Here is a 72,089-nt window from a genome sequence, read left to right as displayed (position 1 = left end):
GTTTTACTTGCGTGGCCACATGGCAGAGGAAAAAGGGTGAGAGTGGTGCGCAGAGTGCAGGACCGGTCCACTGGTGAGAGTGCATGAGGGAGCAAGAGAGCTCCTTCAGGCCTTGTACCTGATTTTTGAACTGTTAATTATTCCACCACTTTACTAATGGCAGGGGAGGAGTTCCAGCTGTTTGCTATGTTGATTGATTACCCCACCCATCAATTCCCTATGGGGGCCCAATGATAAAGTCCTTGGGGAATAGAAGAAGTCTTTGTTCTGGATAGCAGAATCTTTGGGGCGGGGGTCTTCCAGTAGCCATCCTGGGGTTACTGATGTCCACGTGGACTCTGCCGGGTTCCAGATCTGTCTGTTGATTCCCCATCTTACTAGCCTGCTTCACATAGGTCCTCCAAAAGAGAACAAATGAAATAGCAAAGGTTAAGGAGAGGCTTTTGGGAAAATTGGTAAACTCAAATATTTTGCCAAATAAATAAATTAAATAAATTCTACCTTTTCTATCACAGGGCTTTAAAAGTCCCAGTAAAACGTAGAATAATATGACTTTAAAATGCTGTTTGACCTACTGTAAGGGGGAAATAGAAAGGAGAAATGAGTTTATATGGCTATGAGTCTCTAAAAAAAAAGAGTCTGGAGGCTGTCAGAAGGATTTCCCTTATGCACAACTGAGCAGAGTCTAAGAGACAGATAAAGTAGATACAATCCCCAGGTATTGGTTCCTTTGAGGGCTAAAGGGACCCACGGGTTCTACGGTCATGGCAGATAGGGTTCACTGCCATGTCAGATGGCCCTTCTATGGAGCTGGTGTTTCTGAGTGATGAAACTGGACCCAGAGGGGATCTCTTTTCATAAGACTATCATGCTACTTTACTGGAATTGTAGTTGGTATTGGGGTTTAAGATATATTTAGGGGATTGAATCTTTTTACTGATAATATGATAGCCAGGCCCTGAGCCTCAACAGACTCCAGCTCCTACAATCTGAATTATTGGACTCACCTCACTCAGCTAAGATGGAGTTGAAGAAGGGCAACCACCACACCATGGAGCCTAGAGGGCCTACAACTGAAAGCAGGAGGATTGCATCCAGTAACCATGTGGAATCTGAGCCTCCTCTTGACATAGAGGTGCAACGGACACAACCAATCCAAGGACCTCAGAGAAAAGGTGGCAATGGAGTGGGAAAAGTGGACATGGTGGCTGTTGGGTATGGGGAATGGCAGGAAGAGATGAGATGTGGAGGTGCCTTTGGGACTTGGAGTTGCCCTGGATGGTGCTTCAGGGGCAATCACCGGACATTGTAAATCCTCACAGGGCCCACTGGATGGAATGGGGGAGAGTGTGGGCCATGATGTGGACCAATAACCATGAGGTGCAGAGATACCCAGAGATGTACTTACCAAATGCAATAGATGTGTCATGATGATGGGAGTGAGTGTTGCTGGGGGGGGGGGGAGGGGTGCGGTGGGGGTGGTGGGGTCGAATGGGACCTCATATTTTTTAATGTAATATTTTTACAAAATCAATAAAAAAAATAAAAAAAAAAACCACACACACACACAAAACAACCAATGTAGCTTCTTATGCAAATAAACCCATATGTTTTTAGTGGTAGGGAAAAAAAAAAAAAAAGTCCCAGTAAAGTCAAAGATGCATTATCATACACAATTTGGTCAGAAAATGTATGCTGAGAATAACACATAATTTTTTTTTTTAAAGATTTTTTATTTATTTATTTATTTAATTCCCCTCCTCTCCCCCGGTTGTCTGTTTTCTGTGTCTTTTTGCTGTGTCTTGTTTCTTTGTCCGCTTCTGTTGTCGTCAGCGGCACGGGAAGTGTGGGCGTCGCCATTCCTCAGCAGGCTGCTCCCTCCTTCGCGCTGGGCGGCTCTCCTTATGGGTGCACTCCTTGCGCGTGGGGCTCCCCCACGCGGGGGACACCCCTGTGGGGCACGGCACTCCTTGCGCGCATCAGCACTGCGCATGGGCCAGCTCCACACGGGTCAAGGAGGCCCGGGGCTTGAACCGCGGGCCTCCCATGTGGTAGACGGACGCCCTAACCACTGGGCCAAAGTCCGTTTCCCAACACATAATTAATTCTTTAAGAATTAGTGCATAATTGCAATTATTACCTAGATTTTGTTAAACCTACAAAAACATTCAATATAACTTCCAATCAAACCTTTTCCCCACTGATTACGAAGCTGTGATTCTCTTTTTAAGTATTTATATTAAATGTCCTTGCCTGATAGCAATTAACCTCAGATGTGGGGAGAGACAGAAAAAGGGGCATGAGCAAGCACCAGCAGCTACCTGCTGGTGTTGCCTAATTAGCGGTTACCTAATTCTTCAGCTAACTGGCAATAAAAGACAAAGACAAACGGACCCATTCTCCTTTCCTTAAAGTGATGTGAACTGGAGGGAGAAAGACATTTTCTTACTAGAGCAGGCCCTGGAAAATTACCCTGGCTCTTTCATAGAACATTTCCTGGAAGCGTTTGTGGGGTGAGGTTGAAGTAGAGAGCAGCTCACAGTCAGATACTTAGAGACACTTCAGAATTCAAACCTCAACTTGACTTTCCAATCACCATTTGAGTGGATTCTTAGAATTTCAGAAATGGAAAGTCCTTTTAGAAAATGATCCCTGCGGGTCAAAATTGTATTGCTTTTGGCCAAATACCTTTTCAGGGTAATCTCCTCATTTTATAGATAAGGAAACTAAAGAGAAAGAAGGTAGATAACTTTCCCTAGGCCACAGCTATTAACTACCTGAGGCCAACCAGGACCCAACCTGGCTGCACAACGGAGTGACCCGGGCGCTGTCAGGACTACTAATGCCAACCTCCAGAGACACTGTTTGGTGCTGGGTTTAGCTGAATGGGCTTTTAAGAGTTCCCTAGGTGATTCTAACATGAAACCAGGGTCGAGATCCATTGTCCTTTCTAATTTTTGCTTTTGCAAAAGGACCTATATCACCTTCCACACTCCATCCCTTCTTCCTATCCTTCCAGTCTTTCCTTCCAATTAATCTACTCCTTCCCCAGGGTTTCTGTAGTTCGACAACTATTAAAGTCATCCAAAGCCCTAAAAGATGGAGTGGTGTAACTTCAGGCAGTGGCCAGTGGGTGTAGGAGGACGGGTGGGCTGGGGATCTGTGGGTTGGGTGGAGGGTGTGAATCCCAGAGCGCTGGGCTCCAAGGGAGTGGCTGAGGTCACCACCGTGGGGCGCTCAGATCTCCCAGGAGGCCCCCACCCCAGGGAGGCTGGATTCCATGAAGCCCTGTCACACAAGCAGACAACACTTCCGGAAAGGGGCAGGCTTTCCCCTAAACAACAAAGCAGGCGAACACCCGAGCCTGCTGCTCTTGTGCACGCCAGATCTGCCTGCAGAGAAGGGAGCGCCGATTTTCTGATTTTCTGATTTTCTGAAAGATGCAAGGCTCCAGTTGATGAGTACTGCTGATTTCCTGCACAGGTTCTCACCTGCAAAGTTTCACATGATTCTGCAAAGCAAGGGACTCCAAGAGTTGAACATTTTAATGATATCCAGACTTTCTTTTTTCTTTCGTCCAATCAATTCTGGAGCATGCATTTAAGTTTCTTGAAGGAAAGAAAATTAGAAATGGTACTTTATGCCTCAGGACACAAGAACTTAGGTAGCCCTCTCATTAATTATCATGTATTAATTCTGTGGTATATTCTAGAACCATAATACATAGCACTTTGAAACACTGCCAATTAAAGTTATTGTTATTTTTTAGTTAGAGAGAAGGACGGAAATATAGAGATTTGGTGTGGGTTCCTCTGGGCAGAGAGTGGGCTTTGGCTAATGTGATCACCTTTTAAGCTATTATGCTAATTAAAGTTGTTCTTTTTTTAAGATTTATTTATTTTTCCCCCTCTCCTGCCTCTGCCCTCACCCTTGCCCCCACCCTTGCCCTCGCCCCCACCCTGCTGGGTTGTGTGGTTTTTTTGCTGCCTGTGTCCATTCGCTGTGTGATCTTCTGTACTGATTTCTCTTTTTTTGTCTTCTCATCTTTCTCCTCTAGGATTCACCGGGATTCGGTCCTGGGGACTCTGATGTGGACAGAGGTTCCCTGTCAATTGTATCACCTCAGTTCCTGGCCTCTGCTGCACTTCACCTTGACTCTCCCCTTTGTCTCTCTTTTGTTGGGTCATCATCTTGCTGCGTGACTCACTTGCACAGGCACTGGATCACAGTGTGGGCACTAGCTCACCATGCGGGCACTCACGTGGATCTGGCTCATGGTGCAGGCATGCTTTCTTCTTTTTCACCAGGAGGTCCCAGGTATTGAACCTGGGTGCTTCCATATGGTAGGTGGAGGCCTTATCATTAGAGCCACATCCCCTTCCCATAAAGTTTTGAATGGTATGTGTGAGCTAGTTAGGAGGCAGGTTGCTCCACCTTGTAGTTCAGGGGACCGGAGAATGTATCTATTCATTTCTCAAACATTATTACAGAGAGGTCCCCTATGTGATTAGCTCTGTGCTGGGCAGTGGACCCAGAGGCAAACACGGTCTCAATTCCTCAGTGAGCTTATAGTCTAATGGAAAACAGAGACACCTGAATCATAAATGACCATGCTCTGTGGTATGGCTATGGAGGAAGGATGCACAATTAAGGGACTTCCTTGGTTTCCCTGTTAAGTTAGTGGTGATGCTGAGGGAAAACAAATTCCCTGCCCTACATCAGATGAGTACATCTTTTGCTAAAGTAGCCCTACATTTCACTGGGGCCCAGCCCCCGCCCCAGCCCCAGCCCCAGCCCCAGCCTGGTAGAAAGGTGAATATGGCAAGGAGCCAAGATAGAAGGAAGCTGACTATAGCCAAAAAGATATCAAAGAGAGGAAGTCCATGCCCTATTGTGATGTAACAAGGAAGAATATGGTACCGGAAATGTGACCTTTGGGTCAGGTCACATAAAGGTGGATTGTGAAGGCCCCATAGAAATGTTAGAGGAGGAGTTTGGTGAGGAATTTGTTTTGCTTTAAATCATCTCTCTGTTTTTTTAACCTTGGGTGAAGAAATCTGAGTTAACTAAAAATTTTTTTTAGTAGTCTTTTTTTTTTAAGATTTATTTATTTATTTTATTTCTCTCCCCCCGCCCCCGCACACACACAGTTGTCTGTTCTCTGTGTCTCTTTGCTGCGTGTTTTTCTTTGACTGCTCCTGTTGTTGTCAGCAGCACGGGAATCTGTGTTTCTTTTTGTTGTATCATCTTGTTGTGTCAGCTCTCCGTGTGGGCGGCACCATTCCTGGGCAGGCTGCACTCTCTTTCGCACTGGGCGGCTCTCCTCACGGGCGCACTCCTTGCGTGTGGGGCTCCCCTTTGCAGGGACACCCCTGCATGGCAGGGCACTCCTTGCGTGCATCAGCACTGCACATGGGCCAGCTCCACACGGGTCAAGGAAGCCCGGGGTTCCCATGTGGTAGATGGATGCCCTAACAACTGTGCCAAGTCCACTTCCCTAAATTTTTAAGTTTTTAAGTACTTCATCATCATCAACACATGCAAGTTCCTTCTCTTATTTTGTTTTTCCTTTTTACCTCCTAAGTTCAATTATATTTCCTTTGCCTCCACAGCACCCAATTTAAATGTTTAATGTCTTCAAATGCATGCATTCTTGTAAGAGGTATATAATATTATTTTATGTCCATGTGTCTTTAATCTATACACATGACAATGTACTATAAATTCTGTTCTGTTTCTCGTGCTTTCCCTTTAACCCTAGGTTTTCAAGATCCACCCTTGTAGCTATATACCTCTGGCTGGTTGATTCTTACTGCTTCTTAGCATTCCTCAGAGTACATCTGCTATTATCTTCCAAATCCCTGCCTCAGTGATCAGCACCCAGCCTGCCTCTAACACCCAGCTACCCCAAGTCATATCATGCTGAACATCTTTCTATACCGGCGGGAGAGCTTCTTTGGAATATACATCAGGAATTTTTCACAGGTCAAAGTGTGTATCAGATGTCAGTTTATGTCCCCTCCAGCAGTGCCCAAGAGTTCCGCCTGCTACCTTCTCAGCCACACTGACGTTATCTCCTTTCTAATATTGGCCATTCTTAGAAAGGAACTTAGACCAGATACAATAGGTCATAGGAAGCTCTCTCAGGCTCTTCATCTCATTAGTGCCATGAGAAAGGTGACACTTTAGAAGAATTGTGCAGGAGTGTATAATCTCACTTGCAAAACCAAAAGCTGCAACATATATGTATACTCTAGGAAGTTTGTAAGATATTTAGCATCACAAGTAAAAAATATTTTCTGCATGTTTCTTTTGAGCACAGCTATCCCATTCAATCTTTGCTCCCATACCCTAACTCCCTCCCATTAACACATTTGTGCTGACTTGGCCTGAAATATCATCTGGATTGGCCATGGCCAATCTTCACATGGCCTAGTGGTGGCAGGCAGGGAAGGGAAGGTGGAGCTGCAAGACCAGGTGTTCCTGCTGAGCAAAAACATGTGCCTCCCTCCCTGCCTTCAGCTGTCATCTTCCTTGAATCAGAAGGTTGGGTAAAATATTAAAGATAAGTAATAACAATTGATATCTGCAGAGTACTTTAGGCCTTCCCTACTAAAGAGCGGTCCTCGGGCCAGCAGCTTAGGTGTCACCAGGGATGTTGCTTTTTAGAATCTTGGAGCCTACCCCAGACCTACTGAATCAGAATCCGCCTTTAATGAGATCCCCTAGGAAGCCTACACACGTTAAAAAAATTTTGTGAGAGGCACTGCTTCAGACCTTGACGAACACTTTCACATAGATTGTTTAACTTAACTCTTTCCAACAGCCCAGGTTTTCTTGGGTATAGACAGTTATTACGGTGACTCCTAGGTCACAGGTGAGGAAACCGAAGCTGAGCAGGTTAAAATGACTGGCCCAACACAGCCCAGAAGGGTTCCGTGCAGATTTTCAGACTCTCTGTAGCTGCCTCTCAAGGTCACATTGTGTTTATATCCTCTTATCCCTATGCTCTACTTTCCGTCACCCCAAAGAAAAACATCCAGGAGGAGCTCATTCCTAGCCAAATAAAGGCCAGTTGGAGGTGGGGCCTCCCAGTCTCAAAGTCCTCATCCTTGGGGATGCAGATTCCCTGCTTGAAACCAAGAAGCACTTACAGCTCTTCAGCCTCAATTCCTCTCAGGCTTCATTGCAAATATGAGTTAGGAGAGGCAGCTAGATCTTCACTGAGTGTGGGGTGGGTGGAGATGTGAGTCCTCCCTTGAGTGAAGTTTATCAGGTTCCATTTTTCCCTCTTAAAAGCAGATGTGGCTCAAGTGATAGGGCCTCTGTCTACCATATGAGAGGACCTGGGTTCAATCCCTAGGGTCTCCAGGTAAAAAAAAGAAAAAGAGAAAGCGTGCCTGTGAAGTGAGCCAAGTGCCTGTGCGGGAAGCCTAGTGCCTGTGCAAGTGCCCCTGTGGTGAGCTGAGTGCCCGCGCAGCGAGCCAAGTGCCCATGTGAGTGCCTGGCGGCGAGCCCAGTGCCCACATGGTGAGCCGAGTACCTGTGCAGTGAGCCAGTGCCCACGCAAGTGAATCATGCAGCAAGATGATGATGCAATCAAAGAGAGACAAAGGGGAGAGTCTAGGTGAAGTGCAGCAGAAACCAGGAACTGAGGTGGCACAGGTGACAAGGCCTCTCTCCACATCAGAGGCTCCCAGGATCAAATCCTGGTGAATCCTAGAGGAGAAAAAACGAGAAATGACAAAAAGACAAATAGATAACAGAAGATCATACAGTGAATGGACACAGACAGCAAAAACAGCTTGGCAGGGAAAAAAATTAATAAATACTTTTTTTAAAAAAGCAGATTAGGGGAGCCCGAGTGGTTCAGTGGTTGAGTACCAGCTTTCCACATAGGAGGTCCTGGGTTCAATCCCCAGCCCTGGTACCTGAAGAAAAAACAAACAGGTTTCAGGTTAGGCAGCAGTGCTTCACCTGGGGGTTCCTCAGATCTCTAAAGGATCTATGGTTAGAATTGAGGGAATCTGTAAATGTGAACAGAAAAAAATAATAATAATATTTTTACTAACTTCTAACCAAACCTTACCATTTCCTTCCCTCCAACTATACAATCTAACCAGACTTTATCACCATAGAGCTATGACTTTGCCTCTGATAGCAATTACACCTATCTCCAACTGCTGCTTACCTCAAAATCTCGTTTATACTCATCACTTCAATATTACTTTAGTGGTTAGACCCACACTAGATCTTGTGATTTATTGTTTTAATAAAGGAGAACTGTATCACTAAACTACATTTTTTTTGATATTTTGATAATTGTATATTATCATTATGGTTTCCTTTGTAATCATATGAATTTAAAGACATTATTCTAAGAAAGAGTGCTTAGTCTCCATTAAACTGTAAGAGGACCATACCAGATTCTGAAACTTTAATCACATCCTTCAGTCTGTTTTTGGTTGTTGTTTTGGTTTCATTTTGGTCACCCTGTATAGTTGTTTTTATCTGTAATTGCTGGCAACATAGTATTTAAAACCAAAAGGGCCAACGTACTTGTCTTTAGGGGTCAAACAAAGGGCTTCCTGAGAAGACTGCACTCTACTGCCCTGCCTTGGTGGAAGCAGGGGCTGAAAAACCTCAAGGGAGGACACACAAGCCCTGCCCTTCTTCTAGAAGAGCTCAACAGTCAAAAGATTTTAATATAAGATGCCACACATGGGACAGGGGACCATATTCTACACCTTTCACTGATTACTTACCCTCCTGCAGGTTTTATGTTATAATCTGAGTAATAATCCATAAAGAAGCTGGAAGACGTTTGGTTTCAAAAAAGGAACACCCACCTGTGGGCCGAAAAGCATGTTCTTAAACTTAATCCGTTCCTGTGGGTGTGAACGCATTATAAGTAGGACCTTTGGATGGGGCTACTTCAGTTAGGGTCGGCTTCCTCAGTCAGGATGGGTCTTAATCCTGTTCCTGGAGGACTTTATAAGCAAAATGAAATTCAGACATACAGAAAGCCACAGGAAGTAAGACGCTGAAAACTGCCAAACCCAGGAAAGACCCAAGAGGCCACCATGTGCCTTGCCGTGTGTATTAGCCAGCCAAAGGGGTGCTGATGCAAAATACCAGAAATTGGTTGGTTTTTATAAAGGGCATTTATTTGGGGTAGGAGCTTACAGATACCAGGCCATAAAGCATAAGTTACTTCCCTCACCAAAGTCTATTTTCACATGTTGGAGCAACATGGCTGCTGACAGCTGGGAGGGTTCAGGCTTCCTGGGTTCCTCCCTTCCCGGGGCTTGCTTGTCTTTCCCTGTGTGCTCATTTCCTGGGGCTCTAGCTTAAGGCTTCAGCATCAGACTCCAATTCAAAAATTCCAACATCAAACCCCCTTAACTCTGTCCTTTGCCATGCCTTTTATCTGTGAGTCCTCACCCACCAAATGGTGGGGACTCAACGCCCCACTGGCACAAGGGATTTACATAATTACTTAATCAAGCAAACCTATGAATCCAATATAATCTAATATCCCCAGAGGAAAAGACCAGTTTACAAACATAATCCAATATTTCTTTTTGGAATTCATCAATAATATCAAACTGCTATACCATGTGACAAGCTAAGGACCAAGGACCACCAGCAGTCAGCTAATGCCCATTTCCAGGGAGAAAGCATCACCTTAATTTGGATTTTCACTTAACCTCAAAATTGAGAGCAAATAAATTCCTATTGTTTAAGCTGAACTATTGCATGGTATTTGCTTGAGCAGCCAAGGAAACTAAAACTATACCCATGACACTGGCGATTACCAGGATCCGGAAGGCTGAACAGGTACAAGTTAGTAACTGGGACTATCCAGAGAAAATGGAAGTTCACACTTCTAAGCAAGCTCTGAGAACTCTGCCTTTGTAATTGACATGCAGAGAAGTCTATGATAAATTCAGTGGGGAAAAAAAGGTTATAATATAGCATATTTTATTAAATAAAAAGATTATAAAATAGCATATCTTATATATATAAAGGGGGAGGTGAGGAGAACAGGGCAGAGAAAAAAGGTAAAATCATGTACATCAAATGTTAAAAGTGGTTAATCCTGGATAGTGGGAATGTGGATTTTCTTTTTATTCCTTTTTTATATTTTTTTTCTTTTTTTACAATGAGCTAATATTTTTATTTTATTTTATTTATTTCTCCCTGTTCCCACCCCCCCCCCCCACCCCATTCCACCCATTGTCTGCTCTCTGTGTCCATTTGCTGTGTGTTCTTCTGTGTCTGCTGCTATTCTCATTAGGTGGTTCTGGGAACTGATCCTGGGACCTTCTGGAGCAGGAGAGAGGTGATCATTCTCTTGTGCCACCTCAGCTCCCTGTTTTGCTACTTCTTATTTTCTCTATGTGTTGCGTCATATTGCGTCATCTTGCTGTGCAGCTCTCTGCATTGGCTGGCACTTCTGTGTGGGGCCGTATTCCCACATGGGCTGGCACTCTGTGTGGGCCAGCTTGCCCTCACCAGGAGGCCCTGGGCATTGAACTCTGGACCTCCTATATGGTAGATGGGAGCCCAAGGGGTTGAACCACATCCGTTTCTCTGTATTTTGTTGTTAAAAATAAGGTAATACAGCTCTTTTCATTTCGTAAAACTCAAAATGTAACTATATTTTACTGCTCTTTAGATCCTTGCAGAGCCACATAAGTAGTTAACTATCTTCTGATCTCTTGGAGATATAATAAAGAACAGAATGGAGAGTGGAGAAATTTAATTTCTTTACCAAAAAAAAAAAAATCCTAATGTAGTGTTATAGCAAACCACAGACTTTATATAGCTGGTCAAATTAAAGCCTGCATTTTCTTAGAGAACCAAGCAACACCTGATGCCCATCGGGCCCATGGTCAAGATGAACGTCCTTCATATCACACATTCATTTCCATCTCAGATCAGCAGAACTCTTGGGTGGTAGGGTATGTTTCTTCTAGAGCTCCATATTTCCCACTTATCCATGTTTTTAAAAAAATTTACTTCTTAATCTCTTCAATTTTTCTTCCTTTTCTACTTTATCAGTTTCTCCAGTCCTCCTTCCCGAGATTTCAGATTTTTAAAACAACCAAAAAACCCCAAATTCCTATAAAATGAATATTTTGAAAATTAAGGCAATCACTCCAGAGCTGAAACAAACACATATCCAATGTTTATCTATTGGGGTGCGGCAACCCATCCCCAAACCTAGGGACACCCCTGTAGACACAGGCAGGGCCTGGGGGTAGAGGGGAGGCAGGAAGAGCTGCCCGGGCTGCTCCTCCATTTCATTGCTCATGATTCCGGGGATCAGGATTCAGGCAGAGTTCAGCAGGGATGGCACAGCTCAGCTCTGCTCCACCAGGTGCCTGCTGGTGTCAGTGGCTGGAGGGTCCGAGGTGGCCCTGCTGACATGTCAGGGGTCTTGGGTCCAGCTGTTGGTTGGGGTGACGTGATTCTCCTCCATGTGGCTTCTCAACTTCCATGTGTCCTCTCACTATTCAGTAGTTTAGCCTGATGGATGGTTTCCAAGAGAGTGAAAACAGGAACTTCAAACCTTACGACCAAGGCACAGAAGTCACTCAGTACCACTTCCTCCTGACTCTATTGGACAAAGCAAGTCATGGGGCGAGCCCAGAAACAAGAGGGGTGGAGGTGGGGGGCAGACTCACTTCCTGATGCAGGGGTGGCAAAGTCACACTGCAAAAGGCTACGTGGGGTGAAAGGGATTGTTGTGGCCATCTTTAGAAGCAATCCACCATACCCAACCTGCAGAGTTAGTGATTTAAAAAAAAAAACTTAAAAAAAATTTTTTTTAATGAGCTTAAAAACATGGTTGTTGGTATAATGAATATAACTAATGATATTCACCAGTCAGTACTCTGGTATAGCAGTCACTACTCTGACTGCTACTTTGACTTTCTGAATCATCTCATTTGCCTCTATCTCCACTTTATATGACACTAGCCCAGGAAATATGAAAGAAGTTCTGGTTGTGTCACTCCTTGCTAATATTTTCCACCACAGGCTGCCCCTCTCTGTCACCTCCTTCCTGGCCCTGTGGTTAAAAAGCAGATTCACCAGAGGCCCACTGTCAGTTTTCTTCTTTTCTCTGGTCCCACCCTTCCTAGGGGATTTCATCCACTCCCCTGGCTTCAAATGTCACCTCCATTCACCTCAATGACTTCCATTTTAGTCTTCAGCCCATATCTTTTTCTCCTGTCCTTCATGCAGGAGAAAAACTGTCATTGGACATCTCCATTTGGATGTTCCACAGGTGTATTAGTTAGCCAAAGTGGTGCTAATGCAAAATACTAGAAATTGGTTGGTTTTTATAAAGGGTATTTATTTGGGGTAGGAGCTTACAGATATCAGGCCATAAAATATAAGTTACTTCCCTCACCAAAGTCTATTTTCATGTGTTGGAGCAGGATGGATGCCAATCTCTGCGAGGGTTCAGGCTTCCTGGGTTCTTCCCTTTCAGGGTATTGCTTCTCTCTGGGTTCAAGGTTCCTCTCTTCCTGGGACTTGCTTCTCTTTCCTCTGTGAGCTTACTTCCTGGGGCTCCAGCTTAAGGCTTCAGCATCAAACTCTGACATCAAAACTCCAGCATCAAAAACTCTCAACTCTGGCCTTTGCCATGCCTTTTATCTGTGAGTCCCCACCCACCAAGGGGTGTGGACTCAATGCCCTAACGATATGGCCCAATCAAAGCCCTAATCATAACTCAATCATGCCCAGGTACAGACCAGATTACAAACATAATCCAATATCCATTTTTGGAATCCATAACTATATCAAACTGCTGTAACAGGTAACTTCATCTTTACATGTCCCAAACTCAATTCGGTATTTTCTTCCTCTCCACCAAAACCTACAATCCCCTTGTGTTCCCTTCCTCGGACAAACCCTGCTGGCTCCTGGTATGTCTAGTTCGTCCTCCCCATCCCCTTCATTTAGGCCAGGATCATCTTTGTTGTCCCCTTACAAAAGCCTTCTAACTGGTGTTAGACCCTGGTCCCTCTGGCCCATTCTCCACACCCTTGCCGAAAACCTGTCAGTAGTTCCCCATTGTCCTCGGGATAAAAGTTCCACTTGTACATTCCTTAGCACAGCACACAAAGTCCTGGGCCGCTTTCCTCACTAAGCGCTTCATGTCCCCTCTCAAATCTATGATCCAGACAATTCAGCACATCCTGAGACTCCCTGCTCCACTCTCCGCCTCGACCCTTTGTTCCCCCAGCTTAAAAGTCAGACAGTGAAAGTTTTGCCAGACCCCTTCCTAGGCCCTCCCTGGACACTGTGCACACCCCTAACCTTGCACTCATTTACTTCTCCCACTACTCTAGAAGCTCCTGTAGGACAGGATGGAGCCTTTTTTATTCTTGTTCCCCAGTGTTCAGCCAGTGCCTGGTAGATGGTGGGGCAATGAATGAGTGAATGGTGATGAGACCCACTGACTGCAATGAGCAAAGAGAAGACGGCTGCCAGGGGTGAGTGTTTTAGTGCCACACATCTCACCTCCCACACACACTTCCTTCACTACTCCGATCTAAGGAGAGACCAGCACCATCAACAAGAAGGGCAGCATCTAGCCGAGGTACTGCTTACGACTGCCCAAGGACTTTCTTCTACTCATGCCCAAGATAACAATTTGCCACGACTGGCCCTGCAAGGGCACGAGCCATGGGAAAGGTATAGAAAGACTGACATGTCGGCTTCTAGGTATTTGCGTACGTTCTGTCTCTAGCTCCAGTGGGTCTTCAGAGACAAGCTAAAATTTTAATTTCCTCCACTCCAAAAATCTTGAGTGCCTAATATAGAACAGACTGTGGGTCTGAGAGATGACCACGACCTGGCCGCCATCCTGAAGGAATGCCGATCTGGGTGGAACGTGGGCAGGACTCAGGATTGTAAAACGCTCCTTACAAGGTGAGATGAGTGCTCCCCTCCTAGTGGGATGGTGTGGGTGAAGTGCTAAGGGAGCAGAGAAGACCAGTTCCTCCTGGGCTATCAAGGAAGATTTCCACAAGGTGACAATGGAGCGCAGATTTGGAAAGCAAGGAAGGCAAAGGGGACTTTCACAGATTAAAATGTACATTTTTCATTTCTTCCAAGACATGTGGACTCTTCCTGTGCTCAGATTTCATGCCATGGCCTATAAATTCCTCAGTAGTTGGGCTCCTCCTGCCTTCCTCTTCAACCTCTCCTCTCCCACCTTCTCCACCATCTTCTGCTCCAGCCACAAGACTACATCACACAGGTCTGTTCCTTCCTGCTGTATGATTTTGCGTTAGCTATTCCTTCTACTTGAGCACACTTTCCCTGGAATCTCCCACACTAAGCCAATCATATCACCCTACTATAATTCTATGTGTTGCAGTTAACTTACATACCTTCATATTTACGAGTTACAAATGTACGCACCCATGTATTGTCTGCTCATCTTTTTCTCCCCCATCAGGGCTTTTTGAGAGCAGGGCTCTGGCCTGTCTTATTCACTGCTGTCACCCCAGTGCCTAGAACAGTGCCTGACACATAATAGGGACTCAACAAATATTTGTTGAAAGAACTGAGTGGGTAAATGAACAAAGGCATGAGCAACACAGTGTTTACTGAATGAGGAAGTGGCAGAGAGACATGAAAATGCACCATATGTTCAAGGAGCAGAAGCCATTTGCTGGGCTGTAAGCAAGGGTAAGTCTGGGTGGGAGAAGGGGTTGGGAGGGTTAGGAGAGTAGACAGGGGAAAATTGTGACGTTCTGATGGAATAGGCTTTTATCTCCTAGTCCACAGGGAGCCATGGATATTGATTGATTGACTGATTTCCATGGGTCATTTTTTTTTAATTGATTTTGTAAAAATATTACATTAAAAAAATATGAGGTCCCATTCGACCCCACCACCCCCACCGCACCCCTACCCCCTCCCCCCCCCAGCAACACTCCTTCCCATCATCGTGACACATCCATTGCATTTGGTAAGTACATCTCTGGGCATCTCTGCACCTCATGGTCATTGGTCCACATCATGGCCCACACTCTCCCCCATTCCATCCAGTGAGCCCTGGGAGGATTTACAATGTTCCATGGGTCATTTTTAAGCAGAGTTTGGTGATTGGATTCTGACTTTTCAAAGTCATTCTGGTGGAAGTGTGTGTGTAGGGGGAGGGGATGGGGGGTTGGATGGGGGAAATACAGACTGTTTAATCCAAGCAAGACTTGATGACAGACTGAACTGGACCAGCGACACGTGAGGGACAGGAGTAGAAGATGTGAAAGGAAGGACATTTCTGAGCAAAATCGTTGGCACTTGCAGACTGACTGGATCTGGGGCTTTGAGAGAGAAGGTGAAGGTTGGATGGGAGAGCTGCGACGAGGTGCCCACTGAGGAAGGAGTACAAACAACAATCTTGGTTTTGGCTGAGTTTTGTTGAGTCTGAGGTGCTCTGAACCTCTAGGAACTGTGCCACCAGCACACTGCTCCTATCTCCTTTCCCTCTTTTCCTGTTTTGAATCATTCCTACTAGTCATGAATGCGCCCTGCTTCTCAGCATGCTGGGGCAGTGCCAGCAAGCTCTCCGTTCCTGAGGAAGGGATGGGGTTCAGGCTGGAGGGACGGCTGTGGCACCCAAGGTGGGGGGGGGCAGCCCCCGGGCAGGAAGGAAGGAAGGCAGGCCTGCCGGCTGGGCACAAACAGGAGCTTCCTCTGCCAGCAGGTGCCGAGGGCCAGCTGCTCCAGCCTCTCAGGCTCAGATCAACAGGATGGGACAGCCCGGCGGAAGGAAGCCTATAGGGAGGGACACCCCTGCAGACAGAAGCAGGGGTACAGGGTGGAGGGGAGGCAGGAAGAGCTGCCAGGGCTGCTGAGCTGGCGCCCCTCCAACTGATGCAGGAGAGGCAGTGGCAGGAAGCCATTCAGTCTCCTTACCGTGGCCCTGGAAAACCGTTATTATTACTACTATTGTTGCCCAGTTCTTAGATATACCAGGAAGAACAATCTGAAAATGTTTATAATTTGGCTGCTTTTTCTACAAAAATTATGCCCCTTTCTAAACTCAAACTGCGGTTGTAGAAAATGAAAGGATATTTTCATTAGCCTTTCGGTTACACGCAGAAGTGAGACAGCTCCCACGAGCGGCAGTGATTTTTGCCGGGTGCCCAGCTTGTCCCAAAGAAGAGAGAAAATCTCGGCTTGCTTTAAGCCCCGTTACACGACCCTCCTCACCGACAACAGCTGCTGTGAACGGGAACCAAAACGGTCAAAATCAGGCAAATACCGGGCCAAGGCAGAGCCGAATCTGCAAGTCCCGCAGATTCTGCAAGTCCCAGCAGGCGGGTTTCCTTCCAGAAACAAAGCGCGTCCGCTGGGCTGGGGGGTGGGGTGGCCCCGGGGAGGGGCGTGTCTTCGACCTGGCCACGCTTTTCCGCAGCACCGCACCCCAGGGACCCCCGTCCCCCATCCCCCATCTTTCCCTGGTCGTCCTCCCTGTCCCCCCTCCAGGTTTCTCGGCAGGGCCTTTCCGGAGGCCTTCGGCCGGGAAGGGAGGGATCTATCTTTGAAAGAGCTTGAAAACTGCAATTTAAACTTTAACTACGCCAAGCCCAAAACGATCCCGCCGCCGAGCGTCGGGCGCCACAGAAGGATAAAAGGTCGAGCCCAGAGCTCCCACCGCTCCATCGGTCCGCTAGTTACTGTTTCCTTGCAGTCTCCACACCATCCTCTGGCCTGCCCAGGAGGAGGGCTGGGCAGGGTGGGCCGGGGCGGGCCCTGCTCCCCCCTCCCCCCGCCCAGGCCGGGTGCCAGCGCGCGCCGGCGGCCCGGGCTGGGCGGGGGGCGGGGGGCGAGCAGGTGCCGGGCCCACTAGGGGCGATCCCCACCCCGGTGTTCCTCGGGGCTCCGCGAGACAAAACCCAGGAAATGTGCCAGGAAGACGGCTCAGCCGGTCACCGGACCGCGTTGGCGCGCCAGACGCGCCGGAGGAAGGAACTCGCAGAGGCCGGTCCCCGGGCCGCCGCCCCGCCCCGCGGCGGGCAGAGGTGGGGCGGGGCGCGGAGGGGCCGGGGCGGGGCGGCGGCCCTCCCCACCCCCCACGTGGGGCCCGTTCTCGGCCGCTCTTGGGCGAGCCGCCGCGCCTCCCCGCGGGGCCCCCGCCCACGGCGCCGCTCCCTGAGGCCCGGGTTGGGGCCGAGCAGCGGGAGGTGGGCAAGGGGCGGGGGGCTGTCACCGAGCCAGGTGGCGGCGGGAGTTCCCCCGAGTAGGGCCCGAGGGAACGCGCCGCCGGGGGCCGTGTACACGCTCCACTGACACAGGCTTCACGCTGCCGGGCAGTCGCTGATCACGCGTGGCCCTGCGAGCCCATTGGCCGGCGCCTCACACACCTTTGCCGCTGATTGGCCAGCCTCAGGCCCCGCCCCCGCCCCCGCCTGCGGAGGGGAGCAGGCGGAGCGGCTACCTGAATGGGGAGGGGGCAGACGGCGCGGAGCGCGGCGGCGGGAGCGACGTCGAGTGTCTCCGGGCGCCAGTCAGTGGCCAGGTAGCCAAGCAGCCACGCAGCTCGCCCGCGGCGGCCAGCAGCCAACCATGCTCAACTTCGGCTCTTCCCTCCAGCAGGCTGCGGTAAGTCACCTGGGGATGCCCAAGTCCTTCCCTGCCTCGCCCTGTCTCGGGGGACCAGCTGGGCGCGAACCGCGAGCCCCTGACATCGGCCACGCCTGAGAACCCGGCTGCGGCGGAGTCGGGGGGCGGGGGGAAGGGGCTTCCTGCGCGCAGCCAGTAGGGATTGGTGCGGGCTTGTGTGCTGAGAAGGGAGTCAGGAGAGGCGAACAGGGATCTGGGGATGAGGGGAAATGGGTCTTGCCAAGGTGTAGCGAGGAGGGAAAGGGGCAGGTGTTGGGGAGGAGGACTGTGGAGGGGCGGGAAGAGTGGGGAGTGGGTTGCTGCCGTCGCAGCGAGGAAGGCAGAAGGTGTGGAAGAGGCCGGAGTAGCGAGGGGGGAGACCACCTGGTCCTGACACCGGAGATAACCGGGTCTGGATCGGGAATCCGAGGCCAGGGTGGGAGGGGTCTGCTCACGATCACTAGAGCGGCGGGGTGTCCACAGGAGAGGCGGGGACCCTCCATCTCGGGGGGCTGAACCGAGGCTTGCAGAATGGAGCCTGCCCAGCTGAGGACAGCGGGGAGGGGGAGCCGGCTTGGGGGCGGGGGGTTGGCACGCGGCCCCCGGGACCGCCGAGGGGGCGGGGAGGGGACTCCCCATCCCCAGCGGGGGCAGGTGGCCGCCTGGCGAGGATCCCTCGGAGGGGACGGGAGGGCGGGACGCTAGACCCTGCAGGGGGGCCGGGGACGCCGGGGCCCCGAGACGCGGGGGCCGCGTGTCTGGAGCAGAGGCCTGTGGGGGCTGCACGTCTGGGAACCCACGGAGACGCGCGGCGGGCGGGGCTGGCGCTGCCGGAAACCGCGGGGAGGGGGCGCCGCGTCTGCGGGGAGCGACGGGGTGGTCTGAGGTCCCCGCGCAGCGGCGGGAGGCGGCGTGGGCGGGAAGGGCCGACGGTTCTGCCGGGCCCCCTGCGGGCTGCGGCCGGGAGGAGGGCGGGGGCCGGGCTCCTCCTCCGGCATCTGAGGCGGAGGCCGGGGGTGGGCCAGGAGCGGGTGCGCCCGGGGAGCTTCTCGTCCCCGAGTGACCCAGCCCCGGCCTCCTTCAGGGGCGGGAGCGAGGCGCGGCCTGACTGTCGGTTCCCTTAGGAACGGCGGCTCGCGGGGAGCTGGAAGGGGCGGGCGCCGCGGCCCCGCCCCTCCCGCGGGCTCGGCGCGCATCGGCGGGCGGTTGGCGGCGGCCCCCGCGGCCCCTCCCCCGGGCCGGGCGAGGGCGGGGGCCGGCGGGCTCAGGAAGTAGGTGAAAGGTGACGGCGCGGCAATTCCCAGTTCACGTTTCCTGCGCAGCCGGGAGCAGCCGCTGATCACGCTTTGTTCACATGCCTCGCCCCCTCCTCTCCCCCGCCCCCGCCGTTCGCGAGCCAGCCAATCGGAGCCGGGGCCGCCGTGCCGGCTGGCCAATGGCGGGGGCAGGGATGTGGGGACGTGCAAGCGAGGAGGAATGTACCCAGTGACTCACCCGCTAGAGCCTCGCAGAGGTTGGGGCGGTCCCATCCGTCTGTCCCCGCCAGCGAGGATCTCCCCCGCCGTCCACCCCCGCCCCGCGTCTGCTTCCCTCGCCCGCGCCTCGTTGCCGGTTGCCGCTTCCCTTTCCTGCCTCGCGCCCACTCCCTTTCCTCCCCTCCCTGTTTTCTCTTCCTGCGCATCACAGCTCACATTCCTCTTCCCTGCCGCCTGCCTTTCTCCTTTTTCCTTTCTTGGCACAAACATGCGCTATCTATCCATTGACGCTTACATAAAGGCGTGCACGACTATGCAATTCCATTGTTAGTGATATTTCCAGAGCAGTAGCTCGTTTTTTTAGGATGAATTCAGTGCGACGGCTTTATGCATTCTAAAAACGGGCGTGAAGAATAACTTGCTATGTAAAGGTGATTTTTCGGTATTTTTACACAATCCCTCCTACTCCAAGAATCCGAATGGGGGGAGGGGGGCTGGAATGACAGGGATGGTGGGTGGGTACTCCCATTTTTAAAATGTGCGGTTTAAAGAACTTAAAGCATAAAATTCTTGGTAGGAATTGTACAAATACATACCAAGCATGGGCTGTGATTTTTGTAATCAAACAGTTGATTAAAAAATAAAATGGATTCCATTTTGAGCATTGCAGAGTCTTTGAAATTTTTTCTGATCTAATTTTTTTAACATTATTGCATTATCTGTGGTAGTTAGGCGTTACAACCATTGTGTTAAATAGATTGAGTAAACGGGAACACAAACAGGAAGTAGAAACTTGAAAATAAAGCTTTGGGATTTTTCCAAAAATTTCGTATTACATCCCTCTATAGATAATGTTATTCAATAATTTTATTTCAAATACCCTAATATAACTTAATTTCAAAGAGATCCTGAAGATCTTTTGTTCTGCTAATTTTATCCCAAAGTGCAAAGGAACTTTCCAAAGGTCATTCATATCAACAGGCCAGAATCTCTGTGCTCTACCCTTTGCCTTTATAAGGAAATTTTGGCTTTTTTTTTTCTGTTAGATATTCATACCTCAAAAGATCTCATACCAAATATGTAGCATTGAAAAAAGATAACTTTTTGCAGCACCTTTCCTTATTTATTTTGTCTAACTCCAGTTGCAGGTAACTTTAAAACACTTTTTTTTTTTTTTTTTTTGCCTTTTTTTAAGCAAAGTGCTTCTTTCTTTTGGATCACAGGTACAAGTTCCACACATTGATAACTTTGGGCCTGAATGATAATGAGGTGTTTCTCTCTACTTTGCAAAGATATCAGTGTCACAAGCCTAAGGACGAGGGAAAGACTGGAAGAGATTTTATTACCACCACTATGAAGAATTGTCAGGTTCACCTGACAAGTGTAGCTGAACTTTTGTCACTTTTTAAGTATTAGAGTAGGGGCAAGAGCAAAAATTGTTCTTCCAGATTTTAAGTTGGAATGTTGTACAATATGTACAAAAGAAAATATTTGTAAATTTCTCTGTCATTGGGATGGCAAGAAATATCCTTATAAGCTTTAACCTTTTATTTTTATAGGAAGAAAGAATGGAAATGATTTCTGAAAAGTCAAGAGAGAGTATGTATTCCTGGAACAAAACTGCAGAGAAAAGTGATTTTGAAGCTGTGGAAGCACTTATGTCAATGAGCTGTAGTTGGAAGTCTGATTTTAAGAAATACATTGAAAACAGACCTGTTACGCCTGTGTCTGATATGTCAGAGGAAGAGAATCTGCTTCCTGGTACACCTGATTTTCATACAATCCCAGCATTTGTAAGTATTATTGCTTTTAAGGTGAATGTAAATTATAGAATTTATCATTTAATAATGAACTGTACTTTAAATTTTTCATGCTGTTTACTAGTATATTTCTCTTCTCTTTAGTGTTTGACTCCACCTTACAGTCCCTGTGACTTTGAACCTTCTCAAGTGGCAAATCTGATGGCACCAGCGCCATCTACTGGACATTTCAAATCATTTTCAGAAGCTTCCAAGTCTCACGTTGCACCTTTGAAAGAGGAAGATAAGAGCCCAGTACCTTCCCCCAAACTTCCCAGGGCTCAGGCAACAAGTGTGATTCGTCATACAGCTGATGCCCAACTATGTAACCACCGATCCTGCCCGGTGAAAGCAGCCAGCATCCTCAACTATCAGGACAATTCTTTTCGCAGAAGAACCCACCTAAATGTTGAGGCTGCAAGAAAAAACGTACCATGTGCAGCTGTGTCACCAAACAGATCCAAATGTGAGAGAAGCATCGTGGCAGATGTTGATGAAAAAGCAAGTGCTGCACTTTATGACTTTTCTGTGCCTTCCTCAGAGTCGGTCATCTGTAGGCCTCAGTCAGCTCCCATGTCTCCACAGCAGAAGTCAGTGTTGGTCCCTCCATCTGCGGCATCAGCAGGGGGAGTGCCGCCCGTGCCGGTCATCTGCCAGATGGTTCCCCTCCCTGCAAACAATCCTGTTGTGACAACAGTTGTCCCCACCACTCCACCCAGTCAGCCACCAGCCGTCTGCCCGCCCGTGGTGTTCATGGGCACTCAGGTGCCCAAAGGCGCAGTCATGTTTGTCGTGCCCCAGCCTGTTGTTCAGAACCCCAAGCCTCCCGTGGTGAGCCCAAATGGCACCAGACTCTCTCCCATTGCCCCTGCTCCGGGGTTTTCTCCTTCCACAGCCAAAGTCACTCCTCCAATTGATTCATCGAGGATAAGAAGTCATATCTGTAGCCATCCAGGATGTGGCAAGACATACTTTAAAAGTTCCCATCTGAAGGCTCACATGAGAACACACACAGGTAGCCACCATCTCTTATTTATGTCTTAGAAATTTAGATGAAGATTGTTCTGGCTTTGATCACAAGTGTAGACCAGGCATGAGAAGGTAGAACTTGCCTTATTAGCCAATTCAGTAGGTGATATTTATCAGTTCTTTAGCAGTCTGATTAGTTACTTTAATAAAAGTGTCTTTTGAAACCTTTGGAACTAGTTGAGGTTAGAAAACGTTTCTCTTTTAGGTTTCTTTTATAAAGAGAATAATTTTATAAATGTGATAGAGCAAAAGTTGGAAATGGAGAAGATCTAGTAAGCAAATATACATCTAATGCTCATTTGACATCTTATTAATTTATTAGCTTTCATTGTTTAAAAATGTAGCTTGTCATAAAATTTTAGGTGTGACAGTAATTTACAGTCTTTTAATAAATGCACAGCAATGATGAGCTGAATTTCTTTGTTTCAGGAGAAAAGCCTTTTAGCTGTAGCTGGAAGGGTTGTGAAAGGAGGTTTGCCCGTTCTGATGAACTGTCTAGGCACCGACGAACCCACACAGGAGAGAAGAAATTTGCCTGTCCTATGTGTGACCGGCGGTTCATGAGGAGTGACCATCTAACCAAGCATGCCCGACGCCATCTGTCAGCCAAGAAGCTACCAAACTGGCAAATGGAAGTGAGCAAGTTAAATGACATTGCTCTACCTCCAGCCCCTGCTCCCACACAGTGATGGATCAGAAGGTGAAGAATGAGAACTAACTTTGGTCACAGCTAGAAGCCAATGGTGATATAAAAATGCTTCCACTGCAAGTCTGTGGCCCCCAATGTGGGCTGAAAGCAGAATCCCCACAGCTTTGAGCAATGGCCCAGCCTGGGTTAGATGACAAGAGGCGCTCTGGCCACAGGCAGGTCACAGAAGGGCAGATTTCATTTCTTATCACATAAGAGAGATGAGAAAGCTTTTATTCTTTTGAATATTTTTTGAAGGTTTCAGATGAGGTCAACACAGGTAGCACAGATTTCATTTCTGTGCAGAATTTGTTACTGTGGCTGTATATATACTTGAGACCAACTTTTCAATGTGATTCTTTTAAAGCACTGGTTTCAAGAGTAGAGAGACTGGGAATAAACATTACGGTACGGAGATGGAGATGTAAACTCAGTTTGTATTAAGACAGATGCCATTATCTTTTCCTAGAGTTATCTTGTTTACTATTCCAAGTCTTTCCAGTCAACTTTGTGGGTATAGTTGCTAAATATATAGAGAACTAGCATTTTTACACTATTGCTATATTTTGAATTGAGTGGCTGTATATTGCTAAAGAGGGCCCAATAATTGGAATCCTCATTAATTTAATTGCTCTGAAGTGTAGCTACAATGTTTTTGCATTTTTATTTTGAAAGTTTAACAAATAACTCTATCTAGGCATTTTATTATACTTTGAACTTTAGTTTGCTTGCAGTTTCCTGTGTAGATTTGAAAATTATACACCAATGTGTTTTCCTAGATTCTTAAGAAACACTGCACTTTGTTTAGAAAAAAAAATGAAGATGAAAATATATATTGTAAAGAAGGGATATCAAGAATGTTAGAGAACTCTGAAAAAGATGGCTCATGTCATCAGTAAAGTGTCCTTATGTTATAAGGATGTAAAGTGTGCTTTACTGAATTAGAAGGTTAGCGACCATTATTCACTAATGGACAAATGTCCTGTTAATTTATAGGAGATTTTGGGGGGATGTGGAATTAGGTGGGTCAAAAAGTTGTTAGAACATTCACTTTTGTTAACAGTATTTCTGTTATATTCTGTTGTATAGTGGTGATATACACAGTGGTAAAACAAAAGTAAATTGTTTAAAATATATAGTACAAAATGTCACCATTTCTTCCCATTTAACTTTTTTCTGTATTTTGGGTTTAGATTTTCTGATATCAGAACTTGGACCCTTGAAAAGCAAAAGTTTCCTCATTTCCTCTTAATAAAAAAAAATCTTTGTGACTATTACAATTTGCACAATATTTCTTTTGTTGTGCTTTATAACTTGTTTACAATAAAGCATTTCTTTGGTATATATAACTGGTTGATTGCATTTGTTGATGACTGTTCTCATTCCAACCTTGACATTATTCATGAGTGGTACTATCCAGTGACTTAGTGTCAGAATTTCTGTAAGAGGCTCATTCAAATTTAGAACTCTTTGAATATTTTCTTGGTGTTTTCCATGGGGCTTAAATATACTATCCTAAATCTGTAACAATCTCATTTGCTTTGATACTAACTTTAGTAGTTTACACAAACTATGTTCCTATACCCATTTTTCCCTCACCTTTATGTAGTTTTTGACACAAATTAACATATCTATACATTATGGGTCCCAAATCACTAATTTATCATTACATTTTTAAAAAGTTAATTGAATATATTCAACTAGAAAGGTGGCACTTCCCTACACAAAACTTCACTTTCCCACTACAAGGAAATCCACTAAATAATTTTACAGCAAAAGGGGCCAGAAAAATCATATCTGTAAGTGAAAAATTGACTCCTAACTCCCCAGGACACAACTCTGCAGGAACACCAGTAGAGGTATCCAAGAATGTCAACATCACCCAACTCGCTCCGCCTGTAGTTTTGTTTGTTTGGTTTTTTTTTTTTCAAATGTGAATTGCCTTAAGTTTCCAAGAAGCTTTTTGGAAAGCCTTGGCAGTGAGTGAAGCCAAAAAGTGCAACACAAGAAGTGGTTTCCTCATGATGCCTTTGTTCAAATACATTATTTTGAAGGCTAAAGTCTGAGTTCAGACTGGAGGTCTTTAGCAGGGTCTCTCCTCACCAATGCTTTAAGTCTTCTGTACCCATCACAAAGGTAAGGGCTTGGGAGGGTTTTTGCTGCAGCAATACTTCGCTTTGGGATCCCTGTAGGTGTTCTTGTGCTGTGTAATCTAGGATGAGGTCCTGCGTTTAGCCACTGCCATGAAGAGATTCTGGATGCCATGGCTGCCTTGCTGAGGAAACTCCAGAAGTTGCTTAGATGCCCAGGCAGAAGGAGATACAGTACTCATAGGTGCTGCAGTTTTTATCTGGGAATGTCTTAATCTCTCTTTTCTAAAATACAGTTTTGCTGGATATAGAATTCTTGGGTGACAATTTTTTTTTGCTTTTAGCATTTTAAATATGTCATCCCACTATTTTCTTGCCGTTATGGTTACCAGTGAGAAATTGGCACTTAATATTGTTGAGGCTCCCTATTCATGGCATGTTATTTCTCTCTTGCAGGTTTCTGAATTCTCTATCTTTGACATGACATTTTAACTTTAATATGCTGTGGTGTGAATCTATTTGTGTTTATCCTGTTTAGAGTTTGAGCATCCTGGATGTGTACATTCATGTCTCATTAATATGGGAAGTTTTCAGACATTGTTTCTTTGAATATTGTCCTTGCCCCTTTTCTCTCCTGATATGCTCACGATGCATATATTTGTATACGTGTTTGTGTCCTACAGGTTCCTCAATCTCTGTTCCCTTTTCTTCATTCTTTCTGCTTCTCAGACTGGAAGATTTCAATGGTATTATTTTCAAGTGCACTGATTCTTCTGCCAGCTCCAATCTGCTGTTGAACCTCTCTAGGGAATTTTTAATTTCTGTTACTGTGGTCTTCAGCTCTGGTTCCTTTTCATAATTTCCATTTCTCTATTGATACAATAGCTTTGGTTCTATCATTTTCCTGATTTCTTTGAATTCTTTGTCAATGGTTTTCTTTAGCTTCTTGGGCGTATTTAGCACCATTTAAAAAATACATCTCCCTGAGATATATATATATATGTATATATATGTATATGTATATATATGTATGTGTGTATATATATATATATATAGCCTCATCATCGATAGTTTCTAAGGCTTTAATCTCCTTTGCCTTGGCCATTGCTTCCTGTTGCTTTGTGTGCTTTATTGAAACCTGGACATTTTGATATTTTAATGTATTATTACTGGATTCTGTGGTGTCTGTTCCTTAGCTCGTGTCCAGCTTAGGGTATGACAGAACTTTTCTTAAATGTTGATAGCTAACAACAACACCACCAAAGACAGAAGAAAAGAAAACACCTTCCCCAGTCATTGCAGATTGACCTGTACAAGTGCTTTTCTTCAGGGCTTAACCATACAATGAGTTTTTGTTAGTTTGCTTCTTGTTTTTTATTTTTGTTTTTTTAAACTTTATTTTTAAATAAGTTTTACATTACAGAAAAGTTACATCAAAATATAGGGGATTCCCATATACCCTGCCCCCTTCCCCCTCAGATTATCCCCTATTAATAACATCTTACGTGAGTGTCGTACATTTATTACAATTGATGAACAAATATCAAGGCATTGCTACTAACCATACTCTATAGTTTAATTATGTTTTACACTTTGCACCATACAATTTTATAGGTTTTAGAAAAATGTATAATGGCCTGTATCTGTCATTGCAAAATCATGCAGAACTATTCCAATGCCCTAAAAATACCCTGTGTTCTACCTATTCTTTCCTCCCCCTCCCCTCTGGTAACCTCTTTCTCTTCCCTTCCTTCCTCCTCCCTTCCTTCCTCCCTCCTTCCCTCCCTCCTCCCTCCCTTCCTTCCTTCCTTCCTTCCTATCAATGTTACAAGTTCTTCCATTACTATAATAACACTACTTCTACGTAGGTCCATTGTTGCAGTGCCCCTTATGTTTGTTCTTTCCTCAGTCTTGAGGATTTGGGGATAGTAATGCCTGCTCTGCTTCAGATTGAGATGGGGGCTTAGATATTGTGGGGCAGATGGAAGGAACATCTTGCATTTGTAGATAGTCTTTGCTTTTTGGGATAGGGGTTGTCTATCATCATTTCATTCATTGTCCTGGGAGAGTTCAATGAACTAGAGAGTAGATGTTGGCTGCAACTCTTTTGAGATTCGGGGCCCAACTGGCATATGAACAGCTGGAAGATTTAAGTCTCTGGGACTTATATTTAATGGGTGTGGTGCTAATTATAGGTTCAAATAAAAGGGGTAGAAAAATCATGTGTAGGGAAATTATAAATGAGCCTAACTCTTAGAGTGGGAAAAAAGGATTTATTGTATACTCTAAGGTAAGGCCCACTGATTGAATGCTGATTTCATGGGGTTGATTGCCTTGCCTATAGTATCCATATGTCTCTAGAGCTCCCAGGAGCCCCGTTTGAGGCTTTGTTTACTATGGCAGTGAGTGAGATCCTCCTGAGACATGCATAAGTGTAACCTCTGGAATGAGCTCCCAACTCACTTTGAAATCTCTTAGCCATAAAAACTCGTTTGTATTTAAAGTTTCCCCCTTTTGGTCAAGGTATTTTTCCAATTGCATCACTGGCTGGCTTTTGTTAATAATCCCTCAGTGCCAGGGAGGCTTATAATCAGGATTCATGTCCCATGCCAGAGGGAAGGTAGTGAGTTTATTTGGTGAGTTTGGCTTTGAGAGAGGCCACATTTAAGTAACAAGGAAGTTTTCAGGAGGTAACTCTTAGACGATAGATATTCTTAGGGTAAGTTTCAATTTTACAAGAATAAAGTTCATAAATCAAGCATTAATATCTAGGGCTTGGCATATTGCTCTGTTTTATTAGGCACTGCCTATGTACTCTAGAGATTCTTGCCATTCTATTAGAGAAATAGCAGGACTCCCCAGAATGGGAATTTTAATAATTTGTTGGTTATTGCGTGGGTCTCCACTCACTGAGATAACACCCTACGACCACACGAACAACACATTCATATTCCATAGAGGCATGGTGCACTCTTCCCCATACATACCCCCACCACTGACACCCTGCACCAGTGACTCTCCCCTGCCATAGCTGCCAAATGTACACTCCCACAATTTTATTCTCAACCACAGTCCTCTGTGTACCCCCAGAGTTCACCTATTCCTCCAGCTTCCCCTCAGCTCTATGGATAGCCCAACCTACCCCCCAAATCCCACTCAGACTCACACACCAGCATCATTGACCCCATTCACATTGCTGTGCCACAAACATCCCCATCCACTGCCAAACCTCCTCATCTACCTTATCATAGATTCTACCTAGATTGAGCATCAGCTCATCACTCTCTATTTGCTTTCTCTCTCCTGGTAACTTAGCTTCCAGACTCTAACTCTTGAGTTTGTTCAATGTCCTTAGTTTATATCAGAGAGATCATGCAATATTTGTCCTTACTTAACTCAACATAAGGTCTTTGAGATTCATCCATGTTGCCACATATGTCAATACTTCATTCCTTCTTACAGCTGAGTGATATTCCATGTCTCTATATACCACATTTTGTTTATCCATTCATCCATTGGTGGACACATGGGTTGCTTCCAACTTTTGGCAATTGTGAACAATGCCATGATGAACATTGGTGTGCATATATCTGTTTGCATCCCTGCTTTCAATTCTTCTGGGTATATTCCTAGTAGTAAGATTGCCAGATCATGTGACAATTCTACACTTAACTTCTTGAGGAACTGCCAAACCATCCTCCACAGTGGCTGCACCATTCTACATTCCTACCAGCAGTGGATGAGTTTCCCTATTCCTCCACATCCTCTTCAACATTTGTATTTTTAGTTTGGTTTTTTTTTTTCATTTGTTTTTTAATAGCAACCAGTCTAATAGATATAAGATGATGTTTCTTCATACAATGAGTTTTGAGAACAGCTCCTGGCCAAAGCATGGGGGCCTCCTTGATGCTTGCTTTTTCTTTCTTGGGCATGCACATGTTGCCCTAGGAATTTCCCTGTTTACATGATATGAATGTCCATTTTTTCCCGAGGAAATGGTTTCCTCACAGTCCCAGGCACTGCACTGTATGCCTAAGGCCAGCAATCCCTTGCCACAGGCAGCCATGACTCGATTGTTCTCACACAGTGCTCTACATGCAAGACAAGTTCTGAGGCATCCAAGTCTGCAACACTTGTCCAGTTCTAACACCAGTCAGATTAGGCCAGACATATCTGCTCCCAGTATGTGCATAAGGGTTCCTCTGCTCCCTCTGGAACTGGGATCAGGGATCTGCTCTGGGAACATGGGTCAGCTGCACACTGAGCTAGAAAGGTGATGGGGAAGAGGCCAACCCAGGTACCATGAGATCCTAACTCCTTTAAGTGGTCTTTTTTTAAAATGTGGAACTCAACCTGTTACTGTAATCCTTTAACCAATTTCTAGGACTTTGAGAAAAATGTTCCTGTCAGTTCTTGCTGGTTGTTCAAAGCTTCTGTAGGGAAACAGAGCCCTCAAGTGTCTTACTCTGTCATCTTAATGGGGCAGGGCCTCTAAAAGAAGCTACTATTTTAGTTTGCTCTAAAATTCCCCTGTAATTAAAAGAGAATATCTTCCACTGTGATCAAACTTAACTATTGACACAGAGTCTGGCTCACCGTTGGACCCTGGTAAGAAGCAGTTCATTTGGCACCAGTTGTAGGACAAATGCCTCTGGAGTCATTTGTGCACCTGTTGCTAATTCTTTTCTTGGAAATATAACATTACCTAAGTACAGTACAGCTGCTGGAGACAGCCCTGCCCCAAGAGTTCTTCATGGTGGGAATAGAGGAAGATGATGGAAGTATTCTCAGTCTGTGCCAATACCCAGTCCCCCATTAGCACATGACCAGTGGAACTGTGTCACCCATTGCTGTGTTTTCCGAGTCCTAGTTGGTACTTTTCCTTAGAAATCCTTTAAATCAAGTTATATGAATGGAGTATTATATTTGAGTTGAATGTTAATGTGGGCTCTGATACTGATGTAAAAATTGCTCCAAAAAAAGTAAACTTGTAGTGTGTTACGATAATATGTTGTTAGTGTGTCTTCAGCTCTTTAGTTTTGGTTACTTCTTATTATTTATTTATTTATTTACTTATTTATGTATGTATGTATTTATTTATCCCCCCCACCCCCATTGTCACTTTCTGTGTCCATTTGCTGTGTGTTCTTCTGTGTCTGCTAGTATTCTCATTAGGCAGCTCTGGGAACTGATCCTGGGAGCTTCCAGGGTGGGAGAGAGGTGATCATTTTCTTGTGACACCTCAGCTCCCTGTTCTACTACATCTCTTATTGTCTTTCCTCTGTGTTTCCTGTTGTGTCATCTTGCTGCACCAGCTGTCTGCATCGGCTGGCACTCCTGCATAGGGCAGCACTCCCGCATGGGCCAGCACTCCATGTGGGCCAGCCTGCCATCCAGGTCAGCTTGCCTTCACTAGGAGGCCCTGGGCATCGAAACTCTGGACCTTCTTTATGGTAGGCAGGAGCCCAACTGCTTGAGCCACATCTGCTTCCCTGGGTTACTTCCTGTTTTTGTTTTTTTTTTAAGATTTATTTTATTTATTTCTCTCCCCTTCCCCCCATTGTCTGCTCTCTGTGTCCATTTGCTGTGTGTTCTTCTGTATCCGCTTGCATTCTTGTAATGCAGCACTGGGAAACTGTGCTGTTTTTGTCATCGTCGTCGTTGTTGTTGTTGCATTATCTTGCTGTGTCAGCTCTCTGTGTGTGCGGCGCCACCCCTGGGAGGGCTACACTTTTTTGTACAGGGTGGCTCTCCTTGTGGGGCACACTCCCTGTGCATGGGGCACCCCTGCATGACAGGGCACTCTCAGCACATGGCAGCACTGCGTGTGGGCCAGCTCACCACATGGGTCAGGAGGCCCTGGGTATCAAACCCTGGACCCTTCATATGGTATGTGGATGCTCTATCAGTTGAGCCACAACTGCTTCCTCCTGGGTTACTTCTTGTCTCACTTTGTATTAAGTTGAACTACATGAAATTACTGATATTTAATAGTTTTCTTTTAACAGTTAATTTTTTAAAAGATAATTTTATACTTAGAGAAAATTGCAAAAATAGTAGCATTTCCATATATCCTTCATCCAACTTACCTTTGAGTCACATCTGACATAACCATAGAACATTTCTCAAAACTAGGAAATTAACCTTGGTATAAGAACAAGCTTATTTGAATTTCACCAATTTTCCTACTAATGTCTTTTTTTCTATCTTGGGAACCAATCCAGAATCTCACATTGTATTTAGCTGCTGAGTCTCTGTAGTCTTCCATAGCTCCTTAGTCTTCCCTTATCTTTCTTTTGAAGAGTACTTACTGTTCAACTGTTTTGTAGAATGTGCCTCCAATTAAGTTTGTCTGGTGATGTCTCATGATTAAAATGATGTTGGGGAAGTAGACTTGGCCCAATGGATGGGGCATCTGTCTATCATATGGGAGGTCCACGGTTCAAACCCCAGGCCTCTTTGACCCGTGTGGAGCTGGCCCGTACACAAGGAGTGCCCTGCCATGCAGGGGTGCCCCCACGTAGGGGAGCCCCACGCGCAAGGAGTGCGCCCCATAAGGAGAGCCGCCCAGCGCGAAAGAAAGTGCAGCCTGCCCAGGAATGGTGCCGGCACACACAGAGAGCTAACGCAACAAGATGACGCAACAAAAAGAAACAGATTCCCATGCCGCTGACAACAACAGAAGTGGACAAAGAAGAACACACAGCAAATGGACACGGAGAACAGACAACTGGGGAGGGAGGGGGGATTAAAAAAAAAAAAAGAATGATGTTGTAGAAATTTCCGGGAAGATGGTGGACTAAAAAGACAACAGGACTCTCTACTCCTCCAGAAAAATAGCTAAAGGATAGACTGAAAAAAGATCTTCTAGGTTTTAGGACATGAGACAAAGGCTGGACACTACCCAGAGGAGAAAGGGACAAAGGACGGGAATTGTGAAAACAGAACTGTGAGTTGAAACCAGAGGCTACTGCAGTCGGCACCCTTCCCTACACTGAAGACACTTGAGAATTCTCAGGCCTCTGGGCCTGCAGCTACAGACAAAGGGGGCTGCAGGGATCCACCACTCCAGGAAAAGGGGCGATAGAGGGACACAGCCTAAGGCTGACTCAGCTTTTGACTCACAGATTTGGTCTGCTGTGTCCCAGGAGTCCTTCCAGGCGGGTGGGGCCACACCATTGTTTTTGGGAGCCAGCAAGGGGCTAAAGATACACAACCCTCCCAATCTCCTCCCCTACTAACCAGGATTGTTGAGGACTCAGAGGGGAGTGGAAATATTTCCTACCCCAGAAAAGGGAGGGGGCTGCCAGAGAAGGTTGACAACATCTCCAAGAAAGGTGAATTACAAGGCTTTTAGCTCCCAGGCAGGAAGCTCTATCACAGTGATCTCATCTGTGTTGCAACAAATCTGACCAGGCACTGAACTGAGAGCTACCAAAGAGCATCATCTGCTGGCAGACCAAGGAAGTGCTGTGAGAAAATAAAAATAAGTAAGAAAGGCTTTTTTTCAGCTTTTATAGCTTCCCTCCCCAAAGCCCTAGGAAGCAGGTCTGCAACCAATTACTGAGTCCAGAGCCCAGTTTTGAGCAACTAGCAGGGACAATCCTAACAATCCAGTTGAGCCAAGAATCAAAGAGCTGTGGTAACTCACTAAATTCCTAGAAAAGAGGAAGAAATTGAGCATATAAGTAAACTACATCTTAATCAGATGCCTAAACATCAGCAAAAAATTACGAGCCATACTAAGAAAATGGAAGACATGGCCTAAGAAAAGGAATTCATCAAAGCCCCAGGAGAGAAGCAGAATTTGAGAGAATTAATTAGCAAGATGCACACAAATTTCCAAAATCAGATTAATGAGTTGAAAGACAATATGACTAAAGAGATGAATAACATCAAGAAGACACTGAGGGAAGCAGATGTGGCTCAAGTGATAGAGCTTCTGCCTACCATATGGGAGGACCTGGGTTTGATCCCTGGCCTCCTGGTGAAAAAGAAGAGGAGAAAGTGTGCCCACGCAGTGAGCCAGTACCCATGCAAGTGCCTGCGTGGTGAGCCAGCACCCTCATGAATGGCCTCGTGGTTAGCATAAGTGCCCGCATGGTGAACACATGTGCCCATTCAGTGATGAGTGCCCGTGTAAGTGAGTCACACAGCAAGATGATGACGCAACAAAAGAGAGAGAAGGGGAGAGTCAAGGTGAAGCATAGCAGAAACCAGGAACTGAGGTGGCATGATTGACAGGGACCCTCTCTTCACATCAGGAGTCTCCAGGATCGAATCCTGGTGAATCCTAGAGGACAGAAAATGAGAAGAGAAGACAACATAGACAGCAAAAACAGCAGGGTAGGAGGAGGGGAAGGGAGAAAAGTAAATAAATAAATCTTTAAAAAAAACAGAAGACATTGAGAGAGTGCAAAGAAGAATTTGAAATCCTGAACAGAAAAGTAACAGAGTTCATGGGAAAGAAAGACACAATATGTGAGATCAAAAACATATTAGAGGCATACAACAGCAGACTGAAAATGATAGAAGAAAGAATAAGTGATACTGAAGACAGAACAGCTGAAATTGAAGAGAGAAAAGAATAGGAAAAATTGAGCAGAGGCTCAGAGAACTGAATGACAACATGAAACACAACAACATTCATGTCATGGGAGTTCCAGAAGAAGAAGAGAAAGGAAAAGGGGCAGAAAGAATATTTGAGGAAATAATAGCTGGAAATTTCCCAACTCTCATGAAAGAAATGAAATTACATGTCCAAGAAGCACATCATACCCCAATCAGAATAAATCTGAATAGACCTAATTGAAGGTACATACTACTTAGAATGTGAAATGTCAAAGATAAAGAGAAAATTCTCAGAGCAGCATGGGAGAAGTGAACCATCACATACAAGAGATGCCCAGTAAGACTTAGTGCAGATTTCTCTTCAGAAACCATGGAGCAAGAAGATGGTAGTATGATGTAATTAGGATACTGAAAGAGAAAAACTGCCAGCCATTTGCTTTGCGTTCTTTTGTGTCTGCTTGTCTTCTCTTTAGGTGGTAGTAGGAACCGACCTTGGGACCCTCTGGAATGGGAGAGAAGTACTCAATCTCTTGCACCACCTCAGCTCCCTGGTCTGCTGCATCTCTTATTTTCACTCCTCTCTGTCTCTTTTTGTGTGTGTGATCTTGCTGTGCCAGTCTCTGCACTGGCCAGCACTCCTGCACAGGCCAGCAATCCACGTGGCCCAGCACTCTGTGCAGGCCAGCACTTCACATGGGCCAGCTTGCCATCACCAGGAGTTCATATATGGTAGACAGGAGCTCAATTGCTTGAGACCCATCTGCTTCCCCCAAGAATTCTTTATCCAGCAAAATTGTCCTTCAAATATGAAGATCAGTATAAAATATTCACAAACAAACAGAAACTAAGAGAGTTTACAAAATAAATAAATAAATAAAGGGAATCCACCTTTACAGGAAATATTAAAGGAAGCCATAGAACCTGAAGTAAAAAGACAAGAGAGAGAGACACCTGGAGGAGAGTATAGAAGAAAAAACAGAGAAAGGATATCCAAAAGAGTGAAAGGACAGATGAAAATGATATATGACATATGAAAACCAAAGAATAAAAATGGTGGAAGTGAATAATGCATTTACAGTAATACCATTGAATGTAAATGGATTAAACTCCCCAATCAAAAGATATAGATTGACAGAATGGATTAAAAAAAACATGAGCTATCCATACGCTGCTTACAAGAAACACACCCTAGACCCAGGGATACAAACCAGCTGAAAGTAAAAAGTTGGAAAAGGTACTCCATGCAAAAAGTAACCAAAAAAAAGAGCAGGAATAGCTATACTAATATCAGACAAAACCGATTTTCTTTTTTTAAATTTCTCTCCCCCTCCCCCCACGTGCCTGCTATTTGTGTCCATTTGCTGTATGTTCTTCTGTGACCGCTTCTATCCAGTCACATCATTAGATATAACAACTAGACAGAAGATTAACAGGGAAACAGAGAACTTGAACAATACAATAAATAAGTTAGACCTAACAAATATATACAGAGCATTGCATCCAAACTCAGCAGGTTATACATTCTTCCCATGGATCTTTCCCCAGGATAGACCACACTCAATAAATATAGAAAGATTGAAATTATACAAAGCTCTCAGATTACAATGGATTGAAACTGGCAATCAATAACAGGAGGGAAGCAGCTGTGGCTCAAGCAGTTGAGCGCCCATTTACCTTATGGATGACCTGGGTTTGATCCCAGGACTGCCTGGTAAAAAAAAGAAAGAAGGCATCCCAGACCTGTGTGGAGGTGCAGGTCCCCACCACTACACGGTGAAGCTACACATCAAAAAAAAAAAAAAGATGATGCAACCAGATTAAAAAATAATAATAATAGACAGGAAAAGAGTAAATTTGCAAATGCATGGAGGCTGAACAATACACTCCTAAACAACTGGTGAGTCAAAGAAGAAATTGCAAGTGAAATAAACATATTGAGGCAAATGAAAATGAGAACACAACTTATCAAAACTTATGGGAGGCAGTGAAGGCAGTCGTGAGAGGGAAATTTATAGCCCTAAATGTGTATATTAAGAAAAGGAAAAAGAGCTAAACCCAAAGATTTAACTGAAAAAGTAGAGAAACTAAAAAGAGAATACCAAACCAATCCCAAAGCAAGCAGAAGGGAAGAAATAATAAAGATTAGAGCAGAAATAAATGAAATTGAGAGCAAAAAAAAAAAAAATAGAGAAAATCAACGAAACCAAAAGCTGGTTCTTTGAGAAGATCAATAAAACTGACAAACACAGAAACAAAGAGAGAAGATGCAAATAAATACAATCAGAAACTAAAGGCGGGAAGTTACACCTGGCCCCATAGAAATAAAAAGGATCATAAGAAGAAACTATGAGAAACTATGTGCCCACAAACTAGACAACCTAGATAAATGGTCAAATTCCTAGAAATACATGAACAACTTACACTGACACTACAAGAAATAGAAGAACTTAATAAACCAATCACATTTGAAGAATCCATCATCAAAAATCTCCCAGCAAAGAAAAGTTCAGGATCAGACGGCTTCATAGGTGAATTCTACCAAGCATTTTGAGAAGAATTAACACCATTCCTGTTTAAACTCTTCCAAAAAATTGAAGAGGAGGGAAGATTACCCAATATATTTTAGGAAACCAACATCACCCTAATACCAAAGTGAGATAAAGATACTACAAGAAAAGAAAATTACAGACCACTCTCTCTAATAAACATAGATGCAAAAATTCTCAACAGAATACTTGCAAATTGAATCCAACAGCGTATCAAAAGATTTATACAGTACAACCAAGTGGAATTTATTCCTGGTATGCAAGTCTCATTCAACATAAGAAAATCAGTCAACATAATATACCACATTAACAAATTGAAGGAAAAAAAAACCCACGATCATCTCAATCGATGCAGAAAAAGCATTTGACAAGATCCAGCATCCTTTTTTTTTTTCTTATAAAATTACTTCAAAAAGACAGGAATAGAAGGGAAGTTCCTCAATATGATAAGAGGCATATATGAAAAACCCACAGCCAACATCATATGCAATGATGAAAGGTTGAAAGCTTTCCCTCTAAGATCAGGAACAAGACAAGGATGCCGTCACCATTCAATATCATACTAGAAGTACAGCTATTGTTATTCAATGTTGTACTAGAAGTTCTACCTAGGGCAACTAGACAAGAAAAAAAAAAATTAAAGGCATCCAAATAGGAAAAGAGAAAGTAAAACAATGTTTGCAGATGACAGGATCCTGAACTCAGAAAATCCTGAAGTATCCACGACAACCTTCTCGAGCTAATAAATGAGTTCAGCAAAGTGGCAGGACACAAGATCAACATGCAAAAATCAGTAATGTTTTAGTACACTAGTACTAAACAATCTGAGGAGAGAATCAGGGGGAAAACTCCATTTACAATAGCAACAAAAAGACTCAAATACCTAGTAATCAATTTAGCCAAAGAGGTACATGACCTATACGCAGAAAACTACAAAACAATGCTAAAAAATTTTAAAAAGACCTAAACAAATGGAAAGATAATCCATGTTCATGGATTGGAAGAAAAATATCGTGAATATGTCAATCTTACCCAAACTGATTTATAGATTCAATGTAATACAAACCAAAATTCCAACATCCTACTTTACAGAAAGAGAAAAGGCAATTACCAAATTCATTTGGAAGGGAAAGTGCACTCTAATAGCCAAAACCATTCGAAAAAAGAGCAATGTGGGAGGAATTTCACTGCCTGACCTTGAAACATATTACAAAGCCACAGTGATCAAAAAAGCATGGTATTGGGAAACGGACTTGGCCCAATGGATAGGGCATCTGCCTACCACAAGGGAGGTTCGTGGTTCAAACCCAGGACCTCCTTGACCTGTGTGGAGCTGGCCCACGTGCAGTGCTAATGCGTGCAAGGAGTGCTGTGCCATGCAGGGGTGTCCCCGGTGTAGAGGTGCCCCACACGCAAGGAGTGCGCCCTGTAAGGAGAGCTGCCCTGTGGGAAAGAAAGTCCCGCCTGCCAAGGAATGGTGCTGCACACACAGAGAGTTGATGCAGCAAGATGATGCAACAAAAAGAGACACAAATTCCTGTGCTGCTGACAAGAATAGATGCGGACACACACACAAAAAAGAACACACAGTGAATTGACACAGAGAGCAGACAGCTGGGTGGGGGAAGGGAGAGAAATAAATACAAAATAAACAAATCTTAAGGAAAAAAAGCATGGTACTGGCATAAAAACAGACACATTGATCAGTGGAATAGAATTGAGAATCCAGAAATAAACTCTCACCTATACAGCTCACTGGTTTTTGACAAACATACCAAGTCCATGTTAAGGGACAAAACAGTCCCTTCAATAAATGGTGCTGGGAGAACTGGATATTTATAACCAAAAGGATGAAAGAGGACCCCTAGCTCACTCCCTATACAAGAATCAACTCAGCATGGATCAAAGACCTAAATATAAAAGCCAAGACCAGGAAGCAGACTTGGCCCAATGGATAGGGCATCCTCCTACCACATGGGAGGTCCACGGTTCAAACCTGGGGCCTCCTTGACCCGTGTGGAGCTGGCCTATGTGCAGCGCTGATGTACGCAAGGAATGCCCTGCCACACAGGGGTGTCCCCCGTGCAGGGGTGTCCCCTGCATAGGGGTGTCCCCCACGTAGGGGTGTCCCCCGTGTAGGGGATCCCCACGCGCAAGGAGTGTGCCCCACAAGGAGAGCCACCCAGCACGAAAGGAAGTGCAGCCTGCCCAAGAACGGTGCCACACACAACAAGATGATGCAACAAAAAGACACAGATTCCCGGTGCTGCTGATAAGGATAGAAGTGGTCACAGAAGAACACACAGTGAATGGACACAGAGAGCAAGACAACTGGGGGGGGAGGTGGGGCAGGGGCAGGGGAGAGAAATAAAAAGTAAATAAATAAATCTTAAAAAAAAAAAAAGCCAGGACCATAAAAATACCAGAAGAAAATGTAGGGAAACATCTTCAAGACCTTGTGGTAGGTGGTGGTTTCTTGGCCCTTACACCCAAAGCATATGCAACAAAAGAAAAAATAGATAAATGGGACCTCCTCAAAATTACACACTATTGTACCTTACAGGAATTTGTCAAAAGGGTGAAAAGGCAGCTAACTCGAGGGGAGAAAATATTTGGAAATCACCTATCCTTTATGATAAGGATTTAATATCCAGGATATATAAAGAGATGTTATAGCACAACAATAAAAAGACAAACAACCCAATTAAAAAATGGACAAAAGATTTGAATAGACACCTGTCCAAAGAAGAAATGCAAATGGCAAAAAAAAACACATGAAGAAATGGTCAACATCACTAATGATTAGGGAAATGCAAATCAAAACTACAATGAGCTATCGCTTCCCACCTATCGGAATGGCCACTATTAAAAAGACAGAACTACAAGTATTGGAAAGGATGTGGAAAGATAGGAACACTTATTCACTGTTGGTGGGAATGCAGAATGGTACAGCCACTGTGCAGGACTGTTTGGCAGTTCCTAAAGAAGCTGAACATAGACTTGCCACGTGACCCTGCAATACCATAACTGGGTATATATCCAGAAGAACTGAGAGCAGTGACACGAACAAGCATCTGCACACTGATGTTCATAGTGGCATTATTCATGATTGCCAAAAGTTGGAAACAACCCAGGTGTCCATCAACTGATGAATGGATAAACAAACTGTGGGGTATACACACAATGGAATATTAAAGTCTTAAAGCATATGACAACACGGATGAACCTGGAGGACATTATGTTGAATGAAGCAAGCCAAACACAAAAGGACATGATTGTATGATTGTGGTATTATGATCCAAAAAGAAAATTTATATGTATCCAGAACATTTAAATGGGAAATGTATGTTTTTATTCAACTTTGTTTTTTTTCTTTTTAAATTATTGTTTATATTTCCAATTATTAAATGTACAAAATAAAGTTTAAAAATCTTTTAAAAAAAGAATGATGTTGTGCACTATTGGGAAATATACCCAGAGGTAAATATGCCCTTTTCAGTGCATCATATCAGGATCAACCTTGATCACTTGGCTCAGGTGATGTCTGCTAGAATTCTCCACTCTAAACTTATTATTTTTCCCTTTACAATTACTAAATATTTGGAGGGAGATACTTTAAGACCACACAAATAAACTGTACCTGCTTAAACTTTTGCCCATTGATTTTTAAAAAAAGATTTTTAATTTCTCTCCCTTTCCTTCCCCCCCACCTCCCAGTTGTCTGTTCTCTATGTCCATTCACTGTGTGTTCTTCTGTGCCCACTTGCACTGGGAATCTGTGTCTCTTTTTGTTGCGCCATCTTGCTGCGTCAGCTCTCCATGTGTGCGGCACCACTCCTGGGCAGGCTGCACTTTTTTCGTGCTGGGCGGTTCTCTTTGCGGGGCGCACTCCTTGCATGTGGGGCTTCTCTATATGGAGGACACCCCTGTGTGATGATCCTTGTGCACATCAGCACTGCATGTGGGCCAGCTCACCACACAGGTCAGGAGGCCCTGGGTTTGAACCCTGAACCTCCTATATGGTAGGCAGATGCTCTATCAGTTGAGCCACATCTGCTTCTCTCCATTGATTTTTTAATCAGTCAGGGATTTTGCCTGTGGCAATTATTACTGTGATGCACTAATGGTGATTTCTGATTTCCCTTTCTTCCTACATTTATTAGTTGGAAATATTTTGCACAAAAGAGTTGTTGTAGGGGGTGAGGGATGGGGAGTGGGGTATATGGGAACCTCTTATGGTTTTTAATGTAATGTTTTGTGGGATCTATTTATCTTTAAAAAAAGACAATAAAAAATTTTTAAAAATACAGGTAAAAAAAAGCGTTGTCACTTCTTCCCCATTCATTTATTTATTTGGTTATTTATTCCAGTGTGGACTTATGAATATTTATGTCACTCTTTTGAGCTGTGATATAATACTAAACGTATTTATTTTGTAGACCACTTGTTCCAGCTTTGGTCCTTGTTAGCTCTTTTGGTATTCAAACATTTTTGATTGATGAAGATGGCAATTTCATAAGGTTCAATCTATCATTTCTCACAGGAATGGGAGCTGTTTGGTTTTAGTGACTCAACTTTTAAAATTCTCTCTATCCTCATTGCTACAACCCCATCTAAGCCATCATTTCTCACCTGAGCCACGGAAACCACCCCTACCTGGTCTCACTGTCTCTAGTTTTGTCTTCTTGCTATCCAGTCTCCTCAACACAGTCTTTTGAAAATGCAAATCTGATCATGTCACTCCCCTGTTTAAAACCTTTCAAAAATTTCCCAATCCTGTCAGGATAAAGTCTAGAATCCCTTTTTTCTTTTTTTTTTTTACCATTTATTTTTTATTTATTTTTCTTCCCCCACCCCCCAGTTGTCTGCCCTCTATGTCCATTCGCTGAGTGTTCTTCTGTGAGCGCTTCTATCCTGATCAGTGGCACCAGGAATCTGTGTTTCTTTTTGTTGCGTCATCTTGTTGTGTCAGCTCTCCATGTGTGCGGTGCCATTCTTGGGCAGGCTGAGCTTTCTTTCGTGCTGGGCGGCTCTCCTTATGGGGCACACTCCTTGCAATTGGGGCTCCCCTACACGCAAGACACCCTTGCGTAGCAGGGCACTCCTTGCGTGCATCAGCACTGCACATGGGCCAGCTCCACACGGGTCAAGGAGGTCTGGGGTTTGAACCTTGGACCTCCCATGTGGTAGAAGGATGCCCTATACATCGGGCCAAGTCTGCTTCCTGTGTCTAGAATCCTTAACGTGGTCTTGAACAGTGCTGCCGAATGGAAATATAATGGGAGCCATTTAAAAAGTTTGAAATTTTCTAGTAGCCACATTAAGAAAGTAAAAAAATTCAGCAAAATTAATTTAAATATTTTTATTTAATCCAATATATTCAAAATATTATCATTTCGAAAGGCCTTGGTTAAACCGATAACTAGTTTGTTCTTTGGAAAGTAAGTCTCAGCAGTCACCTCTTTTTTTATCCCTCCCTCCCTCCAAGATGGCTCTCTCATCTGTCTGCTCATGGTCTGCTCGTCTTCTTTAGGAGGCACCAGGAACCAAACATGGGACCTCACATGAAGTGAGCCACATCCTCTCTATTATCTTTAATATGGGGCTGGACACCCTGCCATAATAGAGCTGCTGACAAGCTCAAGTAAGTTTATATATACAAAAGCCCTTGGAAATATCATACATTCTATGTTTGTTGGCACAGTTACAGCACCCATGTCCAGGAACACACATGGCAGTGAACGGATTAGAACGCTTACCTAGGGTGGTCCCCCCACCTTTGATAAAGGGAAGCTGCTTAGAGCTGAGGTAATTTGAGAATTTTGATACCCTGGGTTCCCATACTTTAACCTATATATCTAATTGTTTAGGTGACCCATTTACAGTAAATCTCACTATAGTGAGGCAAATCTAATGCGAAGGAAAGCACAACACATAAGCCATGATACATTTGGTTATCAAGTACAAATTTGGGCAATTACCATAGAAGTGTTCAAATGATCAAGTTCATCAGTTTACTGAGTTTCCCTCCATCTCCTTGTAAAGACCCTGCCTTGAGTAAATTCTAATCTGAGTTTAGATAATTCATGATAAAGTGCCCAATACTGGATGCTATATGAGGCATGGGCTAGAAGTGATATGGAGGCATTTCCAGAGCTCTAAGACTCAGAATCCCAAGGGAATGAGGGTCAGCATGAGTGACAAAAACATCTTTCCCCCAGGAATCAGTCCAAGGTTCAAATTGTGAAGCCACACTTGAGCCGAGTTTCCATCAGATAATGTGGTCTCCTCTAAATGGAGTTGTCTGTTGTTTTAGCTTCCCCTGCCAGTTGCTGTTCTAATCTTGATAGAGATTTAGAAATTCATTGCTATCTACTCAATAGATTCCAATAATCCCAGTTTGACCTTAATTAACTGGTTTGACAGTGGGATGTTGAAAGAGCGGGAAATACCCAAAAATATAAGGTGATGATATGCCATCTTTCTTTGATTTTCTTTGAATAACTTCAATTTTTTATTCTAAGCTCCACTGCTGGCCAGTGAAGGCATAGCTTGGGTTTGGAAAAATCTGAGATTCTGGGAGGAAAATAAGAAGTTAAGAAATAACATGAAGTGAAGAGAGGATGACCCAGTGGTGGCCTTTGGTAGAAGCAGTTTTCTATTTCTCTGATTAGATAATCTAAGCTTTGAATACTGGTTTCAAAAAGGCACCCTTTTAGTTTGCACAGTCTAACTGAAAAGAAAAAGAAAAATACAAGCATTGGGTGTTTATTACCACTGGTCAAAGTAAAACACTGTGGCTTTGTGAACAACCCTCCCCTGGGGTCCTGGTATCAATGCTACACTGACAGGCTGTAATCCTGAGACAGGCAATTTGACTATTTCATGCCCTGTTTCATTATCTGTAAAATGGAGGTTATAACTACTCATCTGACCCACATCCCAAGATAGAATTTGACTTAAAATATAATCAACATAGAATTGTCCCAGTGAGATATGACATCTTTTTTCATACCAATTTTCAAAATTCAATATGTATTGTTTACTTAGAGCACTTCTCAATTGGAACTAGTGGCATTTCACATGCTCAGTAGCCACATGTAGGAAGTGACTACCACAGTGGACATAGCAACCTGATGTCAGTATAGAAATTGTTATGATGTGGTTTGTGTTAGGAAGAAAGGTCAAATTCCAAATGATTTAATGAGAATTTAATGCACAGAATATGTAAAGAACTCCCTACAACTCAATAAGAGAAGAAAAACAACCAGATTTTTAAAAATGGGCAAAAGACTTGAACAGACATTTCTTCAAAGAAGATATATAAATAGCCAAAAATCACATCAAAAGAAGCTCGACAACATCAGTCATTAGGGAAATGCAAATCAAAACCACAATGAACTAGCACTTCACACTCACTGGAATGACTATTATTTTTTAAGTGGAAAATAAGTGTCAGTGAGGATGCGGAAAAATTGGAACCCTCTTGCATTGTTAGTGGCAATAACTGTGCAGCAACTGTGGAATACAGTTTGAAGTGTCCTCAGAAAGTTATATACAGAATTACCATATAACCTGGCAATCCCACTTCTAGGTATATATATTCCAAAAGAACTGAAAGCAGGGCCTCAGACCAATATTTGCACACAAGTATTCATAGCAGCATTATTCAAATTAGCCAATGGATAAATGGATAAACAAAAAGTGACATATACATACAATGGAATATTATTCATACAATTGATACATTCAACAATTGATACAATTGCTAAATGGATAAACAAAATGTGATATATACATACAATGGAATATTATTCAACTGTGAAAAGGAATGAAGTCCTGATACATGCAACAACATGAATGAACCTTGAAGACATGTTGAGCCCAATAAGCCAGACACAAAAGAACATACTGTGGGAAGTGGATGTATGTAGTTCAAGAGATTGGGCTTCCATCTACCACATGGGAGGTCCTGGGTTTGGTTCCTGGTGCCTCCTGGAGAAGGTGACCTGGCATGGCAGGCAGGCACAGAGAAACTGATGCAACAAGATGACACAACAAAAGAGACACAAAGTGGAAAGACAGTGAGAGGTACAACAAACCAGGGAGCTGAGGTGGCTCAGGTGAAGGAGCACCTCTCTTCCACATGGGAGGTCCCAGGTTTGGTTCCCGGTGCCTCCTAAAAAGAAGATAAGCAGACACAGAGAGCACACAGCAAATGGACACAGAGAGCAGACAGCAACTGCAAAAAACGAGGGGGAAGTATAAATACATAAAATAAATCTTAAAAAAAAAAAAGCAAGAACCCTAGTGAAAATACCATGGCAGATTCACAAAAGAAATAATGCTTGTTTTTTTAAAAAAAGGACGTAATGTATGATCTTATTTATATGATTTAAATCAAATATGCAAATTCATAAACCAGGTAGTGCATTAGCAGGGGTGAGGGAAGGGAGAGGAAAGTGGGGCAGGGGTGGGGAGAGGGGGCTTTTGCTCAGTGAGGACAGAGTCTCTGTTTGGGATGATGGAAAAATTCTATTACAGGGTGGTAGTGATGGTGGCAGACCATTAATACTACTGAACTGTATATTTGAAAGTGGTTAAAATATGAAATTTTATGTTGTATATGTGTTACTATGACACAAATTAAAAAGGCAAAACAAAACTAAAACATATACTTGTATAACACAAAGAGTGAACCCTAATGTAAATGATGGACTCCAGTTAATAATACAATTCTAATAATACTGGTTCATTGATTGTAACAAATGTACCACAGTAATGCAAAATGTAAATAATAGGGAAAATGATGTGTTTGAGGGATTGTGGGAAGATGGTAATGGACTAACAGAGTTGAATGCTCTCATAAAAACAATGGAGAAAGAACCAAAAGCTGTCTGAAGGACCTGCTTTGGGGATCAGCAGACTAGGACAGTGCTACACAACTCCCAGGAGGGTGAGGGACAGAGAGAAGAAGCTGAAATGAGAAATGTGACTTACCAAGCTCCCGTGGTGCTCAGAAGGGTTCCCCTCCCCCACCCCAAGAAATTAAGCTGGAGTAAAACCCCTGGCTAGCTGCAGCCAACTGAGAGAGGAACAGACATCTTCCTTCCTGTCAGCTGTTTCAAGGGAAAAGGGAGGGGACGTCGGGATGCTTTTCTTCAGTGAATTCGGCCAGAAGAACCTGCTTTGCATCTCCCGTGTGGAGATTCAACGGTTACACAGGGAAGCAGAGACTGAAACACCTCCTTGGAAAGGTGCATTAACTAGCACCATCTGCTGGCCAGTCTGGAAATTGCATGAAAAAAACTTTATGCTTTTTGTATCAAACCCCTGGGAGAAAAATCTGTGCCCCATTAGTGAGTCACTGGACTGATTTTGAAAACTTAACCTGGGCAATTTTAAAGACTGAGAATAAGTTGAACCAAATATCAAAGAGAAGCTGTGAGAAAAAAAAACACCTTTAGGTAGGAGAGAGAAATTAGCCATCAGAATAAATTCACCAGCATATTCAGATGCCTAGACATCAGCAATATATATATATAAACTACATTAGGAAACAGGAAGAGATGGCCCAGCCGAAAGAACAAACCAAATATTCTGAAGAGATACAGGATTTGAGACAATTAATCAGTGATAATCACACACAATTTCCCTAAATCACCTCAAAGAATTCGTAGAAAATATGACTAAAGAAATAAAGGATATTAAGAAAACACTGGGAGAGCATAAAGAACAATTTGAAAGCCTGCAAAGAAAAGTAACAACTTATGGGAATGAAAGATACCGTGGATGAGATTAAAAATACATTAGAGGCATATAAGGACAGATTTGAATTGCTTGAAGGCAGAATTAGTGACTTCGAAGGCAGAACATCTGAACTGGAAAAGACAGGAGAACAGAAAGAGAAGAGAATGGAAAAAGTTGGAACAAAGTCTCAGGGAATTGAATGACAATGCAAAATGCACAAACATTTGCCTTATTGGTGTGCCAGAAGGAGAAGAGAATAGAAAAGGGGAAGAAAGAATATTTGAGGAAACAATGACCAAAAACTTCCCAACCCTTATGAAGGACATAAATATCAATATCCAAGAAGGACAATGCCAACAGAATAAATCCAAATAGACTTACCTGGAGACATCTACTGTTCAGAATGACAAACATCAGAGATAAAGAGAAGATTCAGAAAGCAGCAAGAAAAAAGCAAAGTATCACGTACAAGGGAAACGCGATAAAATTAAGTGCAGACTTCTCATCAGAAACAGTGGAGGAGAGAAGAAAGTGGTGTGATATATTAAAGGTACTGAAAGAAAAAAACTGCCAGCCAAGAGTTCTGTATTCAACAAAGTTGTCCTTAAAAATGAGGGTGAGTTCAAAGTCTTCACAGACAAACAAAACCTGATAGAATATACCAAAAGATCAGATTTAGAAAAGATACTAAAGGGGGTGCTGCAGCCTGAAAGGAAAAAACAAGGGTGAGAGATTTGGAGAGGAGTTTAGAAATGAAGATTATTAGGAAGGGTAAACTAATGGATAAGAAGATAGACAATAGAATGGTATGACAATGGGGAACGGGGAACCGAAGGACAAAATGGATGAAGTAATGCCTTTACAGTAACACTGAATGTTAATGGATTGAATTCCCCAATCAAAAAACATAGACTGATAGAATGGATTAAAAAAATATGAGCTGCCTATATGTTGTCTACAAGAGACCAACCTCAGATATATGGACACGACCAGATTAAATGTGAAAGGTTGGGAAAAGGTATTCCATGCAAAGAATACCAAAAAAGAGCTGGAGTAGACCAGATAAATGTAAAATAACAATATTACAGTATAAGAACAATAATTACTCAGTGCAACTAGCAAATTATTCCTTTGATCAGTATTCTGTAAGTTTCTTCATACAGAATAAACACTTGCTTTTTTTCCCCTTCTCTCTTTATTATTATTTTTTAATGTTACATTAAAAAAATATAAGACATCCTCATCTACCCCCCCACCCCCTCACCCCACTCCTCCCACATCAACAACCTCTTTCATCATCGTGGGACATTCATTGCATTTGGTGAATGTACTTTGGAGCACTGCTATACTACATGGATAATGGTTTACATTGTAGTTTACACTCTTTCCCGGTCCACCCAGTGGGCCATGGCAGGACATATATTGTCGAGCATCTGTCCCTGCAGTACCACCCAGGACAATTGAGGAGGACTGGAGAAGAGATATATTATTGGATACTTCATTTTTCTTTAACCCTTTCTTATGCATAATCATTAATTAAAATAATCCATCTGGATCAGTAATGATTTAGCATGACTACTGTTGAAAAGATTTTGAGTTTTTCTGCATCATAAAATTATAAGTTGTCATATTGTTATCTGTGATAATTCATTCCAATAAGATGTGAAGAATTCCCAAATAGGAATTTGATTATCCATAAAGAATTATGTCCTAAATGGAAAATAAATAACTAAAACAATAATTTATTTCATTCTTAGGATTATGTCCAATAATTAGAGCTATAATATAAAAATTAGAATTATGTTATAATTAATTTCTATTATATTAGAATTTTTTTTTGTTTTTGTTATCTTTTTAAAATTAGAATTATTATTTACATTACAAATGTTATTTCTACACTACCTGTTTCTTATAGTTTATTATATTAAATCTAACCTGGCCTTACCAAAAAAAAAAAAAGATGTGTTTAAGTATATGTATGTGGGGAGAGGGTATGTGGAAACACTGCACTTTCTGTGTTATTTTTCTGTAAACCTGAAACTACTCTAAAAAATAAGCCTAATTTAAAAAAAATTCTAAATCATCACAAAAATTGTGAGGGACAGCTTCCAAGATGGCCCTCAATGATTTTTGCTCTCTGCTACTCATGCCTTCTTGTAGTCTCCTCACACTTTAACTCTGGATCCTTTGTGAACTCAATAGGATATTGTGGAAATGATGGTGTTTGACTTCCAAGACTAGCTCATAGAAAAAAAGAAGATGGCTGCCAGCTGGGTCACTTGCGCTGAGGAAAGTCAGCTCCATGCCCACCCCTCTGGCATCATTCTTCCAAAGGAGCCTGTGGCTGCTTTCCCAGGATAGCTCCTCTTGGAGGAGAAGATGCCTCTCAGGGGCACACTTAGTGTTTCTAGCAGGCAGGGAAGGAATGGGAAACGCAGCCTGGGCCCTTTCTGGCCCAGGTGCTCTCCTTCCGCTACAGACCTGGCTCGCATCAACAGGCGCAGTTTGGGCGCCAGTGGGAATGACATTCCACGGATGGGGACAGATGTTGGCTGAGTGCAGGCAGGGCTCCTGTTCCTCAGTTTCGTGTTGTTCTGTGTTTGGGAGAGGGGTCGGTTCTCAGCTTCCCAGTTCTAAACACGGGACTGTTTCAGGGTATTCACAGTTGGCTAATCTCTCAGTGACATAGTGGAATTAGCAAATTCCACAAGACTACTGTGCAAGCCAGAGCGTCAAGTTATTACTTCTGGCGGGGGTGAGGGGAGGAGTAGGAAGGAGTAATGGTAGCCTCTATAACAGATCACTCCACAGGTTTACTACAGTTAGTGTTGTCTCTCCCCCACAGCTATTCCTGCTCAGGTGGCTTCCTCCATCAGCGATTCAGGAGTCCAGGCTGCTTCCAGCTTGTGGCTCCCCTAGCCCCAACATACGGCTTCCAAGGTACCCTAGGGATTGTCTCCATGCCAACCAGTCAGAGGGTGAGAGAGCAGAAAAGACTGTGCCCAGGAAGTTTGGAAGTGGTATTAGTTTCCTGGGGCTTCTGTGATAAACGATCACACACTGGGTTCTTTAAAACAACAAAAATGTATCCTCTCACAGCTCTGGAGGCCAGAAGTCCAAAACCAAGGTACAGGTAGGGGTTGGTTTCTTCTGGAGGCTCAAAGGGAGAACCTGCCCCTTGCATCTCTCCAAGCTCCTGGTGGCTGCAGGCAATCCTTGGCATTCCTTGGCTTGTGGACTCATGGTTCCGATCTCCACCTCTGTCTCCACATGGGCTTTTCCCAGTTTGAGAACCAAGATTTTGTTGTGGGGATGGTGGTAATATCCAAAGGGGATGCAAGTGGAAATAAGCTGCTCCAATGTGAGTCCCAAGGCACTTTTCAAACCAGCAGAAGAATGAGTCCCCAACTAAGAATCCTTGCTGTGAACAAGAAAAGGCCAAGTTTTCAGGATACAAACTTCAAAAAGACAAAGATTGTGATAAGTAAAGGTGTTTTGCAAAAAAAAAAAAAAAAAAAACACTAAAAGCAAAAAATGAAGCAAAACTCTAAAGTAGCATAAGAATACATTCTTCATTGAAGAGAAGGAGGAAAGAAACAATACTTGTTGAACACTGCCAACATGCCAGGCACTGGACTTAGAGTTTTGGGTATATTTATCTTCTTTAAGCCAATTAATCACTTCTAAGGAGGCCCCAGTGTGAATCAGGTCCATAGCCTGATAGATTTGGGATATGTGATGGTTAGGCTATTGTGTCAACTTGATCAGGTAATTGTGCCCAGTTGTTTGGTCAAGCAAACACTGGGCTAACTGTAATACAAGGGCATTTGCGGACTTTAGTCACCATTGACTTTACTGCAGTGGTAAATCATAGATAGGTGGTTATAATTATATCAATCAGGAGATTGTCATCAGCAGTGAGTGATGCTTAACCCACTCAGTTGAATCCCTTAAAAGGGGAAGTGATGCCAGCATTGAGAGAAATTCTCAGCTTGTCTTTGGACAGCCAGCATCTCCCAGAACTCATCAAGAATCTTCACTGGACTTCATTGGAGCTCCTGGTTGCCTGCCTGTGGAACCTGGACTTGCGCATCCCCACGGCTGCAGGAGAGACTCTGATAAATCTCTTGCTATCGACAGATATCCCTTGTTGATTCTGTTTCCCTAGAGAACCCTGACTAATACAGGATACTAAGTCTTTCCCCAACTAAAAACCCTGTTGGCACAAATTTCCTTTCTGAGGGACCCCAAATTCTTATTAAAATATTATTCTTGTCAGACCACAAAAATCAGTATATGAAAATGCCTATTGCTCTCCTCATGTCAATCAGAGGTGCTTATTTAAAATGCAATTTCCTAGGAGCACTGAACCCACTAAATAATGCTCCAAGGGTTAGTCCAGGTGATCTACGGAGGACTTGCTTTGTAAATATGCTCCTGGGTGAGTCTCAAGCATGGTCAAGTTTGAGAACCATGTGGCCAGCTGCCTTCTCCCAGGTCTGGCGGGTACAGCCCCGAGCAAAGGCCATGGCTCCGTTGACCTTGGTCCTTGTGCTGGCTCTGTGTCTCCACCAGCATGGGACCCTGAGCACTTGCTCCGCCTCTCTGCACTGTCGGAGGGAGTAACAATACCCCTGGACTTCCCAGCAAGGCAGTTGGGATGATAAAATGAGAACACAGAGATAACGGAGAGAAGGCACATTGAGAATTAATTATACCCTGCAAATGTGAGGCGGTGTGACCATCACGTTGGCTTGGAAGGTTTGGAACTCGGTGTTCTGGTGGGTAGGGAGTTGGGGGACTGGGTAAGATTTTGTGGGAGAAGGTGGGGAAGGCCTGCAGGTCAGAAAGCCAGGGAGTATGAGGGAAGGAAGCAAGGGGCTCTACTGCTTTAACAGAAGGGTGGATGGAGGCATATGTGGTGTAATAGGGGTTAAATTATCAAAAGTTCCTGTGGCCTCTCTGGGACCTGACCGCTGGCATCACCCTCCCGGCATGGAGTGTGTAGCTGTCTGCAAGAGTCTGAGGTTGGTTCCTATCCTAGTCAAACCCCAATCTTGAGAGCTGAACTTGAGTGGTCTGGCAGTTTGTGGGCGAGAAGCGTCTGACTGCAGGTGGCACAGGACAGCCAAAGGGGCAGACGGTGGGCTGCCTGAGCTCTCCAGGAGACACTTTGTCTTTGAGAACTCTCACGCCCATCCCGAATGATGGCAAAGTCGCCTCTGGTATGAGTTCATTCATTCATCCCCTTGTTAGATAATTACCAAGTAGACCATCATAATTATCAGCCATAGACTTCATGACAGGCTCTAAGAAGACAACAGTGGACATCCTGTTTTCAAACTGCTTCCAGACTAGTGGTTCTTACCCTTTTGTTTAGGTCTAAATCCCTGGAGAGCTTGTTTAAAATGCCGACTCATGAGCCCCTGTCCCAGAGATTCAGATGTGACGTGGCTGGGATGGGGAGAGAAATCTGCCTGTTAGCAAGCACGTCAGGGGATTATGATAGTGGGGGTGGGTGGGGGTGGGTGTAAGGGTGAGGGCGGAGGTTAGTCTTCCAACCAGGCTTGGAGGACACTGCTCTGGAGTTAAACCCTTGGGGAAGAACGTGGTGAGAGGCAGACTGTGTGAATGTTGCCTGTTTCCTGCTGACCAGCTGGTGAGTAGCTTTCAAGGGGGAAGGAAAGGGTGTAGGCGAGGGGGGGCCGGGGGGGACGGGGGGGGGGAGGGGAGTGTTGCTGGCAGTTGGGCCAGGTAACCCACTTTCTCCAGCTTCCTCTGACAGCCAGCTCTCCTTCCTTGGGGGCACTGATTTTCAGCCTCCTGTGAGGTGAGGTGTTTTGCCTGCCTCACTTGGGCTGGATTCTCCTGGTGGATTTTTTTTCTCGACTTCTTGTCACTTCATTATTTTCCCTTCTGGTTTTATGGAAAACTATGAGTTGGGGTAACTTTGTGATTCCCACCCATTCTAGAATTTTAAGCATATCTCTTCTCAGACTCAGAAAGCTACTAGGATTAACCTTACCTACCCTCAAAATCATCTTAATTCAGAGTCAGATTAGGAAGCCCATTAAATGTGCATGATGAAATCAGGGCTCTATTCCACCCCACCAGACCCTCCACTTTTAAATTTCACATCAAAACTAGAACAATCTCTTAAAAGGCAAATTACCAGGGTGGTTTTGTTTGTTTTAGATTGGAGATTAGGTTTTTGAGTCTTGTGTCCAGAATAAATTTGAATAAGCTTTTTATTGTGTCTGGGGTAAGAGTCTCCAAGAATCTTAATTACAATTATTTTAAAGAGTTGTAATACATTTTTAAATGGGCAGTCTCTAAAAAGTTTCTAGAAAAGAAGAAAAAGAATTGAGAGAAAAGCAAAGTCCTTGTGTTTGAGAAAACTTTAGGGTTTTGGTTGTGTCCTTGGAAAAATGGCTCTGGCATTGATCGCAATGGCTTGGAAATGACTGGAAAACAAAGCAGAATGGTTCATTGCCTGGGCCTGCACTCAGGCCTCTCCTGGGTGTTGCCTTATCTGCAAAAGGATGGCTTAGCCCTACGTCCACAGCGCATTGGGAAGGCTGAGACATAAAAGGGGAGTGGGAGTGCCTTACCTTTTAAGGACATGATCTGAAAGTCGTACATTACCCCCTCACACCTGTTGACCACAAGAGATTCTGAAAATTAGTTGGGAGGCCATGAGTCCAGCTAAACTATTGCTATAGAAGACGAGAACATATGTTGGGGGAATAACTCACTGTCTCTACCACACCTCTCACTGCTTTCCTGCCTCCAGCTCCTCTCGTCCGATGCCCAATCCGGATCCTCAAGGTAAATAGGGTCCCTTGAGCGGCTCACGATCTGGAGATGGAACCTCAACCATCTCTGCTTTCCTCACAGCAACTTGGTCAGTTCCACTCAAATGCTTTGTGCCACATTCTGCTGTGTAAGGCTGGTATTTTTATATTCACTTTATCTCCTTCTCTAGAGCATAAGTTTGATGTCCAAGGATGAGTATATACTACAAGTTGTCAGTGTCAGTAACACTGTATAATTTAAAAAATAAACCTGGGAACTTGGGCGGCTTGGAAAGTGTCTTTGTCCTATGGTCAGCCCAAGCCAGCATCTTGTCAGAGTAAGGTTGAGGTTTATATGTCCATTTCAGCTAGAAGCCAAGGACCTGGAGAAATTGGGTTTATTATGGAGGAGAAGAAAATCCAGGGAAATGAGAATTCACTTCAGGTACTTCCCCTTAGCCTGGATACAGACTGCTACTTCCATTCGCAGAAAACAGAAAAAGAATGCATGGGGAAGCAGACTTGGCCCAGTGGTAGGGGAAGAAGAATACATGGGAAGCGGACTTGGCCCAGTGGTTAGGGCGTACATCTACCACATGGGAGGTCCGCGGTTCAAACCCTGGGCCTCCTTGACCCGTATGGAGCTGGCCCATGCGCAGTGCTGATGTGCTCAAGGAGTGCCGCCCCACGCAGGGGCGTCCCCTGCGTAGGGGAGCCCCACGTGCAAGGAGTGCTCCCCGTAAGGAGAGTGGCCCAGCGCGAAAGAAAGTGCAGCCTATCCAGGAATGGCACTGCACACACGGAGAGCTGACACAACAAGATGACACAACAAAAAAAAGAAACACAGATTCCTGTGCCGCTGACAACAGAAGTGGACAAAGAAGAAGACGCAGCAAATAGACACAGAGAACAGACAACTGGGGTGGGGGGCAGGGGCGGGGGCAGGGGCGGGGGCGGGGGCGGGGGCGGGGGCGGGAGGGGAGAGAAATAAATGAAGAAAACCTTAAAAAAAAAGAATACATGAGTTTAAGTTGCTGCAGGAAGATTTATGTATATACACACTTACATATATGTTTTTTTTTTTTTTTTTTTTTTTTTTTACAGATTTACTTTTATTTATTTAATTCCCCTCCCCTCCCCCGGTTGTCTGTTTTCTGTGTCTTTTTGCTGCGTCTTGTTTCTTTGTCTGCTTCTGTTGTCGTCAGCGGCACGGGAAGTGTGGGCGGCGCCATTCCTCAGCAGGCTGCTCCCTCCTTCGCGCTGGGCGGCTCTCCTTATGGGTGCACTCCTTGCGCGTGGGGCTCCCCTACGCGGGGGACACCCCTGTGTAGCACAGCACTCCTTGCGCGCATCAGCACTGCGCATGGGCCAGCTCCACACGGATCAAGGAGGCCCGGGGCTTGAACCGCGGACCTCCCATGTGGTAGACGGACGCCCTAACCACTGGGCCAAAGTCCGTTTCCCTATATGTTATTTTTTTAAGTTTTATTTATTTACTTTCTTTTCCCTCCCCTCCCCCAGATGGTTCTCATCTGTCTGCTCTTTTTTTTAAAAAATTAAAGTTAATAGATCACAAGGAATGTTACATTAAAAAACACAAAAAAGCAAGAAAGAGGTTCCCATATAACCCACTCCCCACCCCCACCACATCATTTTGTAAAGTACTTTTTTGAAGATACATATATCGCAAAAAAAGTTACACTAAAAAGTATGAGGTTCCCCCCACCCCACTCCTCCCACACCAACAACCTCCCTCACCATCGCGGCACACTCATCACACTCAGTGAACACATTTTGGGACACTGCTGCACTACACAGATAATAGGTTACCCTGTAGTTCACACTCTTCCCCAGTACATTCAGTGGGTTATGGCAGGATATATAAAGTGCAGCATCTGACCCTGCAATGTCATTAAGGACAACTCAAAATTCCAAAAGTGTCCCTACATCACATCTCTTCCCTGTCCTCAGCAACTACTGTGGCCACTTTCTCCTCCTCGATGCTAAAATTTCTTCTACTACTCATCACAGTAGTTTTATAGTAGAATATCAGTAAGTCTACTCTAGACCATATTTTATTCCTCCATTCTGTGGACCCTGGGATGGCGATGTCCCCTCCACCTCTAGATCAAGAGGGAGCTTAGATTCCACATGGATGATGGATACAATTCTCCTGCTTGCAGTTGTAGGCACTCTTGATTCCCTGCTGTAGTGGTTGGCCATCTTCACCTTCCTATTAGCTGACCTGGGTAAGACCAATGAACCAGAGAGTAGGAGTCACCACTCTGCTGAGGCTCAGGGCCCAGGTGGCACATGGGCAGTCCAGAGATTCAAGTCCCCTGAGTATATACCATCCCTAGCAACATCCACAGGTTCAGTAAAAGTGACAGAAGAGGCATGTGTAGAAAGGTCACATATGAGTCCAGCTCCGTCACACTCAGGAGCACAAATGCCAAAGTAGGGCCTTCTGACACAGCACAGAGCTCCAAATCCATCTGCCATGACTATATACCCTGTGGATCTCCATAGCCTTCAGGAGAACCAGTACCTAGGGTTGTATCTACTTTGGCTTTTTCTGGGGTCCTGCTGAGATGTGCATAAGTGCGACCCCCCCCGACAACCTCCCAACTCTTTTTGGAAGACTTTTAGCCATATCAACTCATTTGTCTTTGCCATTTCCCCCTTTTATTCAAGGTCAAAGAGCAGTTTTTAACACCTGATCCAACATGTAGGCTGAGATATTCTGCTGGTCTGAGTTGACCCCTTTTATTTGAGGTCTCTTTCTAGTTGCTTCTCCAGTTAGTGATTGGTAGTAATCCCTCGACACTAGGGAGGCTCATCCCTAGGAGTCATGTCCCACGTTGGGGGGAAGGTAATGCATTTACATATTGAGTTTGGCTTAGAGAGTGGCCACATTTGAGCAACAAGGAAGCTCTCAGGAGGCAACTCTTAGGCACCCTACAGCTCTAGACCTAGTTCATATTTCAGGAACACAGGCCCCTAAGCATAATTATCAGTATCAAGGGCTTATTATTGGACCCTCCTTCCTTGTTGATCTTTGCCATTGCACTTGGGGGGTTATTGTTGTTCCATTGGGGAATGTGACAGAGCTCCCCTGGGTGAGAACTCAGCACTCCCTCAGTTGACGTTTGTAACTGTAACTACTATAAAAATACCCAACATACACTCTAACATATTTTTGTTCCCTATGTACATGCCCTGGAGAACTCCTCCCCACCCATGTGCCCCCCGTCAATAACACCCCACACCAGAGTTCCTCTCCTGCCATATTTGAACCTCTGTGTGGTCTAAAACTTCTTCAACAATGAATCCTGATATATTGCCAAATTCAATTAATAGGAAATTGAAACACAGTGATGGGTTTAAAGTTTAGAAATATAATACATAGTAATTTAGAAATACTAAAATAAAGTAGAAATAAATTGGTGTGTTAATAAAATGAAAAATATTATAAAGCTTTGTTTCTAATGTTTTGCCTTTCATCACTGTAATAGGTGTTACCCTGTATGTACAGTGATAAGACACTTTCATTTCTTCCTCAGTATCTACATTCTTTCTTTCTTTTTTTTTCTAATTTTTAATTTTGTCCTCCAAAAAGTTTAGATCACAGTAATTCACATACACAATATAGGGGACTCCCAAATATCCAACATCAAACCCTTTTCCCCTTTCCCCAGCAATGATCTCCTTACATGTTCATGTTATATTTGCTGCAGTTGATGTACAAATTTTGAAACATAGCTATCAAACATGGCTCTGTTTTGGTTTACATTATGGTTTATATTTTAGACTATACAAATTTTTAAATTTTTAGTTTCCTTATGTTTTACATTATAGTTTACATTTTAGTTTATAGACTTTTATGCACTTTAGATGTAAGTTGACATGTCCATCATTGCATGATCTTGTGGAGCACTTCCATTGCCCCCCAGTTCCCTGCTTCCATCCATGCTATACCTCTCTCCCTTTCCCCTCAGGGCACAACGTGACACTCAATCTTCATTACTTGAGGAACCAGATTTACAGATACTGCACCAATGCTGAGGACCTGACATACTAGCCTGCCCTAACTAATTGGGAGCCAGTGATCCTCTTGAGAGACACAATTCCCTCTCTTTGGGAACATCAGGTCTTCCCAGGATGTGGGGACACCTTCACACTCATTTGTATGGGTCTCCACTCAATGATATAACACACTATGACAAAACGAGCACTCACATACTTCCTAGAAGCTTGCCCTTGTACCAGATGCACCCCCCCTTAAGCGCCTTAAACACGTGATCTTTCCTTGTTATTTTCTAAAGAGTTTTCTCAACAGTATAGTTTCACACATACACCTGAGATTCTCCCATATTTAACGGTTCCCCCAGCCCCCCTTCCAATTCCTTTGGTCATCTGTCCCATCCTCCCAAACCTAGACCCTCTCAAGCCCACAAAGCACCACCCAAAGTTATCCCTGTACCCCCATCTTATCCCTTCCCTGTACAAATACTTACCTCCAGCTCATCATAGACTTCACCCATGTAGGCATCAGCTCGCAACCTTCCTCTATCCCACAACTTCCTTTAAGCCTATCATCCTGTCTCTAGCTCTCTGAGACAGCTTGGTTTGCTTGTTTCATATCAGAGAGGTCATGTAGTATTTGTCCTTCAATGCCTGGCTTGCTTCACTCAACATATGGTCCTCAAGATTCATTCATGTTATCACATGTGTTTGTACTGTATTCCTTCTTATAGCTGAGTAATATTCCATTGTATGTATACACCACATTTTATTTATCCATTCATCCATTGATGGGCATTTGGGTTGAGTCCAACTTCTGGCAATAGTGAATAATGCTGCTGTGAAGACTGGTGTGCATGTATCGGTTTGTGTCCTTATTTTCAGGTCCTCTGGGTACATACCCAGCAGTGGAATTGCTGGGTCATATGGCAAATCTATAGCTAACTTTTTGAGAAATCACCAAACTGTTCTACAGAATGGCTGTATCCTTCTGCATTCCCACCAGCAGTGGATGAGTGTTCCCATTCCTCCACATCTTCTCCAGCACTTGTAGTCTTTTTTGTTTTTGATAGCTGCCAGTCTTATGGGAGTAAGATGGTATCTCACTGTAGTTTTGATTTGCATTTCCCTAATAGCTAGTGATTTTGAGCATTTTTTCATGTGTTTTCTAGCCATTTGTATTTCTTCTTTGGAGAAACATCTGTTCAAATCTTTTTCCCATTTTTTAAATGGGTTGTTTGTCTTTTATTTTCAAGATATAGGAATTATTTATACATGCAGGATACAAGTCTCCTATCAGATATATGGTTACCAAATATTTTCTTCTTTGGGTCGGCTCTCTTTTTCACTTTCATGACAAACTCCTTTGAGGTGTAAAAGGCTTTAATTTTGAGGAAGTCCTATTTATCTATTTGTTCTTTTGCTGCTCATGCCTTGGGTGTGAAGTTCATGAAGCCATTTCCTATTACAAGGTCCCATAGATGCCTCCCTACATTGTTTTCCAAGGTCTTTATGGTCTTGGCTCTTACATTTAGGTCTTTGATCCATCTTGAGTTGATTTTTGTATAAGGTGTGAGATGGTAATCCTCTTTCCTTCTTTTGCATATTGATATCCAATTCTCTAGACCATTTGTGGAAGAGGCCATTCTTTCCCAGTTGAGTGGGCTTGGTGGCCTTGTTGAATATCAGATGAGTATATATGAGGATCTATATCAGAACTCTCAATTCAGTTCCATTGGTCAGTGTGTCTATCCTTGTGCCAATACCATGCAGTTTTCACTACTGCAGCTTTGTAGTATGTTTTGAAGTCTGGTAGTGTGATTCCTCCAGTTTCATTTTTCTTTTTCAATATGTCTTTGGCTATTTGGGGCCTCTTTCCTTTCCAAATAATTTTTCATAGTTAATTTTTCTAGTTCATTAAAAAATGCTGTGTTGATTTTTATTGGGATTGTATTGAATCTGTAGATCAGTTTTGGTAGGATAGACATCTTAATAATATTTAGTCTTCCTATCCATGAACAGGGAATATTCTTCCATTTGTTTAGGTCTTCTTTGAGTTCCTTGAACAGTTTTGTATAGTTTTCTGTGTATAAGTCTTTTACATCTTTGGCTAAATTTATTCCTAGGTGTTTGATTTTTTAATTTACTATTGTAAATGGTATTTGTTTCTTGATTTCCTCCTCAGATTGCTCATCATCGGTGTACAGAAATGCTACTGATTTTTGTGCATTGATCTTTTTTTTTAAAGATTTATTTTTTATTTATTTCTCTCCATTCTTCCCCCACCCCTGAGTTGTCTGCTCTCTGTGTCCATTCACTGTGTGTTCTTCTGTGACCCCTTCTATCCTTATCAGCAGTACTGGGAATCTGTGTTTCTTTTTGTTGCATCATCTTGTTGTTGTGCAGCTCTCCGTGTGTGTGGCACCATTCTTGGGCAGGCTGCACTTTCTTTCATGCTGGGCAGCTCTCATTATGGGGCGCACTCCTTGCATGTGGGGCTCCCCTACGCGGGGAACACCCCTGTGTGGCATGGCACTCCTTGCATGCATCAGCACTGTGCATGGGCCAGCTCCACACGGGTCAAGGAGGCCCGGGGTTTGAACTGCGGACTTCCCATGTGGCAGGCGGACGCCCTATCCATTGGGCCAAGTCCACTTCCCTGTGCATCGATCTTATACCCTGCAACTTTACTGAATTCATTTATAAGTTCTAGAAGCTTTGTTGTAGACTTCTCAGGGCTTTCTATGTATAGGATCATGTCATCTGCAAATAGTGAAATTTTGACTTCTTCCTTTCCTATTTGGATTCCTTTAATATCTGGGTCTTGCCTCAGGGCTTGAGCTAGTACTTCTAACACAGTGTTAAATGTAAGGGGTGATAGTGGGCATCCTTGTCTTGTTCCAGCTCTTAGAGGGAAAGATTTTAGGATTTCACCATTGTAAATGATATTAGCTGTGGATTTTTCATATATACCCTTTATCATGTTCAGAAAGTTTCCTTCCATTCCTATCTTTTGCAGAGTTTTTATCAAGAAAGGGTGCTATATTTTGTCAAATGCTTTTTCTGCATCAATAGATATGATCATGTGATTTTTTTTCCTTCAATCTGTTTATGTGATGTATTACATTAATTGATTTTCTTATGTTGAACCATCCTTGCATACCAGGAATGAAGCCCACTTGGTCATGGTGTATAATTTATTGTGTTGCTGAATATGATTAGCAAGTATTTTGTTGATGATTTTCATATCTACGTTCATTAGAAAGACTGGTCTTTAATTTTCCTTTCTTGTGATATCTTTGTTTGGCTTTGGTATTAGGGTAATATTGGCATCATAAAATGAATTAGGCAATGTTCCTTCTATTTCAATTTTTTGGAAGAGTTTAAGCAAAATTGGTGTTATTTCATTCTGGAATGTTTGGTAGAATTCACCTGTGAAGCCATCTGGCCCAGGGGTCTTCCTAGTTGGTAGGTTTTTAATAACTGATTCTATCTCTTTACTTGTGATTGGTTTGTTGAGATCATTGATTTCTTCTTTTGTCAGTATAGGCTGCTTATATGTTTCTAGGAATTTGTCCATATCCTCTAAATTGTCTTTCTTGTTGGAATACAGTTTTTCAAAGTATCAGCGGGGTCAGTGGTGATATCATCCTTCTCATTTCTTATTTTGTGTATTTGCATCTTCTCTCTTTTTTTCTTTGTTAATCTAGCTAAGGGTTTGTCAATTTTATTGATCTTCTCAAAGAACCAGCTCTTGGTTTTGTTTATTTTTCTGAATGCCTTCCTATTTTCTATTTCATTTAGTTCTGCTCTGATCTTTGTTATTTCTTTCTTCTTTCTTTGGGGTTAGTTTGTTGTTTTTTTATTAATTTCTCCAATTGTTCAGTTAGTTCTTCAATTTTAGCTCTTCTTCTTTTTTGATGTATGAATTTATGGCTATGAATTTCCTTCTCAGTATAGCTTTTGCTGTATCCCATAAGTTTCGATATGTTGTGTTATCATTTTCATTAGTTTCAAGGTAGTTATTGATTTCTGTCAAGATTTCCTCCTTGACGCACTGTTTTTCTAAGACTATGTTGTTTAACTTCCATATCTTGGTGCCAAATCTGGGCCTCTGGCCCTTGCAGATTTCCAGCTTCATTCCATTGTGGTCAGAGAAATTATTTTGTATGATTTTAATCTTTCTGAATTCATTGAGACATTCTTTGTAGCCTAGCATGTGGTCTATCTTGGAGAATGATCCATGTGCAGTTGAGAAGAATGTATATCATGCTGTATTTGGGTGTAATGTTCTGTATATGTCTCTTAGGTCCAGATCCTCTAATATATTGTTCAAAGTCTTTGTTTCTTTATTGATTCTCTTTTGAGGGTTCTGTCCAATGGTGATAGTGGTGTGTTAAAGTCCCCCACTATAATTTGTAAAGGCATCTATTCCTTCCCTTAGTTTCACCAGTGTTTGCCTCATGTATTTGAAAGTGCCTTTGTTAGGGGCATAAATGTTTATAATTGTTCTTTCTTCTTGAATGATTATCCCTTTCACTAATATGTAGTGTCCATCTTTGTCACTCACAATAGTTTTGCATTTAAAGTCTATTTTGTCCAATAATAATATAGCTACTCCTGCCCTTTTTTTGGTTATTATTTGCCTGTAAGATTGTTTTCCAGCCATTCCCTTTCAATCTCCTTGAATCCCTGGGTCTAAGATGAGTTTCTTGTAGACAACATATAGATGGGTCATATTTCCTTATCCAGTCTTCCAATCTGTGTGTCTTAACAAGTGAGTTTAATCCATTGACATTCAGTGTTATTACTTTCAAGGAATTACTTATATTAGACATATTTGGATTTGTGTTTGTCTTATGTTGTTTGATTTTTTTTTCTCTTTTTGTAGTTTTAGTTGTTCTTACACTTTCCTCCAACTCTGTCTCTCCTGTTTTTTTCTTTCCTCCTGCAGAACTCCCTTTAGTATTTCTTGAAGGGCAGGTTTCTTGTTGGCATACTCTCTCAGTTTCTGTTTATCTGTGAATATTTTGAACTCTCCATCGCTTTTGAATGCTAGCTTTGCTGGATAGAGTATTCTTGTTTGGAAGTTCTTTTCTTTTAGTACCTTGACTATGTCATACCACTGCCTTCTTGCCTCCATGGTTTCAGATGACAGATCAGCACTTAATCTTATGGAGCTTCCCTTGTATGTGATGGTTCTCTTTTCTCTTGCTGCTTTCAGTATTTTCTCTTTTTCTTGTGCATTGGATAATTTGACAAGTGTATGTCTTGGGGTAGGCCTCTTGGGATTTATGCTGTTTGGGGTGTGTTTTGCTTCCTGGACATGTACATGCATCTCCCTCAATAGGTTTGGGAAGTTTTCAGCCATTATTTCCTTCAACACTCCTTCTCTTCTCCTTCTGGGATGCCTATAATGTGTATGTTTGTGCATTTTGCATTGTCATTCAGGTCCCTAAGTCCCTGCTGCATTTTTCCTATCTTTTTATCGATCAATTCTACTATCTGTTTGATTTCAGGTGCACTGCCTTCCACATCGCTAATTCTTTCTACTGCCTCTTCAAATCTGCTATTATTTCCTGAGAGTGTATTTTTTATTTCTTGGACTGTGGTGTTGATTACCATCATATCTGTGATCTTTTTGCTTATGATTACAGTTTCTTCTGTATGCTTTCCAAGTGTTTTCTTAATATGCTTAACCTCTTCCTTCACTTCATTGAATTGGTCCATGATACATGTTTTGAGAGCTTTAATTACTTGTTTGATGTTCCACTTCTCTTCTTGGTTTTTAGTTTGTTCATGGTATTGGGCCATGTTTTCCTGATTATTGGTATGGTCTGTAGTTTTTGTTGCTGTCTGGTCATCATTTTATCTTGTTGGGTTTATTCTGTTGATTATCTTCTTATTCTAGTCTTGGGTTTAATAGTTGTTGCTTTTGTGTGCGTGTTAAGTCTTCTTTTTGTCACTTTTTTCTTCTTATTCCCTTTCCTTGTTGTTGGCTAAGTTCCCTTGAAGGAAAATATTAGGTCCAGAGAAAGCAAAGGGGGTAAGAAAAGAAAATATAATAGTAGTGTTATAGTGAATGTTAGCAGAAGAACCATGTGAGATCTAGGAGAATGGATATAGAACTCATGGAAGCTGTGTATAGTTATAACTGTAAAAAAGTGGAGTACCTATAATGAGATATTAAACTGATTATGGGAAGGACTATACTATGAATTGAAAGATCAGTGTGGTCAGGAGAGAGAGAAAGAGAAAAGAAAGGACAATAATATAAAGAGTGAATAAATAATAGAAAACAGATTAGAGGTATTAAAGATAAAAAGTCAGAAATATTGGGGGCTAAACAGAGAGGTGGAATGTAAGAGAAACAATATATGATGGAACAGAGAATGATGTACAGGAAAGATAATAGCATTGGTAGCCCAAATCAGTACACACAGAAAAGAGAAAATTGAGGATGAGGAAGCACAGCAAATAAGAAATGTTGCCTACAGCGCTTGAGCAAACACCAATTCTCCTGCATTCTCACCAGATCAATGTCCAGACACCTCCTGCCCTGCAGGTTCCCGAAACAGCCTGCTCCGGTAGGACTCTGTCACCACACAGCCGGTCTTTTGTAAGAGTGATGACGATGGTGTACTTACTCAGATGCCATCTTGCCCCCTGCCTGTCTGCTCTTTGTTTGCTCACCTTCAGGAGGCACCAAGAACTGAACCTGGGACCTCCCACATGAGAGGTGAGTGCCCAACGACCCAAGCCACATCCATTCCCCATGGGTTGGGTGTCTGCTGGCTTGTGGCATTTGCTCATTGCTGCGGGGGCAGTGTCTAGCTCTTTGCAGTGGGGGCGGCATCTGCTTGTCTTTTTAGGAGGCACCAGGACCAGAACCGGGACCTGCTGTGTGGTAGGCGGTCACCCAACTTGTTGAGCCACATCTCTTCCCTATAAATTATTTTTAACAGTGTATATTTTTCCTTTAGCTTCTAGAGGAATCAGTGATTATCAAAGACCTAGGGTTCTGTTGGCAGGAAGAACAGAGCAGCAATCCTCCCTTGGCAAGTGATAGCCCTGAGAGAGGGGGTGGGACACAGAAGCTTCTTGGAGTCCTGGGGCCTGCGTGCATGTGGCAGCCGTGTTCACAACTCAGTCCACCCCCTCCTTCCGGCAGAGCACTGAGCTGGAACAGTCCTCCCCTGCTCTTCCACCCACCCTGTGTCACAGGAAAGACCAGTCTTTTAAATCCAAGGCAGTAGGTGTAAAGAGCATTTATTTTAATGTATTTTAAAGAAACATCAGCACCATATCTTGATTCCTTGCCAACCGTTCTTGCTTCCTGTGAATTTTGTGAACTTTAGCAAACTGTTAATGCAGCTTTGGCATCCAGAGCTGGATGGGCCCGGCAATTTTTAGAAGGAGAACCTCTGACCTGGTCTAGATCAGAAGGGATGTCTCACAGCCCTCTGCTGGTTGGGCCTGGTGGTAATCAATGTTTTTGTTTCCTTCCTGTCCCCTGATGCTTCTTCTTAGAAGACTAGGACCCTGCTCACTCTGTCAGAAGCTTCTCCTGGGTGTCCAGGGCACACTCCTGCTTCCGATGGGCTGGACTGGGTTGATGTGTTCTGTTCATCTTGAGCCCTTACTATTCCCTATCTTTCCTGTTGCTGGAATCTGAAGTATGTGGAAATTAGGGATTTCCTCTAATTATTACAAATAGTCATTATAGAATGCAAATGTATTAGTTTCCTATTGCTACTGTAGCAAAGCCCCACAAAGCTGGGTGGCCTAAAACAACAGATATTTATTTTTTCACAGTTCTGGAAGCTAGAAGTCCAAAATTAAGGTATCAGCAGGGCCATGCTCCATCTGACGGCTCTTGGGGAAGCTCCTTCCTCACCTCTTCCAGTTTCTGGCAGCTGCTGATAATCCTTAGTGATCCTTAGTTTGTTAGATGCATCACACCAACATCTGCTGCCATCTTCAGATGGTCTCTTCCCCTGTGTATCTCTCTGTGTCCAAATTTTCTTCTTCTTAGAAGGACACCAGTGACATTGGATTTAGGGTCCACCCTAATCCCTTATGGCCTCTTCTTAACTTAATTACATCTGCAAAGACCCTATTTCCAAATATGGTCGTAGTCACAGATTCCAGATTGACATGAATTTTGGGGGAGAGACTATCGATGAAAGCTAATATGCCATGTGTAGTCCTGGTTAGCAGAGAATAAAATACCGTCTATGCAAGAAGGGATGGTAAAGACCATTTCAGCCAGGGGTCTTAGCCTGGGGCCTATGAACCTTTCGAACCTCCAGTGTCCGTGGGTCACTGTTTGGAGTCTGTTAATCCCATGACATTGTGGGCAAAATTTGTGTGTTTGTTTCATGGGGTGGGGGGAAGTGATAAGGGAGGATCCAGAGATTTTATCAGATTTTCAATGTGATGACCCCAAGAAAGGGGTTATGAACCAATCCTCCTTGTTTTACTGACATGGATTCTGTGGCTCAGAAGCAGAAAACAACCCCACCAAGGTAACTGAGCTTCTTAATGGAAACACTTGGACCAGAGCTCTTTACACCAGACCAATACACCCCAGACTTGCCTGATCATGGCGACCACTCAGGATAGTTATTAGAAACTCAGGTATCCAGTCCCCTCTGCCACATATTCTACTTCCAAACACCTGGGGTAGGAACTAGGAATCTGGACATTTACCAAGCTTCCCATGTGATTCTTATGATCAGAAAATTTGGGAAATATTCTGCTAAGCTAACAGATTCATTGTATAAACCATGAGGCCAAACCCTGGGAGGCAGGTGCTCTCCATTCCAACTGATCCTTCAGATGAGGATTTGGGAACATAAAAGTGCATTCATTAACACAGTTGTATTAAGCCTTTGCCATGTGCTGTGTAGAAGTTGGATCCCACAAATCTGGCCCAAGAGAAAGGATTTGAATCAAATAGGTACACACAGAACAGCAGATCAGGACTGAAAGGAAGGTAAGGAGGAAAGGAGAGAAAGGAGGAGGGAAGGAAATTACAAATATTGAGTGTTGGGTATTTAATTTATACCAGACACTGTGCTGGGCACTGTACAAATCTTATCTCATTTAAGGCTAGGTAAATCCCATGATTTGCAGGAATGGCAGACCCCTACTGCTCTCTTTCTCTTACATTTGCCAGAAAAGCATAGATAGGTGCGTGATTGCTTCTGAAGTTGTTCATCAATGGCACAAGGATGCCAAGGGCTTCAGGAAGAGCCACCCAACCGCCAGGACACTGTGTTCTTTTTTTTTTTTTTTTTTTTTTTTTTTTGAGGTACTAGGGCCAGGGATTGAACCCAGAACCTCATATGTGGCAGGACACTGTTCTTGAGACAAAATCCTTCATGATCAGATGTAAGGCAAGATGGAGAGATGGGCCAAGTGGCTGAGCATTGGTGGGGGCAGGGCTCCAGTCAGAGGGACCCTCTTGGGTAGCCACTTTTTCTTCACTTTCCATGCATGTGGTTTGGTGGCCAAATCCACAGCCCCACCTCACCACCCTCTTCTCTCCACACTCTGGACAGCCATGTAATCAAAGCCTTGTCATGCTGTAGAATCTACCCCTCAGTCCCAGAGATGGTAAAGGAATGGGCAGTAGCCCCAGTTGGTCCAATTAATGCAAGATGTTTGTTGGAAGAGAAGCCCTCTTTCCCCAGCAGTACCTGAGAGGCTGGGATGTGGACCTGGAATGGCTGAAGTCATTTTACCTTTGAGTGAGAGAAGCCTGTTTAAATGAAGTTAACACAAAAAAAAGTACAACCAAGGGACAGAGATGGAGAGACTACCAAGTCCTAATGACAGCGCAGGAGCCCCTGGAGCCCCTGAAAACTTTCCTCTGGACTTTGTGGTTATGTGCACTAATAATTGAACACTTCTTCTTGAGTTGGGCTCCTCTCCCATGCCCCTGAGAGTCCTGACTGATATTTGTGGTCAGAGTTTGGAACTATCATTACTGATTCTAGAACAGGACAGAGTAAGCTGAATCATACAAGCATTCACATCACCACCTTAACCACGGAGCCGTCCTCTTTATGCCAACAATTCAGTTCGAATGGCACCTTCTTAACAAATACTTCCCTGGCTGCCCCTCCCTTGGAGGCAGAATTGGTCATTTCCTCCTCTGTGTCCCCCGGTAACCAGAACAGATTTCTCTGCTAGCATCTGTGAGCACCTCACTTCATCTATTTGTCTGCATATCTGGCTCTCCACCCAGTCCATACATTCCCTGAGAGCAGAAATCTTGTCTTATCCATTTTGGATCCCTAGCACCTGGCACAATGCTTAGCACAGAACAGATATTCAATTAAGTGCCCATTGAATGAATGAATAAATGAACCTGGCCATGAGCCAACAAAAACCAGGAAGACTGCTACAATACCAGTTGACTCCTGTGCCCTGGCCGGTAGAACAACTCCTACTGTTGAACTAGAGGGTCATTCCCATGTTGTAGCTGTCATTACCAGTCGCCTGCCCCTCTTCCAATGTCCTGCCTCTTCCGTGTCATTCCTTGTTATTAGGGCAGCCATGTAGAGCCTGTGGGGATAGCTCATAATTGATCTCCAGGATGTCTTGCCAGAGTGCTGCTGACGTATTGGAAAGCCCCTCACTCCACATTGTGTGGGGATACCCTGCACATTACAGAACTTTAGCACCCCTTGTCTCCACACACACACACACAATTAAATAACAGTAGTCATTGTTGACACTAATCATGCCACTCTACACATACATTTCTAAACACCTGCTTCTTGTTTGGCAGATATTCATTTTCCCAGTTTACCTGGCAGCCCAGGGTAGCCATACGACCTGGTGGATTAGTTTCTTGGGGCTGCCATAATGAAAGACCACAAACTTGTGGAAATTTATTCTCCCACAGTTCTGCAGACAGAAATCTGAAGTCCATGTGTTGATAGGACTGGCTCCTTCTGGAGCTCTGAGGGAGAACTGTTGCTTGCCTCTCTCCTAGCTTCTGGTGTGTTTCTTGGCTTGGGGCTGCACCACCCCAATCACCCCAATCTCTGCCCTGTCTTCACATGATCTTCTCTGTGTCTTCTATTGGAGTTAGAGCCCACCCCCGTTTGGGACAATCTCAAGATCCTATCTTTAATTTCCATCTGCAAAGGCCCTTATTCTAAATACGATCACATCCTGAGGTTCCAGGCATACATATCTTTGAGGAATCGTCGCTCAGCCTACTTCACTGGTTAATGAGAAGTAAGGGAGGTCTGCTAATAAAAAAGAGATTTTTTTTTTCTTTTCTCCACACTATTTCTTTCTGCTTTGAATACAGTGATATGAGGAGGTGATGTTTCTAATGCAGCAGCCATACTTAGATCATGAGGCAACACGCTTAAGGCTGCAAAGCCAACACATGAGAATGGCAGAGAAGACAACTAGAAAGATCCTGGGTTCTTTTTTTTTTTTTTTAAATTTTCTTTCTTTCTTTCTCTCCCCTCCCCCCCACCCCGGTTGTCTGTTCTCTGTGTCTGTTTGCTGCGTCTTATTTCTTTGTCTGCTTCTATTGTTGTCAGAGGCACGGGAATCTGTGTCTCTTTTTGTTGCGTCATCTTGTGTCAGCTCTCCTTGTGTGCGGCGCCATTCTTAGGCAGGCTCCATTTTCTTTCGCGCTGGGCAGCTCTCCTTGTGGGGTGCACTCCTTGCACGTGGGGCTCCCCTCCATGGGGACACCCCTGTGTGGCAGGGCACTCCTTGCGCACATCAGCACTGCACATGGGCCAGCTTCACACGGGTCAAGGAGGCCTGGGGTTTGAACCGCGGACCTCCCATGTGGTAGGTGTATGCCCTAACCATTGGGCCAAGTCTGCTTCCCGATCCTGGATTCTTGATGACATCACTGAGACACTTATCCAAGCCTGGAACTTCTCACATCTAGATTTGTTATGCAAATCGGTTAAATGTTATTAACTGTTGGTCAGGTATCTGCCTGTTGCTGATACGTGTGACTCTTGCCATGTGATTACAAGCCTTTCAGGGTAAGAACCATGTCTTAGTCATCTTCGTACCCCTGAAAGTATTAAGTACAGTGCCTGACATGTAGTTGAAGACTTTATATGTCACTATGTCTTCAAAGCCGATAGAATTTTAAAATTATTTCCCATATCTTTGTTCTCAATCCCATACATGTTTCCTTGGAGTGTGCATTGGAGCATCTCTTCCTTTCCTCTGTGGGAGGCTGCCCTGCCCTCTGTCAGATTTTAAAGCAGGAAGTGCTATGCAGTGTCATGGTTTTTCACATTTTCTCAGCACAAATAGTACATTGGAGCCAAATTACAAAGAGTTTACATGAGGTGCCCATGGCAGGGTTCTAGCAAGAGGTTTAGGGGTCTGGGAAGAATGAGCCCTAATGGATTTCCCTCAGACTTACATCAGCCAGGCCTCTGACATGGGAATTCTCCAGAGTTCTTTTGCTGCTTTCATACTAGCAATCAATTTAGTGGATTTGCCAAATTCAGCAATATGACAAGGAAATTCAATTTAATTTAAATTACCACCTTTGGTAGATTAGAAAGGATGTAAGAAATGGAAAACTAAGGGCACCACATCATTCAGTGTTGATTTATTTTGACTAGAAATGCTTCATTTTAATTATTCATAGTAGAGTTGTGTAGGAAAGCAGCTAATATGCTGTTGGAAGCTGCGTTAAGGGAACTCAAGGAGCCAGACGGCAGCTCTTGTGCACATAGTGCTCAGAACAGAACCCTTCCCTGGGGTAAGATCTGGAAGAGATGATGGAAGAATTGAATCCTTCTTGCAGCCAGGCAGCTGGCATTTATGTTTTGTTTCTTTTAAAATTACCCAAGAAGCACATATAATCTCTTTGTCTTTTTAATTTTTAATTTAATTTCTTTCTACATTCCTTAAAATACCTAAAATGTTATCCAGATGCATAAGTGTAGTTGTGTGTGGTTGCTCTTTGTTCCTTCCCTCCTTGTGGAGTTGCCCCCCTCTCCCTTCTCTGGGTTTCCCTGTACCACCTGGACCTTATCCCCTACCTCCTCACCCCTGGTAGCCCATGATAACAGCCAAGTTCATACACATGTATCCTATAGTAGGCTAGCCAGGTCTGTGACTGAAATCTCCTAAGTGATTATATATATATATATATAATCTAAAATATAAAAATATATATTAAATATTTATTTATTTCTCTGTCCTCCCCACCACCCTCCCCCTGCCCCATTGTCTGCTCTCTATGTCCATTCACTGTACATTCTTCTGTGTCTGCTTGTCTTCTCTTTAGGTGGCACCAGGAACCAATCCTGGGACTTTTCGGAGTGGGAGAGAGGTGCTCAATCTCTTGCACCACCTCAGCTCTCTGGTCTGCTGTATTTCTTTTTGTTGCATCATCTTGTCATGTCAGCTCGCCACGTGGACCAGCACTCCATGTGAGCCAGCTCCCCGCGAGGGTCAGCTTGTCTTCACCAGGAGGCCCCAGGAATTGAACCCTGGACCTCCCATATGGTAGATGGGAGCCCAATCACTTGAGCCACATCTACTTCCCCTAAGTGATTATAAATGGTAAAGTCTTGTGTCCTGCAAATGCTGCCACAGGTAACGGGAAATGACATAAACTGAAATGCAGGCACCAAAATAGGGAGATCACTCCATGTGCAAGGGCAAGTTTCAGGTTTCAGGCCCTGGACAGTGGGCCTAGCAGACAGGATTTGCTGAGGAGCAGAATTACTGGCTAACTTGTAGCATGAACCAAATGCTGATAGAACACTTAAAGCAGTCCTAGGAGGAGTTCCTCAAAATGTTAAGCAGAATTACCATAAGACCCAATAATCCCATACCCCCAAAGAATTGAAAACAGGGAGTCAAACCGGTCCTTGTGCATGAATATTCATAACTGCACTATTCACACAGCCAAAAGGTGCAAGCAACCTAAATGTCCATCAGTGGATGAATGGATAAGCAAATGATGGGATATCCATACAACGGCATATTTTCAGCCTTGAAAAGGAATGAATACTACAACATGGGTGAACCTTGAAAACACTATGCTAAGGGAAATAAGCCAGACATTAAAGGTCACATATTGTGTGATTCCATATATATGAAATATGCAGAATAGATAGAGTCATAGAAACAGAAAGCAGATCGATGGTTGTCGGGATGGGGGTAGGGGACAATAGAGAATGACTGCTTAGTGGGTACAGGGTTTTCTTTGGAGATGACGAAATGTTTTGGAACTAGATAGAGGTGGTGGTTACACAACATTGTGAATACACCAGATGCCACTGAATTGTTCACTTTAAAATAATCTAGTTTAAGTTGTATGAATTTCACCTCAATTTTTTTAAACGCTTTTCTTAAGGGTAACCTCCTCATCAGGCTGGGATCTTAGCAGAAGGAACAGAAGAGGGCTCCAGGGAACGGCCCTTTCTCAGCTGTCCCCTTTGCCTACACTGTTCTCCTGTACTCGTTAGGCTTGTGATTAGAACTGAACAGTTTCCAAGGGTTCCATTTCGGCTATCTTTGAACCCAGTCCAGGTCTTCTCAGATTCAGGCATAAAGCTTAAATATAGAGTTTGGCTTATTTTTGAACTAGTTTGTATATCAAAAATTGGATTGGAATATTATACACATACCTCTACAACTTGCTTTTTCTCGCTCAAGGAATTCCTGCCAATTCAACCAGTATAGCTCTAATGGCTATTCCTTTTTAATGGTTACATCACATTTGAAGGTGTGCATTCCATTCCTATCAGTGGCCCTTGGTATATTTGTAGTTTCTTTTCGTTTGCTTTACTGTTATGAAAAATTCTGCAATAAACTACTTTGTACATGTGCTCTGGAGCAGTAATGCTTTTATTGCAATGGAATAGATTCTCAAGAAGGATATTAATGGGTCAAAATGTTTATGTATTTTTATTTTAATAGATGCCACCAGACTATTTTCCAAAGAGGCCATAGCTCTTCCCTTTGCCACCAGCACTGAATGAGACCACTCTTTCCCCTTATATCCCCACTAGCAAAAGGTGTTAAAGTTCTAATTTTTGCCAATCTGATGTGTATTAAGTGATATTTCATTTTCATTTTCATTTGTATTTCCTAGGTAGAGTCTTTTTTATCAAAGTTTCCATAGTACTTTAGTACACAAAGCAATAAATAAGAGGTCACTTTCATCTTCTATGTGTCCCTGAAGTAACCATTCTCAACAGTTAGATGGGTTTCCAGGCCCCTTTCTATGCATTTACAAGTCAGTACACATACACATGTTTTATAATTGATAAATAGAGTCATACTGTAATATTGCTCTATGACTTGTTTTCTCATATAACAGTATGTCTTGGAGATCTTTCCAAGTTCGTATGTATAGCTCTACCTCATTCTTTTTAACAGCTAAATTATATACCATAGTGTGGATAGACCCCACTACTCATGGACATTAGATTTATTCACTGTTTCATTATTTTAAACCATGTTCAATGAACCTTGTTCATATATCTTTGAGCTCATTAATAACATCCATTGTGTTAGGCACTGGCATTGTGCTATTGCTTTAAATGAGGGGCGCACTTAATCATGTGGCAGTCCCATAAGGTAGGTAGTCATTATCCCCAGACCCAGATAGCAGGGAGCCACTAAATTCACCAATCCTCAATTCTGCATATTTCC

The 72,089-nt window shown here is 43.6% G+C and overlaps 1 protein-coding gene across 1 annotated transcript; it reads left to right on the top strand.

The window, feature by feature from the left end:
* The first annotated feature begins 17,254 nt into the window (after positions 1-17,254).
* Positions 17,255-23,980, top strand: KLF10 (KLF transcription factor 10). The gene is made up of 4 exons (XM_004455629.5): positions 17,255-17,640; positions 20,675-20,908; positions 21,020-21,929; positions 22,373-23,980. The coding sequence occupies exons 1-4, from the start codon at positions 17,605-17,607 to the stop codon at positions 22,630-22,632; spliced, it is 1,440 nt and encodes a 479-aa protein (XP_004455686.1). The 5' UTR covers positions 17,255-17,604; the 3' UTR covers positions 22,633-23,980.
* The last annotated feature ends 48,109 nt before the right edge of the window (positions 23,981-72,089 follow it).

Source organism: Dasypus novemcinctus, chromosome 14 (assembly GCF_030445035.2).
Source record: "Dasypus novemcinctus isolate mDasNov1 chromosome 14, mDasNov1.1.hap2, whole genome shotgun sequence".
Classification (NCBI taxonomy): Eukaryota; Metazoa; Chordata; class Mammalia; order Cingulata; family Dasypodidae; genus Dasypus; species Dasypus novemcinctus.
This window is presented reverse-complemented; position numbering and strand designations above follow the sequence as displayed.

What these genes read in the sequence shown, in the direction of transcription:
- KLF10 (XM_004455629.5), top strand. Translation starts at nt 17,605, where the DNA reads ATGCTCAACTTCGGCTCTTCCCTCCAGCAGGCTGCG. An exon ending in CTTCCCTCCAGCAGGCTGCG is followed by an intron (nt 17,641 to 20,674) that starts GTAAGTCACCTG and finishes TTATTTTTATAG; the next exon opens with GAAGAAAGAATGGAAATGAT. An exon ending in TCACATGAGAACACACACAG is followed by an intron (nt 21,930 to 22,372) that starts GTAGCCACCATC and finishes TCTTTGTTTCAG; the next exon opens with GAGAAAAGCCTTTTAGCTGT.